This window comes from Dendrobates tinctorius, unplaced genomic scaffold, assembly GCF_039654945.1.
Source record: "Dendrobates tinctorius isolate UK_male_01 unplaced genomic scaffold, ASM3965494v1 ptg000158l, whole genome shotgun sequence".
NCBI lineage: Eukaryota > Metazoa > Chordata > Amphibia > Anura > Dendrobatidae > Dendrobates > Dendrobates tinctorius.
In genome coordinates, this window is record NW_027361825.1 from 26,727,046 (window position 1) to 26,799,134 (window position 72,089).

Below are 72,089 nucleotides of genomic sequence, written 5' to 3' on the forward strand. Positions count from 1 at the left end.
CGGTTTTTATGGAGGTTGTTGACTACTACTGATTCTAACCATGCTCCACTTAGGCCTCTGGCTCCACTGTCTCTACTATTTACCCTGGCCTCCAACCCCGCCAGCTACATCTCTGAAGTAGCGTCAGCACAATCTACACTTGTTCCTGTGTTACTGGTGCTCAGTCCCGTCAGTTTATCCCCTGATGTTTGTCCTGCAAGTTCGCCAGCTCTGTCCTCATTCCCACTACTGGTTATGGGAATGTGGACAGAGCAGGAGACCTTGTCGGACACACATCAGGGGATAAACTGATGGGACTGAGCCACAGGAACACAGGAACAAGTGTAGATTGTGCTGACGCCACTTCAGAGATGTAGATGGCGGGGTTGGAGGCCAGGGGAAATAGTAGCGACAACTGGCTGTGTTGAAGCACAGGGATTATAGTTCAGGTGGTAGAAAAATGAACACACCAGCAGACCTGGATACAGTTGCCAACCACTAATTTAGTCTGTAAGAGGAATGGCAAAGTCTTTGGAGATCCAGGCCTTGTTCATTTTCAGAAAAGTCAGCCGGTCAACATTATCGGAAGATAGTCGCGTGCGACGGTCTGTTAGTACACCACCTGCGGCACTAAAGACGCGTTCCGATAATACACTGGCAGCAGGGCAAGCCAGCACCTCCAATGCATACTGGCTAAGCTCTGGCCATGTATCCAGCTTAGAGACCCAAAACTTGAAGGGGGAAGAGCCATCTGGGAGGACAGTGACAGGGCAAGACATGTAGTCTGACACCATCTGACGGAAGCGTTGCCTCCTGCTGACTCGAGGCGTCGCTGATGGTGTAGACAATTGTGGTGGACACACAAAACTTTGCCACATTTGGGCCATAGTGGTCTTGCCTTGTGCTGCGGCGCTGCCTCTGCTCCCTCTTTGTGCAGTTTCCTCCACTGCCTCGACGCACAGAGCTGCTTTGTAAAGCACTAGCAACAATGCTGTCGGGTGGAATGGAAAACATTATGGACTGCACCAGTGACTCTTCGTACTCCCGCAGTTTACGCTCCCGGTTCAATGTTGGTATGAGCCTTTGTATGCTGTCCCGGTAGCAAGGATCTAGGAGGGTGTACACCCAATAATCAGCCGAGATGAGAATGTGGGCGATGCGGCGGTCGTTTCTCAGGCACTGCAGCATGAAATCAACCATGTGCTGCAGACTCCCAACTGCCAAAGAACCGCTGTCCCCTGTTTGAGGCGTGACCTCGGCCTGCTCTGCATCACCCCACCCTCACTGTACATACTGAGTAGAGGTTTGTGTACCTCCCTCCTCTGGAGAGATGTCTTCCTCCTCCATCGACTCCTCCTCATCCTCCTCACAAAGTGTCCCCTGCCTAGGCCTTTGTGAGGAAACACGTAGCGCAGACTGTCCAGAAGCAGATGGCATTTGGGACTCCTCATCCTCCACCTCTTCCGAAACCTCATCCCTTAGTGCTTGCAGTGTTTGTTGAAGCAGGCAGATAAGGGGGACAGTCATGCTGACTAGTGCATCATCTGCACTCGCCATCCGCGTGGATTCATCGAAGGCACGCAAAACGAGGCAGATGTCCTTCATAGAGGCCCACTCAATGGTGCTGAAGTGTGAACGGCGCACAGTGCGACTTGTTTGCGCCTGATGCAGCTGGTACTCCATGACTGCTGCCTGCTGCTCACACAACCGCTCCAACATATGTAACGTTGAATTCCACCTGGTGGGTAGGTCACATATGATGCGATGTTCCTGAAGGCCAAATCGTCGCTGCAGAGCAGCGAGGCGCGATCTTGCCGTGCTAGAACGCCGCAAGTGAGCGCACTCTATGCGGACCTTGTGCAACAGTGCATCAAGATCCGGATAGTCCCTCAGAAAGCTCTGCACGACCAAGTTAAGCACATGTGCCAGACATGGGATGTGTGTGAGGTTGCCTAGGCCAAGAGCTGCCACCGGATTTCGGCCATTGTCACACACTACCAAGCCCGGCTGGAGATTCGCTGTCCCAAACCACACATCGCTCTCCTGCTTGATAGCATTCCAGAGCTCCTGCGCTGTGTGGCTTCGATTCCCCAAAGAAATTAATTTGAGTACAGCCTGTTGACGTTTGGCCATGGCTGTGCTCATATCGGTCGTAACAGGCTCCTGCTCTGCTGTTTCTGAGGAACTTGAGTAGGAGGAGGAGTCTATGTGTACAGACTGGAGTCCTGCAATCCGTGGCGTTGGAAGAACACGTACAGTGCCACTCTCCAGATCTGAACCCGGCTCCACAACATTGACCCAGTGGGCAGTGAGGGAAAGGTATCGTCCCTGTCCATGGTTACTGGTCCACGCATCGGTGGTCAGGTGGACCTTGCTACTAACGGCGTTTAGTAGCGCATGTTTTATTTTGCCCTCAACATGTTTCTGCAGGGCAGGGATGGCTCGCCTGCTGAAATAAAAGCGGCTGGGCACGTTGTATTGGGGGACTGCCAATGCCATTAAGTCCCGGAAGGTGTCAGTGTCCACCAGCCTGAATGACAGCATTTCAACTGCTAGAAGTTTGGCAATGCCAGCATTCAGAGACTGTGCTCGGGGATGGTTTGCCGAGTAAGGGCGCCTTTTATCCCATGCCTGTGCTACCGATGGCTGTGATGGATGGGAACATGCTGCTATGGGTGGAATCTGACAGGGTCTCCGGACAACAGTGGCAGAGGTTCTTCCTTGGCGATCCTGTGAGGAAGCCGAACCAGCAGTGTGTGAGCTGGAGGAAGAGGCCCCAACACGAACTGAAGAGGTGGTAGGTGGTGCTGTATGTTGGCCTACGTCTTCAGGGTGTCTCTGCAACTCCAACTATTGCTTGGTGCGCACATGTTTCCACATATTTGTGGCATTGAGGTTGCTGACATTTCTCCCTCTTTTGACTTTCTGATGACACAGCTTGCATTTGACAAAGCAAATGTCATCTGCAACTGTGTCAAAAAAGGACCACGCACTGCAAGTCTTGGGAGCGCCCGTTTTGCCTTTGGAATGAGGAATGCTCCTAACGGGTGCCGAAGTGGAGGGTACAGGCAACCAAGTCTTCCCCCTCCCTCTGCCTCCTGTTTTGGCCGGTAGGGGAATCTCTTCCTCCGAGCTGCTCCCACCACCTTCCTGTTACTCACGCCATGATGGGTCAAGGACCTCATCATCTTCCCTCCCCTCTTCAAACAGCTGCTTCTCCGGGGTTGTCTCGCCAGCACCATACGCACCAGAAAGTGGCAACTGAGTCTCGTCATCATCTGATGTGTACTGAGGTGTGCTGACCATAGGCACTGGCCCACTCGCCTCTTCAGATTCAGAGGGACAAAGAAGTTGCGCATCACTGCATACTCCCTCTTCTTCACATTCAGGAATGCTGCTTGGCTGGCCCCCTCTTTCCAAGCCAACAGATTCCGAGAACAGAAGTAGAGACTGTGATGGCTCCTGTCCATGTCTCTCTGACTGCCTGGGCACTTTGGCAGGTGGTGAAGAGACAGATGTTGCTCTTCGGTGCTCTGGTCCTGAGAGGCTGTGGAAGTAATTGAAGTCGATGCGTTAGCTGCCATCCATCCGACAACGGCTTCAATTTGTTCCTCCCGCAGCAGTGGGGTACGTTGAGGTCCTACAAAGCTGCGCATAAAGGACTGTTGCCTGCTAAAACTGGGGGATGCTAATCCACTGGTGCCCGCAGCAGGCCCAGAATCCCCACGTCCTCTACCTGCAGAATCCCCACGTCCTCTCCCTGCAGAATCCCCACGTCCTCTCCCTGCTGAAACTCCACGCCCACGCCCACGCGCCTTACTCCCTGCCTTCTTCATCTTGCCAGACTGCTTAAGATAGGCAGAAAAGTACAAAGGGGGGCCTTAGTGTGCTTATTCCTGAACAGCTGGTTACAGGTACAAGAAACACTAATTTTATGAAGTGTGTGTGTGTGGACTACACTTTAATAGGAGCTGATGTGGCCTACACAAGTTCCAAATGTAGTGTTTGGTGAACTTTTTTTGTGGTTTCTTTGTTGGAAACAAACTCAAAGTATGTGATCAAAGAATTGAAACTGATAGTATCACCAACTTTTTGGAGCTATTACAATGCAGGCAGGTAACCTACAATGCAAAAGATGAGGCTCCAAAAAAATTGGGTAATACTAATCTGGCTGCGCCGGCAGGGCACAAGCCAGAAAAAAAGGCTCCTCTATCTACTCCTATATAGTGTTTGCAACCAACCATGCACACTAATAGGAGAAGAAAAAATGAGCTGCACTCAAAGACAAATATGTGTGAGGCAGTGACGCACGTTGAGCGTCCTACAACCAGACGTAGCTGCAGGACACTCTACTCAGCGTGAGCTGCACTCACACACAGTCAGAGACCTCTCAGACAGCTGTGAACAGTGCAGCTAAGTGGGCACTGGCACTGACAGGCTGCAGAAAGGCTCCGCTGTGTACTCCTATATAGTGTTTGCAACCACAGTAGATGGAGACGGATGGATGCACACTAATAGAAGAAAAAATGAGCTGCACTCAAATAAAAATATGTGTGAGGCACTGACGCACGCTGAGCGTCCTACAACCAGACGTAGCTGCAGGACACACTACTCAGCGTGAGCTGCACTGACACACAGTCAGAGACCTCTCAGACAGCCGTGAACAGTGCAGCAAAGTGGACACTAGCACTGAAAGGCTGCAGAAAGGCTCCGCTGTCTACTACTAGTGTTTGCAACCAACGTATATGGATACGGATGGAAGCACACTAGATTGAAATTATGTAAAAAATGCAGCTCAAAAATTACACTGGGTGGCCTACAGCCTGACGTGGCTGCAGGACCCACTCCACAGCGTGAGCTGCACTCACACAGCCCTTGCAGACAGCTGTGAACACTGCTGCTAGGGCAAAGAAGGCTACAGTGGTGGTTTATGTAGCCTGGGTAAAGCACTAGATATTTGGTGGAATCGCTATTTCTAACTGTCCCTCACAGTCTTCTACAGCAGCCTGTCCCTAACTGAATTCGCAGCAGAGTGAACCAGAAATGGCGGCTGCGGTGGCTTTTATAGTGCATCATGACATCATTTCGGCAGCCAATCACAGCCATGCCAATAGTTAACATGCCTACATGCCTAACAGGATGTGCCCACACTTCGGAGGATTCCCATTGGCTTAATCAAAGCAAGCAGGCTCATAGCATGATCGGAACTTCCGATTCCGGTATCTGATATGACAAAAGTATCGGAAGTCAGTATCGGAATTCCGATACCGCTAATATCGGCCGATACCCGATACTTGCGGTATCGGAATGCTCAACACTAGAGACAAGACAAAGCAAACTCATGGAGTGAGCGGTATCAGCTGTAGATACAACCAGCCTTTCATGGAGATGTCTTGGATAGGGAGTGGGCATGCCGCCATGCATCTGTTGCAATGTTTTGGGGGCGGGCCTTCAAGCATGCGTCATATCCCTTGGGTGTTGCTTATGTTGCAATTGTCACATGACATGCAGGACTTCAGGTGTTGTAATCAATACCCATATAAAAAAAGAAAAGAAATTAAACACCAAACAAAACAGGAAAATAAGCAATCACCACAGAACAACATGTATTTTACAGTATTGAATGGGAGCAGAATTTAGGCTAGTTTCACACTTGCTTTTTTTTGCAGCGCGTTTTTCCCGCAAAAAAACGCATTGAAAAAACGCATACAAAAGCATACAACTGCTGCGATTTTTTCAAGCATTTTTATGAGCATGCATGAAAAAAACGCAGCGTTTTTAAGCGTTTGTATGCGTTTTTAGTGCGTTTTTACCGCGTTTGCGTTTTTTTCCAACATTTTTAGGTGGCCCCTCACACTACCCAAACCATGACTTTACTAACCCTAACCCTGACCCTAACCCTAACCCTAACCCTGACCCTAACCCTTAACCAAATCATACTTAACCCTAACCCAAACCCTAACTAACCCTAACCCTAACCCTAACCCTGACCCTAACCCTAACCCTAACCCTGACCCTAACCCTAACCCTAACCCTAACCCTGACCCTAACCCTAACCATAACCCTGACCCTAACCCTTAACAAAACCATACTTAACCCTAACCCTGACCCTAACCCTAACCCTAACCCTAACCCTGACCCTAACCCTTAACCAAACCATACTTAACCCTAATCCTGACCCTAACCCTGACCCTAACCCTAACCCTAACCCTAACCCTGACCCTAACCCTTAACAAAACCATACTTAACCCTAATCCTGACCCTAACCCTGACCCTAACCCTTAACAAAACCATACTTAACCCTAACCCTGACCCTAACCCTAACCCTGACCCTAACCCTAACCCTAACCCTGACCCTAACCCTAACCCTAACCCTAACCCCGACCCTAACCCTTAACCAAACCATACTTAACCCTAATCCTGACCCTAACCCTGACCCTAATCCTTAACAAAACCATACTTAACCCTAACCCTGACCCTAACCCTAACCCTGACCCTAACCCTAACCCTAACCCTGACCCTAACACTAACCCTAACCCTAACCCTGACCCTAACCCTTAACAAAACCATACTTAACCCTAATCCTGACCCTAACCCTGACCCTAACCCTTAACCAAACCATACTTAACCCTAACCCTGACCCAAAACCCAACCCTAACCCTGACCCTGACCCTAACCCTAACCCTAAACCCCCTTAACTAACCCTAACTCTAACCCAAACCCCTAAATTCCATGGTTAAAAAAAAAAAACGCATATGCAAAAAAACGCTTACATGAGCATGCCAGTGCGCACATATGCTCATCCATAGGCTATAATGGCCATTTTTAGCGCAAAACGTGCGCATATGTGCGCATGCGCTTTTTTGCAGGGCCAAAAAATGCAACATGATGCGTCTGGAAAATCCAATCGCACACCCCAAAAAACCGCAGCGCATGAAAATCGCATACATGCGCTTACAAGCGTGCAGGTATGCGCACCCATGTTAAATATAGGGGAAAAAACGCATGCGCAGGTTAGCGTTTTTTTCCAGCGCTAAAAAACGCAAATGTGAAACCAGCCTTAGTGACGCTAGCGGGACTGATATTTTTAATGTGTTTTTTGTCAATGGTTATTGTCCATGTGCTGTGTGTTTGCATTTCTCTAGTGTATATGTTAAATATGTGTGTGCTATGCTTGTGTAATGTGTGCAGTGTGTTGTGTAATATGTGTGTGCTGTGCTTGTGTAATGTGTGCAGTGTGTTGTGTAATATGTGTGCGCTGTGCTTGTGTAATGTGTACAGTGTGTTTGTGTAATATGTGTGCGCTGTGCTTGTGTAATGTATGCAGTGTGTTGTGTAATATGTGTGCGCTGTGCTTGTGTAATCTGTGCAGTGTGTTTGTGTAATATGTGTGTGCTGTGCTTGTGTAATCTGTGCAGTGTGTTTGTGTAATATGTGTGCGCTGTGCTTGTGTAATCTGTGCAGTGTGTTTGTGTAATATGTGTGCGCTGTGCTTGTGTAATGTGTGCAGTGTGTTGTGTAATATGTGTGCGCTGTGCTTGTGTAATCTGTGCAGTGTGTTTGTGTAATATGTGTGTGCTGTGCTTGTGTAATGTGTGCAGTGTGTTTGTGTGACGTGAGCACTGTACTTGTGTAACATGTGTGCACAGTGCTTTTATGAAGTGTGCTGTGCGACATATCTGATGTGCTAATGTGAAGTGTGCTGTGTGTAATGTGTTCTGGACTTGTGCTTGCTGTTCTTGTGTGCACTGTGCTTGTGTGATATATGCACTGTGCTTAAGTAAAATGTGCGCTGTACTTGTGTGACATGTGTGCTGTATTTGTGTGACATGTGCGCTGTACTTGTGTGACATGTGCGCTGTACTTGTGTGACATGTGCGCTGTACTTGTGTGACATGTGTGCTCTACTTGTGTGACATGTGTGCTTTATTTGCGTGACATGTGCGGTGTACTTGTGTGACATGTGTGCTGTACTTGTGTGTCATGTGCGCTGTACTTGTGTGACATGGGTGCTGTACTTGTGTGACATGTGCGCTGTACTTGTGTGACATGTGCACTGTACTTGTGTGACATGTGCACTGTACTTGTGTGACATGTGTGCTGCACTTGAGTGACATGTGCACTGTACTTGTGTGACATGTGTGCTGTACTTGTGTGACATGTGCGCTGTACTTGTGTGACATGTGCGCTGTACTTTTGTGACATGCGATGTTTGTACTCTGCATGTCTGACGTGTATAATATGATTGTTTGATGTGTGTACTATGCTTGTGTAATGTGTGCAATGCGTTTGTGTTTTATTTTTTTTTATTCTGTGGAAGCATGGTTGAAAAGCAATGTCTGACTTTCATTTGTTCATTTTCACATATTTTTTATTTTTTATTTATTATTACTTTTGTCAGATTCAAGTTATTTCTGTCACCATTGTGGGTTTTTCTGTCGAGGGGTACCAACAATTTTGACCACATGTGTATTTGTTAGTTGTATGTAGTATTATTCTGGATTGTGTATGGTTTGAGGGGTGGAGTTGGAGCTGGGGGTGGAGCATGGGATCCACCCATTCTCAACCCCCCAGCTCTGCCCTCACCCATCAAAACTAAGACAATAACAAAGGGGCACGAAAAAGTTATCAGTAAGGGGCCCTGAAATTACTGGTGGCAGGCCTGACTGACACTGTCTGGTCAGCATTACTATTGATAAAACCAGGAGAACTGAACCTAATAGGAGAGAAGACATTTATTAGGGATGCATCATGATTAGTGTTGAGCGATACCACCCGATATTGAAAAATATCGGATCGGATTGGATCGGCCGATATCCAAAAAGTATCGATCCCGGAAGTCCCATTCAAGTCAATGGGACAGAAATATCGGAATGAAAAAAAACCCTTTCTTTACTTGCACATCCAGTTCGGGAGGGGGGAAGAGTGTGGGCGGTGCGTGGGCGGACACTGTGCGTGTCTGTGAGGGCGGGGTCTGGGCGGGCCTGCCGGGGGTCTGTACGGGCCTGCTGGGGGCTGGTGCCAGCTACCGGGGGTCTGTACGGGCGTGCCGGGGGCTTGTGCCAGCTGCCGGGGGTCTGTACGGGCCTGCCGGGGGCTTGTGCTGGCTGCCGGGGGTCTGTACAGGCCTGCCGGGGGCTTGTGCTGGCTGCCGGGGGTCTATACGGGCCTGCTGGGGGCTTGTGCCGGCTGTCGGGGGTCTGTACGGGCCTGCCGGGGGCTTGTGCCGGCTGCCGGGGGTCTGTGCGGGCCTGCTGGGGGTCTTGTGTGCGTGCAGGCATCGTCCGATGGGACTACAAGTCCCATCGGGCGATGCCTGCTACAATGCTACAATGACAGTGATTGACACATTAGCCAATGATGGGACAGTAGTACATACATACTACATACATACATACATATATACAACATTCATACATACTACATACATACTACATACATACATACTACATACATACTTCATATATACTACATTCATACAAAATACATAGATACATACTACATATATACTACATTCATACAGCATACATACATACTACATATATACTACATTCATACAGCATACATACATACATACTACATATATACAAAGTTCATACAGCATACATACATACTACATGCAACATACATACTACATTCATACAACATACTACATATATACTACATTCATACAGCATACATACATACATACTACATACATACTACATATATACAAAATTCATACAACATACATACATTCTACATACATACTACATTCATACAACATACATACATACTACATATATACTACATTTATACAACATACATACATACTACATACATACTACATTCATTCAACATACATACATACATGCTACATACATACTACATATATACTACTTTCTTTCAACATACATACATACTACATACTGTACATACATACATTCATTCAACATACATACATACATACTACTTATATACTACATTCATACAACATACATACTGTACATACATACTACATACTTACTACATACATACAACATGCTACAGACATGCAACATACATACAACATACTACATACAATACATTCATACATTCATACAATACATACATATACACATACAGTACATATAACAGAGTACATACTCACCAATACTTGTCACTTTGATCCCCGAAGCCAGTGTCATCTATGAAAAAAAATGAAAATAACAAACAAGCCATATACTCCCTGATCTGCAGAAATCCACGAGTGTCCCATGCCGATCTCCCGTGGAGAACAGCAGCATCAGCTGATGCGACCGCTCTCTACTGGGCTCCAGGAATCCAATGACGGGAGGTAGGTATCCTTCCACACTGTAAAAAAATAGTCCCTAGTCACACTTTTGGCATTGCTGTGTGAGAAAGTTCCCACGCAGCTTTTGCCATAAAGTGAGACCAGTGAACTATAGTAACCTCTCAGTGATGCACTGATCGTCGTGGGACAGCTTTTGCCATAAAGTGAGACCAGGGACTATTTTTTTACAGTGGCGGAGGAATACAGTGCGGAAGGATACCTACCTCCCGTCATTGGATTCCGTAGAGAGCGGTCGCATCAGCTGATGCTGCTGTTCTCCACGGGAAATTGGCGTGGGACACGCGTGGATTTCTGTGGATCAGGGAGTATATGGCTTGTTTGTTATTTTCATTTTTTTTCATAGATGACACTGGCTTCGGGGAACAATGTGACAAGTATTGGTGAGTATGTACTCTGTGTTATATGTACTGTATGTCTATATGTATGTATTGTATGAATGTATTGTATGTAGTATGTATGTTGTATGTCTGTAGCATGTTGTATGTATGTAGTATGTACTATGTATGTATGTTGTATGTATGTATGTATGTATGTTGTATGAATGTAGTATATATATAGTATGTATGTAGTATGTATGTATGTATGTTGCATGAATGTAGTATGTATGTTGTATGTATGTATGTAGTATGAATGTAGTATATATGTAGTATGTATGTAGTATGTATGTATGTTGTATGAATGTTGTATGTATGTAGTATGTATGTAGTATGTATATTGTATGTATGTTGTATGTCTGTAGCATGTATGTACTATGTATGTATTGTATGAATGTATGTATGTTGTATGTAGTATGTATGTAGTATGTATGTACTATGTATGTATGTATGTTGTATGAATGTAGTATATATGTAGTATGAATGTAGTATATATGTAGTATGTATGTTGAATGTATGTTGAATGTATGTTGTATGTCCTGTAGCATGTTGTATGTATGTAGTATGTATGTACTATGTACTATGTATGTATGTATGTTGTATGAATGTAGTATGTATGTATTGTATGAATGTATGAATGTATATATGTTGTATGTAGTATGCATGTAGTATGTATGTTGTATGTCTGTAGCATGTTGTATGTATGTAGTATGTATGTACTATGTGTGTATGTTGTAAGAATGTAGTATATATGTATGTTGTATGAATGTAGTATATATGTATGCCTGCAAACACACAAGACCCCCGGCAGGCCTGCACAGACCCCCGGCAGCCGGCACAAGCCCCCGGCAGACCCGTACAAACCCCCGGCAGCCGGCACAAGCCCCCGGCCGGCCCATACAGACCCCCGGCAGTGGGCACAGGCCCCCGGCAGGCCCGTACAGACCCCCGGCAGCCGGCACAAGCCCCCGGCAGGCCCGTACAGACCCCCGACAGCCGGCACAGGCCCTCGGCAGGCCTGTACAGGCCTCCCGCAGTCAGCACAGACCGCGCATCATGATGCGCACAGACCGTGCATCATGATGACATCATTTCAGCAGCCAATCACAGCCACAAAAGTGGCTCATTGCATTATGGGGACTTCCGATTCCGGTATCCGATATTGAAAAAATATCGGTACTCGGTATCGGAATTCCGATACAGCGAATATCGGCCGATACCCGATATTTGCAGTATCGGAATGCTCAACATTAATCATGATGACAACCCATGCTCCTCCGAGCTACTAGGGCATAAGTGAATCATAGAGGACGTCCCCCCAGTTTGCCTCTCTCTATTTCAATTCTTACAAATTTATATTTACAGCACTTCTATGTCACAGAGCGCAATTGTCAAAACCAAATCTTAGCTAAGACCACCACAGCGGGAGCTGCTCTTCCCAGTGTCATAAGGTTCCAAGGTTGTCCTGTGCAGAGGACTCTTTCCATGTGCCCTAATGAAAGTCTTTAATCAGCTGCATGGCATGGGGATAGAGACACAGGCTGCCCTGCATGCAATATTTCATGCAAAAGAAAAAAAACTACTACATTCTGTTTTAAAAAAAACTTTTCACTCCTAGAAGTGTTGGCATTTGCACCAAACCTAGAACAGTGCACATGCTCCAAACTTCTGCCTGGGTCTCGGGGTGAGTACTAATTAGGTTCAATGATGTCACTGCATGCCACCGCCTGTATCGGCCCGCTCTGTGTGCAGTGGAAAATATTCCTCTGATTAGATAAGTATAAACTTTATTTTTTTTTTGAGGGGCACTTAGAAGACATTTTTACTTTTTAAGAGGGCTCCAAAAGGGCACTAATACTTTCTAAAGGGGGCACTCAAAAAGCATTGGTATTGGATAAGAGAGCTCAATACTTGCCTTGCACTTGTTTTGTCTGGAATTGCATCTCAGTCCCAAGGATGTGAATGGGGATGAGATGTAATACCACTTTCAACCTATAAACAGGTGTGGCGCTGTCTTGAAAGAGATCAGGCATATTTTTTCATAATCCTGGACACTGCCTTTAAACTTCAGCTCTTATAAACCTCAAAGGTGTATATTTTTGTCTGCTTCTGACCTGGTGCCTGCAGTCAATAATCCAGTCTAACTTCAATATTAGGGGTGCATAGAATTAAGAAAAACTTTAGCATTTTTTTAAATATTTGAAACAGCACTACTGTTGCTCATGAGCTGCAATACCAGACACTGCCAAAGACAAGGGTGGCATTGTTCCTGTAAAATATTTGCTAATTTTTGGTGCAAGGGTAAATATTGGCAAAAGTGTAAATTTAATATATACCTCTTAAAGGAAAAAAAGATAAAAAATTAAATAAACTTTTAGTCCCATTTTTTCTCATTGTGTTCAGAATTTGCTGACTATGAGCAGAAAAATTACTGAATGCACTGTGTAGATATGAAATAAGTGCTAAATTTATTACTGGTAAACATTTACACAAGGGAAGTTCCTTCTGTTTTCAGGAAACAGTTGTTTGCCTATAGCAGTACATGGATCTGTCTATTTGCTCTCTGGTTTTAGGTTATATCCTCGTAATAGAAGGTTAGATTTGTATGCAAATATGCTATTACTCAATACAGCAGAGAGCAGCTTGCACATTCCTATGTGACAGTTAACTTTTAAACATCCATTGAATTATTTTAATCCATATCAGTTCAATATTTTTTTCTTAATTTATCCTTATGGCATTCGGAGCTACATTTTTCTGGCACAAGGTTCTGAATTACCTTCATGGATATACTGAAGATTTAGATAACCTGCATCCACCACTAGAGGGAGCTTAGGAGCTTACTGTGTACTATTCATGTATCGAAGAGCTCCCTCTAGTGGTGGCTATGGGCAATCAGAATGTTATTTTGTTAATTTATTTGTATATGTAGGATATATGGAGCTGTGCATCAGAAAAACACAAAACCGTAGCATAATCCTTCCTCCACCAAATTTTACATCTGGCACAATGCAGTTAGGCAGATAACATTCTCCTATCATTCACCAAACCCATGCTCGTCTATAAGACAGAAAAGCGCAATCCAGAAAATGCATTTCTTTAACCTAGAAATGACTATGAGATGGGTGATGCCAATTATTTATTACCCAGGCTAGTAGAAAACACACACTGGTTGTGAAAATGTATATCTTTGGTCTAGAAATGGAAATGAAACAGCTGATGCTAATTATTTATTTTCCAGAATTCTAGAAAACACACACTGGTTTAGAAAAAATGATTTCCTTGGCCTAGAAAGGGCAACAAAATATCTGATGCCAATTGTTTATTTGAAGCACTATTAGAAAACACAGCCAAGTCCAAGAAATTTATTTTCTTTGGCCTAGAAATGGCAATGAGACGGTTGAGGCCAAATATTTATTTGCAACACTAGTAGAAAACACAGAGCGGCACAGCGGTCCTAAACAAATATTTATTTGGCATAAAAATGGCAATAAAATGGCTGATGCAAAATATTTTTTTTCAAAAATAGAAAACATTGAATGGTACATAAAAATAAATTATTTGGCCTAGGACTGACAACACGAAGGCTAATGCCAATAATTGTTTTTCAATAGTACTAGAAAACACATAGCAGTCAATAAAATGTATTTCTTTTGCTAGAAATGGCAAAAAGATGGCTGTTGGCAAATACCTAGCTCCCAGACTACTCGAAAGCACACACCGGTCCAAAAAAAAATTTCTTTGGACTATAAACCACTCTATTACATGCCCCTTGATAAAGCCACCGCGAAACGCGCGTCGGGGTTCCCTGCCCGCTACCAAGGTAAATATGCCATAATTTTTTACTTCTCTTTCATTCCCAGCTTCGGGGTATATCCGTTTATTATACCATTTGCACTTGCATATAATTATCTCTGCACGGTTTTTGATACTGGTTAACCCCTTTTTGGTGTCTGAAAATTACCATTTCCATGGAGTCACATTTCTTTTTTGTGCATTTTTTTTTTGGTACGTATTCATATGGCTTAGCCTAATGGTACTTTACTCCATCCTTTGCATTTTTTTGCACACAACTGACTTATTTCATGGATATGCTCATTTAGCATGTATTTGTTGATGTTGCTATTTACCTTATGATGCGGTTATCCTGTTGCTATGTCCTCCACTTTTTCTACATGTTTTTGATGTTTTTATGAATATTTTGTAATAAAGATATGTCATTTTAGACTTAGCTTCTGTTCATTTTGGATGCATTTATTATTTGAAGCATTTTGGTCTCCTAGGTGATTTTGTTTTTGAGTATAAACGGCACTGAGATGGTTAATGCCAATTATTTATTTCCCAGACTACTAGAAAACACACAGTGGTAAAGAAACATTTTTATCTAGCCTAAAAATGGCAATGAGATAGCTGAAACTGCTGGGGAAATCAGACATGGAAAAAGACTTAGGCATCTTAGTCAATAAGAAGCTAAATTGGAGTGCCCAGTGTCAGGCAGCTGCCACCAAAGCAAATAGGGTCATGGGATGCATTAGAAGAGGTCTGGGGATATGAGATGAAAACATAATTCTCCCTCTGTACAAATCACTCGTCAGACCACACTTGGAGTATTGTGTGCAATTTTGGACGCCGGTGCTCAAGAAAGACATTACTGAACTTGAAAGGGTTCAAAGGCGGGCTACTAAAATGATAATTGGAGTTGGTTCACTACAATACCCAGAAAGGTTATCAAAATTAGGTCTATTTACTCTAGAAAAGAGAAGACTTAGAGGAGACCTAATATATATGTACAAGTATATCAGAGGGAAATACAGAGATCTCTCCAATGAACTGTTTGTACCAAGGACTGTGACAAGAACAAGGGGGCATTCTCTTCGTTTGGAGGAAAGACAATTTCTGCACCAGCATAGAAGAGGGTTCTTCACGGTAAGAGCAGTGAGGCTCTGGAATTCTCTTCCTGAGGAAGTGGTGATGGCCAACTCACTGAATGAATTTAAGAAATAAATGGATGCTTTTCTTGTGAGTAACAGTATAGAAGGTTACGAATAACAGAATATTATAGGTAGATGGTTGACCCAGCTTAGGGGAAGGAATTTTTTTCCCTATGGAGAAAATTGGCTTCTACTCTGTGGGTTTTTTGCCTTCTCCAGGATCAACAATGCAGAACAGCTGCACTAAAAATAGGCTGAACTAGATGGACATAAGGTCTTCCTTCAGCCTTCAAAACTATGTTACTATGTTACTATGATGACAAATATTTATTTCCCACTCTACTGGAAAACACAAACTGGTCTAGAAAAATTATTTATTTGGCCTACAAATGGCAACGAGATGGCTGGTGACATTTATTTATTCGCCACACTACTAGAAAATACACATTGATACATAAAAATTATTTCTTTAGCCTAGAAATGGCAACAATGTGGCTTATGCCAATTATTTTTCTTCAAAAGTACGAGAAAACACACATCGGTCCATTAATAGTATATCTTTGACCTAAAAATGGCAATGAGGCGGCTGATTCCAATTATTTATTTCCCAGAATAATAGAAAACATACACCAGTTTAGAAAAAATATTTTTTTGTCTGATGCCAATTATTTATTTGAAAAACTAATTGAAAACACATAGGGGTCCTGAAAAATTATTTATTTGGCCTAGAAATGGCAACAGGACTGCTGATACCAATTATGCCAATTATTTATCTGCAAGGCTACTTGAAAACACACACCGGTCCAGATAATTTATTTCTTTGGCTTAGAAATGGCAACAAGGTGGCTGACGACAATTATTTATTTGCAAAACTACTAGAAAACACACACCGGTCCAGAAAATTTATTTCTTTGGCCTAGAAATGGCAACGAGATGGCTGATACCAATTCTTTATTTACCAGACTACTGGAAACACATCGGCTTAAAGGCACAGTACTCCCACAGGCAGTGGGTGTGTAGTATATACAGCATCTTAAACACACAGTACTCTCACAGGCAGGGCCGCAGAGTACAAACAGTGGCTGAAAGGCACAGTAATCCCACAGGCAGGGTGTGAGGGATGAAGTAGATCTCTGTCCACTCCTGGAATGTGCACCCACCCTTGCATTCCCCACAGGCAATAAAAAGCAATGCAATGATTTCCTTTAATTAACTCCAGAAACAAGCTCTTTGAAGCTCTGGTCCCCACCAATTATCACAGGGGTGTGAGCTCTCCTGCAGGCCCAGCCCAACTGGATTCCTTTGTCTAACTCAAGCACCACAGGTCACAGCAAGGCTCTGAGGTATTGAATCTGGAAAATGAACTATAATAGCAGAATGCAATATCTCTGAGCCTAGCCGAGCACATTATGGGATTCTGCATTCCTTCCCCCATGAGCCTGTAACATCCATCCACCCCTAGCACTCTGCGTTATGGTGTTATGAAGCATAGCTACCAGCAATTACACACAGTAGACATATTTGGTCTCCCTATGCAGATAAAATCCAGCAGAATCCAGAAGCACCGCTGCCGTTCCACTCAGAGCTTCAGGCAGAAAGTTATAAGCCTTCACGATTCTGGACAGAAATCCATACTCTCAGATATGTGAGGAAAGAGGCTGCACAAGCCAAGGGGTGGGCTCAGAGTGTGGGAGGGAGCAGCCTAGGCGATAAGAGGCAACTCCTCATTCTGATCTCAGTTTTTCTACTGGCAGGAGGATCCGTTACCTGACGTGGCCAGGAAAGCTCGTAACTAAGATTTGGACCTGTGATTCGTCAGCACATCCCTGTGGTCACATGCTACATAACACAGTAATTGCAACCTATCTACACCCTACCCTTGTACTACTCTCTTTATTATATACCTGTATATTGTTCTGTAAATATTTGCCTGTATATTTCTAGTGCGCCTTTCGGTGATTAAATATAAAATTAACCTTGGGCTGCTCTTTTATCTCGATACACGAATCCCCACATCAGCAAGCTCTGTTGGTTATTATACGCTAACCGGGTTGGTTTCTGACCTGATATAAGCCTGCTGTCGGACGGGACTTATTAGGAATGAGGAACTGATGGCAGCATACCGTACTATTTTAGTGAGAATCTCTGGCAGCTTTTTGGATTTTAAAGCTTGACACTAAATTTCCCAGTAGCATAAATTTTAGGAACGATCTTTATTATATTTACTAACGGCCTGTATTTAATTATATTGTCGCAAACAACTTTTCACTTTAGTTGTTGCCACTTTATGTAATTAATTGTATGTGTTTTTTGATTGGTTTGTTACCTCTATATTATTCTTGTGTATTCTGTTTTTAATTACCTATAACTAAGGGTGCCTCTTGTGCACCAGAAACACGTTAGGTGTTTTCTACATTTTAATATGGCATAATAGCAGAATAAAGTTTTTGATTTTATGGTTGGTGTGCCAAACAATTTTCTTCTTCCTGTGGAGGTTTATATATACCGTATATCCCCAGCCTGGACTGGTGATATATATCCCCCCTCACTGGGAGCGCCTCAATAACTCACACCTATAAGGGAAGCCTTTCCGGTGACTATTTGCCCTCGGTGCAGTTCCCTGACTGACCTGGAGCAAGTGGTGGCACCAGAGAGCTGATACCTGCTGGGTCCTTCTCTTCCCTCCCCCGAGGTGAGCAAAGTCGACACCCCCTTCCCTTGTACGATCCATCACACAGGGGTTAAGAGAATACACAGTGACTTTTGGCACAATACTCCAATAGATATGAGTTGCAGAGTACACAAAGCAGCTTTTGGCACAGTACCCCCACAGAAATGGGTTGCAGAGTACACACAGCAGCTTTTTGGCAAAGTACACCCACAAATATGGGTTGCAGAATACACACAGAGGTATTTTTGCAGAGGCAAGAAATTTTGGCGAGTCTCAAAAATAGATAAAATCCTCAAATTTATTTCAAATATTTTAAAAGATGATACAGGTTAGGGATACATCTCAGCGCGTTTCTGGCAAAAGCCCTTATTCACTGAGATACAGATTCCTTATGATACATGGTTAGTGTTGAGCATTCCGATACTGCAAATATCGGGTATCGGCCGATATTCGCTGTATCGGAATTCCGATACTGAGTACCGATATTTTTACAATATCGGATACCGGAATCGGAAATTCCCATAATGCAGTGAGCCAGTGTTGTGGCTGTGATTGGCTGCTGAAATGATGTCATCATGATGCGCGGTCTGTGCGGGCCTGCCGGGGGTCTGTACGGGCTTGCCGGGGGTCTGTACGGGCCTGCTTGGGATCTGTGCGGGCTGCCGGGGGTCTGTGCGGGCCTGCCGGGGGTCTGTGCGGGCTGCCGGGGGTCTGTACAGGCCTGCCGGGGGTCTGTGCGGGATGTCGGGGGTCTGTGTGGGCCTGCTGGGGGTCTGTACGGGCCAGCCGGGGGTCTGTGCGGGCTGCCAGGGGTCTGTGCGGGCCTGCCGGGGGTTGTGTGTGTGTGTGCAGGCATCGTCCGATGGGACTTGTAGTCCTATCGGGCGATGCCTGCTACAATGACAGTGATTGACACATTAGCCAATGATGGGAAAGTAGTAGTCCCATCATCCGGCTAATGTGTTGAATGTAACATACATACTACATACATACTACATATATACAACATTCATACAACATACATACATACATACTACATAGATACTACATTCATGCAACATACATACATACTACATATATACTACATACATACATACATACATACTACATATATACTACATACATACATACTACATGTATACTACATTCATACAACATACATACATACTACATTCATACATACTGTACATACTACATTCATACAACATACATACATGCATACTACATACATACTACATATATACTACATTCATACAAAATACACACATACATACTACATATATACTACATTCATACAACATACATACATACTACATACTACATTCATGCAACATACATACATACATCCTACATACATACTACATATATGCTACATTCAAACAACATACATACTACATATATACTACATTCATACAACATACATACATACTACATATATACTACATTCATACAACATACATACATACTAAATACAATACATTCATACATTCATACAATACATACATACATATAGACATACAGTATATATAACATAGAGTACATACTCACCATCACTTGTCACTTTGATCCCCGAAGCCAGTGTCATCTCACTGTAAAAAATATTAAAATAACAAACAAGCAATATAGTCCCTGATCCGCAGAAATCCACGAGTGTCCCACGACGATCTCCTGCAGTGCATCACTGAGAGGTTACTATAGTTCACTGGTCTCACTTTATGGCAAAAGCTGCGTGGGAACTTTCTCACACAGCAATGCCAAAAGTGAGACTAGGGACTATTTTTTTTACAGTGGCGGAGGAATACAGTGCGGAAGGATACCTACCTCCCGTCATTGTATTCCTGGTGCCCCTAGAGAGCGGTTGCATCAGCTGATGTTCTCCACGGGAGATCGTCGTGAGACACTCGTGGATTTCTGCGGATCAGGGAGTATATCGGTTGTTTGTTATTTTAATATTTTTTAAAGATGACACAGGCTTCGGGGATCAAAGTGATAAGTGATGGTGAGTATGTACTCTATGTTATATGTACTGTATGTCTATATGTATGTATTGTATGAATGTATTGTATGAATGTATTGTATGTAGTATGTATGTTGTATGTCTGTAGCATGTTTTAAGTATGTTGTAGTAGTATGTATGTAGCATGTACTATGTATGTATGTTGTATGAATGTAGTATATATGTAGTATGTAGTATGTAGTATGTATGTATGTTGTATGAATGTAGTATATACTGTATGTAGTATGTATGTATGTTGTATGAATGTAGTATATATGTAGTATGTATGTAGTGTGTATGTTGTATGAATGCAGTATGTATGAAGTATGTATGTATGTTGTATGAATGTAGTATATATGTAGTATGTATGTAGTGTGTATGTTGTATGAATGCAGTATGTATGAAGTATGTATGTAGTATGTATGTATGTTGTATGAATGTAGTATATATGTAGTATGTATGTTGTATGAATGTAGTATATATGAAGTATGTATGTAGTATGTATGTATGTTGTATGAATGTAGTATATATGTAGTATGTATGTATGTAGTATATATGAAGTATGTATGTAGTATGCATGTATGTTGTATGAATGTAGTATATATGAAGTATGTATGTTGTATGAATGTAGTATATATGTAGTAAATATGTAGTATGTATGTATGTTGTATGAATGTAGTATATATGTAGTATGTATTTAGTATGTTTGTATGTTGTATGAATGTAGTATATATGAAGTATGTATGTAGCATGTAGTATGTATGTATGTTGTATGAATGTAGTATGTATGTAGTATGTACGCATGTTGTATGAATGTAGTATATATGTAGTATGTGTGTAGTATGTATGTATGTTGTATGAATGTAGTATATATGAAGCATGTATGTAGTATGTATATATGTTGTATGAATGTAGTATGTGTGTAGTATGTATGTATGTTGTATGAATGTAGTATATATGAAGCATGTATGTAGTACGTAGTATGTATGTATGTTGTATGAATGTAGTATATATGTAGTATGTATGTATGTTGTATGAATGTTGTATATATGTAGTATGTATGAAGTATGTATGTAGTATGTATGGTTTTTTTTTTTTCACATTCAACACATTAGCCGGATGATGGGACTACTACTATCCCATCATTGGCTAATGTGTCAATCACTGTCATTGTAGCAAGCATAGCCCGATGGGACTTGTAGTCCCATCGGGCGATGCCTGCACACACACACACAATCCCTGGCAGGCCCGCACAAACCCCCGGCAGAACGCACAGACCCCCGGCAGGCCCGCACAGATCCCCAACAGCCCGCACAGACCTCCGGCAGGCCCGCACAGACCCCTGGCAGGCCCGCACAGACCCCCGGCAGGCCCGCACAGACCCCCGGCAGGCCCGCACAGACCCCCGGCAGGCCCGCACAGACCCCTGGCAGCCCGTACAGACCCCAGGCAGGCCCGCACAGACCCCAGGCAGGCCCGCACAGACCCCCGCAGGCCCGCACAGACCCCCGGCAGGCCCGCACAGACCCCCGGCAGGCCCGCACAGAACCCCGGCAGGCCCGCACAGAACCCCGGCAGCCCGCACAGACCCCCGGCAGGCCCACACAGACCCCCAAGAGGCCCGTACAGACCCCGCCCACACACACAGACACGCACAGTGTTCGCCCACGCACCGCTCACACTCTTCCCCCCCTCCCGAACTGGATGTGCAAGTAAAGAAAGGGGTTTTTTTATTTCCGATATTTCTGTCCCATTGACTTGAATGGGGTTTCTGGTATCGGAATCGGTGATACCCGATACTTTTTGGGTATCGGTCCGATCCAATCCGGTCCGATCCTTCACGATATCGGATGGTATCGCTCAACACGATACATGGTATAAAAACAAATGGCAACCAACCGTTGATCAATGAACACACATGTTAACAATCAATCACATTTTGAGAATAATTTGCATAATCACCAAGCTAGATACCAAGGGAAAAAAAATCTCCATAGTCAAACCACTGGAATTTAATATAGATAAAAAGTATCATTTCTATAATCCATACCATTGGGGCACTTTGTATCAAGTTTAATGATCCAAAATAGTTCTCTTAGGAGGAGTTTTTTTCTTCCAATCACTGCCTCTAAAAGGATTACATTAATATTAACCCATTCGCCACCGCTACAGGGCAATGGGAATAGAGAGGATAAGTGCCAGAAAAGGCACATCTTATAGATGCGCCTTTTCTGGGGTGTCTGGGGGCAGATTTTTGTAGCCGGGGGGGGCAAAAACAATGGTCCCTCTCAAGGCTATAAAAATCTGCCCTCACTCACCTGCTTTACCTCTCTGGTTGCGATTTTGCCACGGGAGCCCATGCATTTTTTTCCAACGAATTAACCCTTTAATTTAACACCTAGATGTCCCATATTTTACACACAAACCCTAATCTAATTAGTCAGGTACATATAAAAAAATTCATGAAATTAAATGGTTTACTGTATGTAAACCATGTGTCATTTCATGTCAGGTTTTGTAATGATTTTACAGAAACCGGCAATTGATTTAGCGGCTATTCTGCTATGTAGAACTCTAATAAATGTAAATATATATTGTATATATATATATATATATATATATATGTGTGTGTCTCAATGACATGTATATATATATACAGTACAGACCAAAAGTTTGGACACACCTTCTCATTCAAAGAGTTTTCTTTATTTTCATGACTATGAAAATTGTAGATTCACTCTGAAGACATCAAAACTATGAATTAACACATGTTTATATGATTAACAAAAAAGTGTGAAACAACTGAAAATATGTCTTATATTCTAGGTTCTTCAAATTAGCCACCTTTTGCTTTGATTACTGCTTTGCACACTCTTGGCATTCTGTTGATGAGCTTCAAGAGGTAGTCACCGGAAATGGTCTTCCAACAGTCTTGAAGGAGTTCCCAGAGATGCTTTGCACTTGTTGGCCCTTTTGCCTTCACTCTGCGGTGCAGCTCACCCCAAACCATCTCGATTGGGTTCAGGTCTGGTGATTGTGGAGACCAGATCATCTGGCGTAGCACCCCATCACTCTCCTTCTTGGTCAAATAGCCCTTACACAGCCTGGAGGTGTGTTTGGGGGTCTTTGTCCTGTTGAAAAATAAATGTTGGTCCAATTAAACGCAAACCGGATGGAATAGCATTCTGCTGCAAGATGCTGTGGTAGCCATTCTGGTTCAGTATGCCTTTAATTTTGAATAAATCCCAAACAGTGTCACCAGCAAAGCACCCCCACACCATCACACCTCCTCCTCCATGCTTCACGGTGGTAACCAGGCATGTAGAGTCCATCTGCTCACCTTTTCTGCGTCGCACAAAGACACGGTGGTTGGAACCAAAGATCTCAAATTTGAACTTATCAGACCAAAGCACATATTTCCACTGGTCTAATGTCCATTCCTTGTGCTCTTTAGCACAAACAAGACTCTTCTGCTTGTTGCCTGTCCTTAGCAGTGGTTTCCTAGCAGCTATTTTACCATGAATGCCTGTGTGACGTCCGTCTGCTGTCTGGGCTGCACCCAGCCAACACCCCGAGAAACACTGATACCCTTTACCCCTATACAGGGATCTGGATTTATAGCAGAGCCCAGGAGGCGCTGTCTGAATAGCAGCAGTGGCCAGAGAAGGACGGTCGCCAGAATGGTGTTCCAAAACAGGACAAAAACGTAGTGGTATCCGGGTCTAAACCAGTCGGGCAGCAAGGTACAAAAACAGTAGACAGTAGCAGAGTCAGATTCAGGCCAAGGTCAGAGTCATAAACCAGGAGGGCAGCTGAGGTACAGAATCGTTAGGCAGAAGCAGAGTCAGAAGTCCAGGCCAAGGTCAGAGTCATAAACCAGGAGGGCAGCAGAGGTACAGAATCGTTAGGCAGAAGCAGAGTCAGAAGTCCAGGCCAAGGTCAGAGTCAGTCAACTATAGCAATTCACACAGCAACACGCAGGGGAACCAAGAATATATCCGGCGGCTTGCAAGCCCAGTCCCAAGGTATTTGAGGGATCAGGTCATCCCTCACAGGCTCCCGGGCTGATGATGTCATCAGGACCGCCCCCAGGACCAGACCTGATGACGATGCACCAACCCCTTCATGACTGACAGAGGAGCGGAGTCTGCGTCCACTAGACGCCTGCGCAGAAGCCCTTTCACTGTTGCCGCCATCACTCGGGCGCGAGCCACGGCGCCTCCTAGTGGCTGAGGGCGGAACAGCAGGCCCCGAGTTCAACGACGACATGTCAGTCCGGCGCCTCCTGGTGGCCGTGGCCTGGACAGCAGGCCCTGAGCCCGAGGGCGGCGTGACAGTCCATCGCCTCCTAGTGGCTGAGGGCGGAAAAGCAGGCCCCGAGTCTGACGGCGACGTGACAGTACCCCCCTCTCCAGGAGGGGCCTCCGGACCCTCAAAACCCGGTTTGTCAGGGTGAAGGAGATGAAATCTCCTAATTAATGCCTTGGCATGGACGTTCCCCGCAGGAACCCAGGACCTTTCCTCTGGGCCGTAGCCCTTCCAGTGTACCAGATACTGTACTGAGCCCCTCACAACGCGGGAGTCAAGGATACCCTGGACTTCATACTCCAGAGCTCCCCCGACTGAAACAGGAGGAGGAGGGGACTGAACAGGGTGAATGGGAGAACGATAAGGTTTGAGGAGAGACCTGTGGAATATGTTAGGCAATTTGAATGACTGTGGATGTTTTAAGCGGAAGGCTACTGGGTTAACCACCTCGATAATTTCGTATGGGCCGATGAACCTGGGACCTAGTTTGGCGGACGGTACCTTAAGCTTGATGTTTTTTGTAGAGAGCCAAACCTTGTCGCCAACTCCCAGGTGCGGCCCCTTAGATCATCGTCTATTTGCAGCTGAAGCCTGTCTAACCTGAGCCCCTTTCAAATTTGAATTAACCTCAGACCAAATCGTTTTTAGCCGATGTATATTTTGCTCAACCCCAGGGAGCTCCGACATCCTGGCCGAAAACGACCCAAAGCGCGGAAGTAGTCCAAGGTTACAAAAAAAGGGGTAGTTTTAATGGAGTCTTGATATCGATTATTGAGGGCGAACTCAGCCAATGGCAGATGTTCCACCCAATCGGTCTGATGTCCTGACACATAACAGCGGAGATATTGTTCCAGAGCTTGGTTAGTACGCTCAGTTTGACCATTAGTTTCAGGATGGTATGCCGAGGAGAAGGACAACTCCACACCAATGCGTCTACAGAATGCCCTCCAGAACTTCGAGACAAACGGTACCCCTGTCGGACACAATATTTGCCGGAACGCCGTGCAGACGTACAATGTGCAGAACGAACAACTTACTTAAAGTTTCAGAGTTAGGCAACCCAGACAGGGGAATAAAATGGCACTGCTTGCTGAACGTGTCTACCACCACCCAGATACAAGTTTTCCCATCTGATGGCGGCAGGTCTGTAATGAAATCCATGGAGATGTGGGTCCATGGACTCTCAGGGGTGGGCAAGGACTGAAGCCAGCCGGCAGGGCGACTATGGAGGGACTTGGCGCGGGCACAGACTTCACACGCTGAAACATAGTCCTTTCAGTCCTTGACCACCGTCGGCCACCAAAAGTTCCTAGTTACCAGCCTGGTGGTATTATTGAGACCCGGATGGCCTGCCAGGACAGAGTCGTGTGATTCTTTTAGAACCTGCAGACGAAGGTTAGCCAGAACGAACAAATTTTTGGGGGGCGTAGTGTCAGGAACTTGCTCTGAAGACCTACGGATCTCCTCCAGAAGGTCCAAAGACACTGCCGACACGACGATTCCATTAGCCAATATCGGGACTGGTTCATAGTCCTCGGTCTGTGTGGGGCAAAAACTGCGAGAGAGGGCATCTGCCCTCACATTTTTAGTACCGGGGCGAAAGGTGATTAAAAAATCAAACCTGGAGAAAACAAGGCCCACCTGGCCTGCCTGGGATTTAGTCTTTTAGCTGACTCTAGGTAGGTTAGGTTTCTGTAATAACAGTGACCTTGTGTTTGGCACCTTCGAGGAAGTGGCGCCATTCCTCGAAGGCCCATTTGATCGCCAATAATTCCCGATTACCGATGTCATAGTTTCTCTCCGTGGCAGAGAATTTGCGGGAGAAAAACGCACATGGGCGAAGCTGAGTGAGGGATGCAGTGCCTTGTGATAGCACTGCTCCCACTCCGACTTCGGAGGCATCAACTTCTACAATAAACGGGCAGTCTAAGTCCGGTTGAATCAGAACCGGGTTGGCCACGAAGCACTCTTTTAGTGTGGAAAAAGCCCGAATAGCCTCAGGATTCCAATTAGTCACGTCCGCCCCTTTTCGGGTAAGGTCCGTGAGTGGCTTGGCAATCTCAGAGAAACCCCTGATAAACTTGCGGTAATAATTCGCAAATCCCAAAAATCGCTGCAGCGCTTTCAGCGATTTGGGTTGCACCCAAGCCTTAATAGGTTGAATCTTGGCAGGGTCCATGCGAAACCCCTTGCCTGAGACCATGTATCCTAAGAACTGTACCTCTTCGGCAAAAAAAACACATTTTTCTAGTTTCGCAAACAAAGAGTTTTTTTTGCAGTCTCTGCAGTACCGAACGGACGTGTTGAGCATGTGTCACAGGGTCAGCAGAATAAATCAAAATGTCATCAAGATACACGACGACATACACCCCACAAATGTCTCTGAAAATATCATTGACAAAGTGTTGAAATACGGCAGGTGCGTTACTGAGTCCGAACGGCATCACCAGGTACTCAAAGTGACCAAGAGGTGTATTAAAGGCCGTTTTCCATTCGTCACGGCTTCTTATGCGGACCAGATTATATACCCCCCGGGGGTCAAGTTTAGTAAACCAGCGGGCTCCCAGTAACTGATTAAACAGATCAGGAATGAGTGGGAGCAGGTACTGATTTTTTACAGTAATTGCGTTCAGCTCACGATAATCCACCATCTTTTTTTTCTACAATGAAAATCCCAGCTCCTACAGGTGAGGTGGAAGGTCTGATAAAGTCTTTACGTAGACTGTCTGCTATGTAGTCATTCATGGCTACACGCTCCAGACCAGAGAGGTTGAATATTCTCCCCTTAGGGAGACGGGCACCTGGGACCAAGTCTATAGGACAGTCGTACTCTCTATGAGGAGGTAGTTTCTCAGACTCCACTATGGAGAAGACATCTTCATAATCTCTGAACGCATATGGAATGGAGGGGTTTTTAATTTTAATTTGGTTCACTGACAGTGACATACAGTTACTCTGACACCGTGGACTCCAGTGCACGATATCACCTATGCGCCAGTCAATAACCGGATTATGCTGGTGCAACCATGGCATGCCTAACACAACTGGATTAGATAAATTATGTATAACAAAAAATGACATCTGTTTGTTGTGTAATGCCCCCACTGACATAGCAATGTCTGTAGCAACAAATTCCACTCCACCCTGGATAATGGATGTACCATTAATCGCAGTGGTCTGAATAGGGGCATTAAGTTTTAGCAGAGGTACACCAAGATTTTTTGCAAGCAAAAAATCCATGAAGTTGCCTGCGGAACCACAATCCACATAAGCCTTCACACACAGAGTTTTATTAGAAAACGAGAGAGAGATGGGTAACAAAAGTTTAGCCGCATTTGCGGGCAATACCTGAGCCTCTGGGCCAGCACGACCAGAGCTGCCCAGAGGCCGACGTCCCAGAAATGTGGATTTCTGACGCTCAGCATTTCCCTTGAAGCTTCCAGGCTGCAGCATGCTGGTGTAGGAAGATGGGAGTGTTCCTTCAGGCTGTGCTCTGGAGCAGGTGTTAGGCCAGGAAATCAGCTCAGTCAGAAGAAGAAAGAAAAAAAAATTCAGGAGACTGCTTTTATGTAAGATGGACATATACACAAAAAGCAGTTGTTTTTTTTTTTTTTTATGGCCGGATATAATGTGACGTCCGTCTGCGGTCTGGGCTGCAGCCAGCCAACACCCCGAGAAACACTGATACCCTTTACCCCTATACAGGGATCTGGATTTATAGCAGAGCCCAGGAGGCACTGTCTGAATAGGAGCAGTGGCCAGAGCAGGACAGTCGCCAGAAAGGTGTTCCAAAACAGGACAAAAACGTAGTGGTATCCGGGTCTAAACCAGTCGGGCAGCAAGGTACAAAAACAGTAGACAGTAGCAGAGTCAGATTCAGGCCAAGGTCAGAGTCATCATAAACCAGGAGGGCAGCTGAGGTACAGAATCGTTAGGCAGAAGCAGAGTCAGAAGTCCAGGCCAAGGTCAGAGTCATAAACCAGGAGGGCAGCAGAGGTACAGAATCGTTAGGCAGAAGCAGAGTCAGAAGTCTAGGCCAAGGTCAGAGTCAGTCAACTATAGCAATTCACACAGTAACACGCAGGGGAACCAAGAATATATCCGGCGGCTTGCAAGCCCAGTCCCAAGGTATTTGAGGGATCAGGTCATCCCTCACAGGCTCCCGGGCTGATGATGTCATCAGGACCGCCCCCAGGACCAGACCTGATGATGATGCACCAACCCCTTCATGACTGACAGAGGAGCGGAGTCTGCGTCCACTAGACGCCTGCGCAGAAGCCCTTTCACTGTTGCCGCCATCACTCGGGCGCGAGCCACGGCGCCTCCTAGTGGCTGAGGGCGGAACAGTAGGCCCCGAGTTCGACGACGACATGTCAGTCCGGCGCCTCCTGGTGGCTGAGGCCTGGACAGCAGGCCCTGAGCCCGAGGGCGGCGTGACAGTCCGTCGCCTCCTAGTGGCTGAGGGCGGAACAGCAGGCCCCGAGTCTGACGGCAACGTGACAGCCTGCTGCACAAAGTCTCCTCTTAACAGTTGTTGTAGAGATGTGTCTGCTGCTAGAACTCTGTGTGGCATTGACCTAGTCTCTAATCTGAGCTGCTGTTAACCTGCGATTTCTGAGGCCGGTGACTCAGATGAACTTATCCTCCACAGCAGAGATGAATCTTAGTCTTCCTTTCCTGGGGCGGTCCTCATGTGAGCCAGTTTCTTTGTAGTTAATTATATAATTCCACATGTGTTAATTCATAGTTTTGATGCCTTCAGAGTGAATCTACAATTTTCATAGTCATGAAAATAAAGAAAACTCTTTGAATGAGAAGGTGTGTCCAAACATTTGGTCTGTACTGTATATACACTCACTGGCCACTTTATTAGGTACACCTGTCCAACTGTGTGTTAAGACTTAATTTCTAATCAGCCAATCACATGGCGGCAACTCAGTGCATTTAGGCATGTAGACATGGTCAAGACAATCTCCTGCAGTTCAAACCGAGCATCAGTATGGGGAAGAAAGGTGATTTGAGTGCCTTTGAACGTGGCATGATTGTTGGTGCCAGAAGGGCTGGTCTGAGAATTTCAGAAACTGCTGATCTACTGGGATTTTCACGCACAACCATCTCTAGGGTTTACAGAGAATGGTCCGAAAAAGAAAAAAAATCCAGTGAGCGGCAGTTCTGTGGCCGGAAATGCCATGTTGATGCCAGAGGTCAGAGGAGAATGGGCAGACTGGTTCGAGCTGATAGAAAGGCAACAGTGACTCAAATTGCCACCCGTTACAACCAAGGTAGGCAGAAGAGCATCTCTGAACGCACAGTGCGTCGAACTTTGAGGCAGATGGGCTACAGCAGCAGAAGACCACACTGGGTACCACTCCTCTCAGCTAAGAACAGGAAACTGAGGCTACAATTTGCACAAGCTCATCGAAATTGGACAGTAGAAGATTGGAAAAACGTTGCCTGGTCTGATGAGTCTCGATTTCTGCTGCGACATTCGGATGGTAGGGTCAGAATTTGGCGTAAACAACATGAAAGCATGGATCCATCCTGCCTTGTATCAACGGTTCAGGCTGGTGGTGGTGGTGTCATGGTGTGGGGAATTTTTTCTGGGCACTCTTTGGGCCCCTTGGTACCAATTGAGCATCGTTGCAACGCCACAGCCTACCTGAGTATTGTTGCTGACCATGTCCATCCCTTTATGACCATAATGTACCCAACATCTGATGGCTACTTTCAGCAGGATAATGCGCCATGTCATAAAGCTCGAATCATCTCAGATTGGTTTCTTGAACATGACAATGAGTTTACTGTACTCAAATGGCCTCCTCAGTCACCAGATCTCAATCCAATAGAGCATCTTTGGGATGTGGTGGAACGGGAGATTCGCATCAGGGATGTGCAGCCGACAAATCTGCGCCAACTGTGTGATGCCATCATGTCAATATGGTCCAAAATCTCTGAGGAATGCTTCCAGCACCTTGTTGAATCTCTGCCACGAAGAATTGAGGCAGTTCTGAAGGCAAAAGGGGGTCCAACCCCTTACTAGCATGGTGTACCTAATAAAGTGGCCAGTGAGTGTATGTATTCTATATGTATAAATCTATTCTTTTGTTTCTTTATTAAACCTGTCAGTGTGATTTTACTGTATCGTGCACTGAATTGCCGGCTTTTCTAAAGGACACCGGGTGCGTATTTCTCGCAAGTCACACATCTGGTCCGTATGTGATCCGTATTTTTCTCACACCCATAGACTTGTATTGGCGCATTATGGGCGTAATACGCTGACAATCTCCGCATGCTGCGATTGGCACGGACCGTAAAATACGCGCAAGAAATATACGGCTGATGGGAGCTGCCCCATAGAGAATCATTGGTCGTGTGCAATGCGTGGTTTTTACGCCTCTCACTCGTTCATATTTCTCTCTAGTGTGATCCCGGCCAAAGAGTTGATATTATCTTTAAGGATCTATGCTTCCAAAAGGCGCCACTAGAGATCTAGTCCTCTTCCTCTCTGTAGAGAAAATTTGCATGTAGAAATGCATAAAATTTACAGGTCTTGGCAAACTCTAACAATTTGCTATTCAGTTTTTAAAAATTTCTAAAAAATGACTTCCACAATTTTACACATTGCAGAAGATTCCATTGGTTACAAAAGTTTTACATGACCTTAGGTGTGAATGCATGGGCGTCCCTTAAATGCCTTATGTTACACACCTGTCCCGGGTTCAGGCTCTGCTCCCTTCACGCGGGTCTGCTAAACTCTCTTGCTGTCCAAGTTGGGATTTGCAAATAAAATTCCCCCAAATTCAGATATTTAACAAGGAATGCTTATTTGACAAAATGTGCTTGTCACAGACAATTTTTTTTGCACATTTAATATATTAATGGAATCTGTACAACACAACAATACAGTGCCCCGTTGTTGTTTTTTTTTCATATATCTATTTAGCATATATTCTGTCATTTTTGGGAAATTAGTTGAATTTTGTTGAAAAAGTAGAATTTCTATTTTTAAATGTAGACATTTGAATGTGCACCTCTGTACTCTCCATATCTATACAGCACCATGCTGATACGTTTTGCTTTCAGTACCTATCTAGATTTTCTTATTACATCCTTTTTGGCAAGGATGTAATTGAGTTTGAAAAAAATGTCAACAAGTTAATTATAGTGTTGTGCAAAATGCAAAAGTTGTAATGGGAAGAGTAATGTAAAAGAAAAAGATCCTCTACAATGGCTAAAAATGTGGTAACCGCTAGCAGAAGCACCACCACCATTGGCAATAGTCACCCAGGCAGTGGTATAACCAAATATGTTGACACTAAAAATTATGATTTTTTTTGTTATGATGGTTACCGGCTGCTGGACTGAAAGTACATGAACTTTATTCTTCCAAAGGTTCCAGCTTTCACTCATAAAGGCATGAAAGTGCGGCTTCAGTTGGTGCCCTGGGATTGTGACTGACAGCCTGCTTAGTAGTGCATCACTGGAGACCCGGTTGCCAATCAAAGTGCCGGTGCATGCATGCAGCCATTACTCATTGTGTACTGAGTGGTGACTGCAGCCGATCTGTGCACGTCTCTGTGGCTGAAAGCCAGTGGCTTCTGGGAAGACTAAAGATAATTTCATCCCAGTAGCTGCACATTCAATAAGGCGGCAGGACAGCATTGTAATGCTATAAACCTGCAGACTTACTCTATATCTACAGGTTAATACATTTGTGGATATGACAAGTTTACACTGCTCTATTATTATTTTACCAGTATATCAATAAACAGATTTACTTAATAATTACAAATGTTTCAAGCAAAAAAACAAAGATTTATTTCAATAAAATTTAATTCGTTCTGCACTTAATAAATACTGTATATACTCGCGTATAAGCCGAGTTTTTCAGCCCCTTTTTTGGGTTGAAAAAGACCTCCCTCGGCTTATACGCGAGTCACAGTAGCAACTTACATTTTACTGATGCAGGGAGGAGGACCCCGTCGTCTCCAGTACATGTCCGTGGTCCCCTGCAGCCTCTGTCAGTGTCCCGGTGGCTGACAGGGCCGGCGGTTGGCAGCGGGACAAATGTCGGTGTCGTGAGCTGACGGGGACACCGGCACACTATGGGGTCAAGTGCTGGTGTCGCCGCTAGCTCAGGCCCCCGGCACTTGCAATATTCACCTGACCGCATTCCACCGCTGCTCGACACTCTGCTGTCTTCCGTCCTCTGGCAGTGACGTTCAGGTCAGATCAGAGGACGCAATGACGTAGACAGTGCGCGCCCTCTGCTGAATGTCACTGCAGAAACCCGGGAGACAGAGTGGTGCCCTGCGATGGTACGTGGACAGGTGAATATCGTCAGTGCCGGGGACCTGAGTGAGCGGCGACACCAGCACCTGGCCCACATAGCGCACCGGTGTCTGCACCTGCGCAGGACACCAGCACCGGACCCCTAGTGATCAGAGGTGAGTATGTCATTTTTAATTTTTTTTTTTAATTGCAGCAGCAGCAATATATGGGGGGTATTTATCTATGGAGCATCTTCTTGGGCCACCATTAACCCTTGTGCAGAATTTTATGGGGGGTATTTATGGAGCATCTTCTTGGGCCACCATTAACCCTTGTGCAGCATTTTATGGGGGGTATTTATTTATAGAGCATCTTTTTGGACCACCCTTGTACAGCACCACCCTCGGCTTATACGCGAGTCAATAAGTTTTCCCAGTTTTTTGTGGCAAAATTAGAGGTCTCGGCTTATATTCGGGTTGGCTTATACAAGAGTATATACGGTAAATGAGTTTTCATTGTGGGCGGCAATTATATATACACTTAACTTATACACTGTTTTCTTATCTTTTTTAGGACTGTTTGCGCAGTAAAGCCAGGCCTAAACATGGATGCAAAGTAAACGATGAAACACACTGTACAAGAGTAAAAACTTTAATGTTAAAAATAGTGTAATTTCTGAATGTGATTAAAAAACATCTTTAAAAAAAGCAAACAAGATTTCAAGGGCAGTGAACAAATATAGGTGGCCCTGACCCATAGTGACCACCCCATCACATGCACTAGCTGTGGAAAAACTCCCAAGACTTTGTATACAAAAAAACATGGAGTAAAGACATCCACCAAGGAAAATATAAAAAGTAGTTTTATTCTGACAATTTAATACTATAGACAATAAAGTACATAAAGACGGGTCACATGATAAAAGAGCTCCATATGATAAGGAATTCAGGTACAGAAAAAACAAACATGCAGCAATACTAACAGCAATGGAATGTGTATAATGGATATGCAAAGATAAATAAAGTGCCAGTGCTTACAATCTTACTTTCAGATATCCAGAGAATCCCACAAAGTGACCCCTTCATAGTAATAAACCATCACAGCATAATAGCTCAAAATCTTAGTCTGGAGGCCACATAATGAAAAACCTGTTCAAAACTGCTTACCCATAGCTAATCAGTATGCCACACGTGTAACCCCTACGCGCGTTTCGCGTGGGCTTCGTCAGGGGGCTATCTTTAAAAAAAGGTTGGCTTTACAATAATGGTAAAAAAATAAAAAATTAAATAATTAGGGCTGATACAGCACGGTTCTATATCGCACCTTAATGAAAGTGATTGTGGTCGTGTTGCAACCAAAAAGGTGTTACTAACGCAACATACAAGTCACAAAAGGAGAAGCAGATTGGGATTTCTTGCTACTCACATAAGGTTGAACCAAATTGGAACATAACTGGGAGAGTTTTACATAACATTCTTCTCTTCTATAATATTACAAAAGTCTCTTGCTATAAATACAGTTGTGAATTTCTAGTTAGTGTCATCTATAAAAATGATAATTGATATAAACATACATTATATACAAATACACACATCACAATGTCAGTGACGAGGAATTGCAGACATTTTGTAAGAACGGGGCAGATGGCCAGCACTGCTAAATTCGGGACTCAAGTCCAAGTCATCTGTGGGCACCACTGTGGTCAGGGTGAACTTCTGGAGGAGTGTGGTCAGGAACAGGAAAAGTTCCATTCGAGCTAAACCTTCTCCTATACATATTCGTCTTCCTACAAAAAAAAACGTTTTTTAGAATTTATTTTCAAACATTTCTCAGCTTCTCAATTTTTTTTTTATAAAAATTAATTTTGGACCTCATCTCGAATACTGTGTCCATTTCTGGGCACCACATTATAAAAAAAAGTCATTGAAAAACTGAAGCAAGATCAGAGAAGAGAGAACAGGATTGTGAGCAAAGTATGTCCTACGAGGAACTGATAAAGGATGTCACATTGTAGAGGGATCAATCTTATTTTCATTTGCACATAGAAACACGAGAAGCAATGGAATGAAACATAAAGGGATAAGTTACAGAATAGATGTTAAAAAAATGTTTTGGACAGTGAAGGGGACCAATGAGTGGAACAGGCTGCCATGAGAGATGGTGAGTTTTCCTTCAATGGAAATCTTCAAACAGAGGATGAGATAGTTTAGTGAATCCTGCATTGAGTAGGGGGTTGGACACAATGACCCTGAAGGTCCCTTCCATCTATAACATTTTTTGATTCTATATAAATTATTGGATTGTTTGTAGATGGTAATTACTAAAGGTCAGTCAAATCGCAACCCAAAATTAAAAACTCCGTTTTGACCTTCCAAACAAACAAGTGGTTTTTCAAGATAATGACTCTTCACCTAACGCAATATTTTTTTTTACCTGCAGAGAACGGCATAAAAGCTGCTTGTTTCTTCACTGCACCTTTATCATCCAGGAAACGATCTGGAGAGAAGAGCTCAGGTTGTGGAAACTGTTCAGGATCCTTTAGTACAGTAGTCAATAACGGAAACACATTTGTGCCCTGAAAGTCCAGAAAGAAAAAAAATTAGATTAAATTCTTTATCTGAAAAGAGTTTTCCTAAAGTTTCTATTAATCACTATAATTATGTTTCTTAAGTAGCACAAGCACGGTTCACAGAACTGTAAAAAGATAGACAATTTTCACATCAGTTTTGGCGAATTCTACATAATCATGGGCAAAACCTCAATACAGCAAGATAATAGTGCCAGCTACTACTGATGAGTAAACGAGTTCGGATAAGGTTTTTCCTGGGCACCTTGGGTGCTAACCAACTGTATTCGGTGTGCTCGAAAAATATGCTCAAGTCCCCGCGGCTGCATGTCTAAAAAACAGTCAATCCCTGAATGTGTTGTGGCTGTCGAACTGCCGCAAGATATGCAGCCACTGGGACTCAAACATATTTTTAGAGCACGCCAAATACACTCGGTTAGCACGCGAGCGTGCTCAGACAAAACCTTAAGACCTTATCCTAGCATATTCGCTCATCACTACTAGCTACCTAAAATGCAACTGTTGTCTTCACATTGGAAAAAACCTTTATGAAAAACAGTTCATAATACGACAACAGAAAATTACTTCTGATTCTATTTGATGGTTAGTTAACAAAACATCACGTTAAAAAATATGTTAATGATATTGTATCCAATGTTCTTAAGTCTTTCTATGGAGGTATAAGCCTTGAGCCTATGTTGGACTTTTTGGTGGCTTTAGAATAAAAGTTTTTAGGTATTTACTTTGTCCACTCAATATCAGACCATGTTTTTAGCTCTTAAGTTTGGTTCACATTATGCTTCAATTTTATGTCCAAGCATATAGGTCAAAAAATACTCTGTAGACAGTTGGAGTCACATGTAGACAGTTGCAGACATCTGGGGCATATATTTGGTGGCAATGTGTATACCAATCATACAGCTCAAACATGGTGTGCACTTATCCTCAGCGAAAAGCTGACACTTTATCTGTCCATCCTTTCTCAGTCTTTTACCTTTGGAATCGTATAATTTCGAAATAAGACATCCTCTGTTGTAGAGTGGGGAACCCCCGTGGGAACTATATCACTGAACCTCTGGATCTCACAAATTACAGCTTCAGTGTAAGGCATGTTGGTTCGATCTTCTGCTGATGGCTGACGGTCACCAATCACGTGATCAATTTCATCTTGGATTTTTGCTAAATTGAATAAATATTTGAAGTTAATTGGGCTTCAATGTTACCGAAGGGAAAGTTTTGTGAAAGGGTGAGAACATATAATTGTGCATGACCAGGTTCTATAATTATAAAGCAATTCATAAGTTGTATAAAATTTTCTTCAAGCCTGAATAGCAATTAGCAATCTAAGCGTAGTTATGCCCTTTTAATTTTTGTACCTTGAATTTCAGGATATTTTAGTAGAGCAAGAAAGCCATATCGTAGCGTGGTACTGGTAGTCTCTGTCCCAGCAAAGAACAAGTTCATTGACGATCCTACAAGATTCTCATTATGAAATTCTGAGGTTGGTTTTTGCTTTTCCTGTAAAAAGAAATATTAGAGAATCATATCTAGCAAGCAGGATGTGTGGAAGGTTTATGCATGTGGATCTTAGAATAACCTGATAGAACAATGATCAAGTGAATGAGCCTTTCACAAAATATATGTATTTTACAATGCATTAATACTGTCTACTTGAGCCTAAATAAAATTCTCAACAAATGCCTAAAAACAAGAAAATATTTATTGTCTTTTTCACCTGTTGCATCTTTACCAGAAAGCAATCAATAAAATGTCGTGTAGAGTCAATGTTAAGGGTGTTCACACTTTCCTCCACCTCCTCTTGGATGAATGCTTTGAGGTAGAACAGATGCTGAATACCTTTCTGGTGAGGGCCAGGAATGTGGCGCATAAGTCCACGCAAGTAGAAGAAAAGCTAAAATAATAAAATTGGTTAAGTTAGTGAAAAATCGTCTTGAGAGGTAATTCTAAAAAAAAAGTAAAACATCAGTACTCACCAAGCCAAAAACAGAATTCATGAATCGAACAGCCCCGGTGATATTTTTAAGAAGAGACAAAAATCGTTCATCTTTGTAACTAAACCTCTTGCCGAATAAGACAGAGCAGATAATGTTGGATACGGCACAACTAAAGAAAAAAGTTGGGTCAAACAGTTCCCCTATGGAGAAAAAAAAGAGAAATTTTACTTTTATTATCTAGTAAAGGTTACTTCTACTCTCTTCTTCTTTCAGTTGACCCTATAGCATACGTTGATACGGCCACATGTAGTACTTTAGTGAATGTTTGAATGTTAACTTATTTTTGAAGAATGATTTTGCAATTATTGTTTGTTTCGAATAACTGGACACAGAGCTAGATTTGTCTGATATTTTATTATAGCATTGTAAGGATTCTACATTGCTCACTGTAGGGAAATACAAATAGATGATACTTTGGGGGGCATGGGAACCCTCAACACATGTGTGGGATTGGAGACTAAAACCATATTGGCAGATTTAAAAGGAACCTGTCACCACATTTTAGGCTGCTAAACCGCAGCCATAGATACAATATATAAAATGAAATATAAATGTATGTAGACTTAATTACTGGGGAAGAGTCTTTAGATGTCATGGAGTCTGGAACCAATGCATGCCTTTCCTGGCTTGATGAACATAACTATTTTACATATTCTCCTACCATCGATTCAATGCTGAATATCTTTGTCAGGTGCCACCACTTTCTCCTAGCCAACCAGACAGAGATGATGGATGGGTGGTGCAGGAGCCAGTTTGACTCATACTCATGTGGCCCAAGTAGGTGGTCTGACTGACTATCTAATTGCTTGCAACTAGTCATCAGATTAATTCTGAGACAACTTCTGTGATTCTTATATGTTCCTGGTGTGCTGTTTGAATCCCCAGTCTCCTATCACCTGTTCTACCTATTGTATCCATGTGATACTGCCCTGGTGCATTTTTATGGATCAACATTTTGTCTTCTGACCCAGTTGTCTACCTCACAATTGTGCTGATTAATCCCTGAATACTATAATCGTTTGACCCCTGGAATGTCTAACTTTGATCACCTCCTGGATCCCAACTCCTCTTTTCTTGTCTACACATTTGTATCAGATTTTCTATTTGCTTCCATCTCTCTTGACAATAACAAGAATGACTAGCTGCATGATATAGGAGACCCATATGGCACATGAAATTGTTTTTTGCACCTTCAGTTTTGCTAAATTCCTCTACTAGAGACTGGGCCTCTTCCTGGATTCTTTCTTCTATGCTCCTCTTACCCATCCCAAAGTTTCTAAGGGTGGTAAGCGCAAAGCGTCTCATCTGCTTCCAACGATCTCCATTGCTGCCAATGATTCCTAGAAGAGAGAAAACTCAGTTGAGTTTCCTATATATCAGAAGTATAAGTTTGTCATAAGAACAACTAATGATAGGACACCTTACCATATCCCTTCAGCACATATTCAGGGACTGGCATCATCCCTCTTCCACTGAATACATCCTTATTGTCTATTAAGGCCTCTTTTACCGCATCATATCCACAAAGCACCACAGTTGGACGAGATCCCAAATATATAGTAAATATTGGGCCATATTTTCTCTGGAACTGTGAAAAAAATGAGATGAACGTACACAAATTTGTAACGTATCTAAAACAATTATATACGTCTAGGATTGGATTGGCCCACAGGAGAACAGAATAATCTTCTGATGGGCTTCTGTGCAAGAGTGCGCCACCATCCTCTTATATGAGTAGTACCTGACACTATATACTTGAATCACTATGTTCAGACAAAGCCAAAGTCTTATTCATTTCACAATTTTCCCAGTCCACTGCTATATAAAATTGTGATTGAGGATAATGTCACATTTGCTTGTAGATGAAAAATGTCCCTCAAGTTGACTACTAGTGGTCCCTTGGCCAACACGGTAGACATCCCAACTGTTATTGATCAAGTCAGACAGTCTTGAATTTAGAGAACAATCCCACTAGATGGGGGGTATGTTTTATCTTTACATGTATCTATGTCCTCTGATCACAGAGGCAGTTTAATATAATAGGTGAGCAGAGAGCCATCACATAACTGCTCCACCTTTCCATCTGGGGAGAGACTGAAGGACGTGTAGAGACCTTGAGGTCACATGACAATATCAGGTAAGGTGACAGGTCACATGACAATATCAGGTAAGGTGACTGGGCAGCAGAAACCAATCTGGCAGCAGAACAGAGATGTGATGGGATAAAGTGCTAAGCTTGCATGGGAGCTACTGTAGGGGACTTCATATTGTGTGCATTGGGAGCACCATACTGTGTGGCGGAATGTACAGTGAGGGATATTATACTGTGTGGGGAATGTTCTGTGAAGGACATCATTCTGTGAGGGACATCATACTATGTTGGGAATGAACTGTGAGAGACATCATACTGTGAGGGACATCATACTCTGTGGGGAATGTACTGTGAAGGACATCATACTGTGTGGAGAATGTACTGTGAGGGACATTACTGTGTGGGGGAATGTACTCTGAGGGACATCGTACTGTGTGGGGAATGTACTATGAGGGACATCATACTGTGTGGGGAAGGTACTGTGAGGGACATCACACTGTATGGGTAATGTACTGTGAAGGACATCATACTATGTGAGGAATGTATTGTAAGGGACATCATACCGTGTGGGGAATGTACTGTGGGGGACATCATACTGTGTGGGGAATGTACTGTGGGGGACATCATACTGTGTGGGGAATGTACTGTAAAGGACATCATACTGTGAGGGACATCATACTATGTGGGGAATGTACTGTGGGGGACATCATACTGTGTGGGGAATGTACTGTGGGGGACATCATACTGTGTGGGGAATGTACTGTAAAGGACATCATACTGTGAGGGACATCATACTATGTGGGGAATGTACTGTGAGGGACATCATACTGTGTGAGGAATGTACTGTGAGGGACATCATACTGTGAGGGACCTCATACTATGTGGGGAATGTACTGTAAAGGACATCATACTGTGAAGGACATCATACTATGTGGGGAATGTACTGTGAAGGACATCACACAGTGAGGGACATCATACTATGTGGGGAATGTACTGTAAACGACATCATACTGTGAGGGACATCATACTATGTGGGAAATGTACTGTGAGGGACATCATACTGTGAGGGACATCATAGTATGTGGGGAATGTACTGTGAAGGACATGATACTGTGAGGGACATCATAATGTGTGGGGAATGTACTGTGAGGGACATCATACTGTGTGTGCTGACTGAGAGTTGATAGATTTGTCCCAATTACTTGTCTTTAAAATGGTAAAAGTTCATCTGCACCCCCAAATCTTTAATCCCTCCTATCTGTGCAGTTATTTAATTGTTAATGTGAGATGCAGTGAATAATAGTTAAAACATTGGACATATCCTAGAAAGGACGTACATAATCACTGAGGCTATGTGCACACTCTGCGGATTCTGCTGCGGTTCTGCAGCATTTTTGGCTCTGCGGAACCACAGCAGTTCTGCTGACATGGTACAGTACCATGTTATCCTATTATCCTATGGGTTTTAAAAACCGCTGTGCCTACGCTGCGCTTTTTTCCGCGCGGTTTTGCTGCGGTTTACAAACCGCAGCATGTCAATTCTTTCTGAGGATTCCGCAGCGGTTTGGCACCTGTTCCATTGTCCAGGTGCCAAACCGCAGGGGAAAACCACAGGCCAATCCGCAGGAAAACCGCAGGTCAAAAAACCTGCAGGAGAATCCGCAGCGTGTGCACATAGCCTAAGGGAGATGTATGAAATTGTTTTCCCACAGCATCCAATCGGATCACAGGTTTATTTCTTTTTCTGCTCTTAAAAATGCACTGTGATTGGTTGTTTCTGGTAATAAAAGCATTTCATGATAAAATATCCATTATATTTGGAGGACTTACTGACTTTTTTCTTTCTTATGAGTTTAAAAAATGTGGCTTACGAGTAACCATCATAAATATGCATGCATTTTTGGTAAGAATCATTTTTGCTATTTCATTTCCTTAAAAATGTTGTGCTTTTTGCTTTTTAAATTCTCAGTCTTTAACCAAGTGAGTTAACTGACAATTTGTCCGTGAACTACTTTTGGCAGAGTTTATATCTTCTATTCCTTCCTCTCAGCTCACTTATGACAGCTGGAAAGCTGAGCTTGGTCAAAAACAAAAGTTATAAACTCTCCTGTCAGGAGTAGCTCGCTGACCGATTCTCAGTCAACTTTTGCACCTAGAAAGTGAAAGGTGAAAGGGAACAAAATTTGCAATAATATCCATCTGCAAAATGTATTTTTAGCAAGAAAAATAAAACATTTGACAAAAAAATAATAAAAAATAATTTCCTTTTGTGTCTATATCATTTAAAGTGACATCTACTTAAAAAAAATTTTTTTTTTTGAACTTTTACAATTTCGGCATAACTAGTATCCCCAATTGCTTACCTGCTGGAGTGAGAGCAAAAACTCTTGAGGTTTGATTTGGAGGACATTCCCGATCACTGGGAGAGGACGAGGTCCTGGAGGCAGATGGAGCCCATCCTTAGGATTTCCTTTTATCCATATTGTCCAGACCAGACATAGTAAGACAAGGAGGAGAATAGTGGTGGCCAGAAGCATGCTGCTGAGTCTGGGTCTCTCTCAGGAGGTGTAATGCTGCTCATCTGAGGAGGGCTCTTATATACAACCTCCGAGGTGGGGACTCGGGCGACCCCGGCTCATGGTCTTCAGGTCATGTAAATAGGTTCCGGGAGCTAAATAATTTTTCACTGAGTAATTTAGGCAAATATTCGTATTATTTTGAAATAACGGCGAGCGTTTTACCTAATACAAATACATGCAATGATGACAACCCTGAGAGATAACAGCACTCAGCCTGTGTCCATCTAGAGGACGCTGAGTCACAGGTGAAGGAATGCCGCTGATACAACCCACCGGGCCAGGGAAAGGGAAAAAATCCAGCGTAGTAAAAAAAATCCCATAAATTGTCAATATATTTCTTTAAATAAAACTTTACATTTATTCCATTGTATATAATTTAAATCAATGTCCAAAAACAAAGACAGTAGACATGATGGGAATCACAGATAGAAAAAGACAGACATATTTCGGCAAAATGCCTTACTCATGGACCCAACTTTTTTCAAATGGTTTCAAATGGATCCATTTTTTAACATTGAATCCTATGGAAAACAAATCCATTATTAAATAGTCATCTGTTTCTCTCCCATATGAAAAGGATCAGTTTCGTGCTTACTAATGTACAATAAAAACTGCCGTCTCGATGAACCCTGCCAGCACAGGGAGATCAGAGTCGGCGTGGATAAAGGCAAGTATTTATTCCAGTTTTATATGTGAAGTATTTATTTTGCTGCTTCCAGTAAGCAAGAAATGGATCATTTTCTAATGGGAGAAAATAGATGGCTAATTAACGGATTCATTTTCCATAGACTTCAGTGTAAATAACTGGATCCAGTTGAAATCAGTTATTTTTTGAGCGGTCAAAAAAGTGGTATCTGTACAATGTCTTTGACAACAAATTGCTGCTGGATCCATTAGAACAGATGATTATTGGACATGTGAACTTGGCCTTTAAGGGCTTTAGTCAAATGTCCAATGATCATAAGATCATCACAGGAAACCCACTCTGATCAGCTTCGGTCTATGATAGAACCTAACCACACTTCTACAGGAGAAATGAAGCATTAAATGGCACTTATTGAAATATCTATGTAATAGACAGATCTGTCCAGTCCTACAAAGTCATGCTCTTTGCAGCTTTACTCTGGTTAGTAGTGTTGAGCGATACCAGCCGATACTGAAAAATATCGTATCGGAATGGATCGGCCGATCTAAAAAAGTATCGGGTATCGCCGATTCCGATACCGGAAGTCCCATTCAAATCTATGGGACTTCCGGTATCTGAATAAGAAAAACCCTTTTCTGTCCTTGTACAGCCTCTCGGGGGTGTGTACAGACCTTCCGGGGGTCTGTGCTGGCCTGCCGGGGGTCTGTGCCGACTGCCCGGGGGTCTGTATGGACTGCCGGGGGTCAGTGCCGGCTGCCGGGGGTCTGTGCCGACTGCCGGGGGTCTGTGCCGACTGTCCGAGGGTCTGTGCAGCCGGCGGGGGTCTGTGCAGGCATCGTCCGAAAGGACTACAAGTCCCATCAGGCGATGCCTGCTACCATCACAGTGATTGACACATTAGCCAATGATGGGACAGTAGTAGTCCCATCATCCGGCTAATGTGTTGAATGTAAAAAAAAACCAAAACATACTACATACTGTACATACTACATACATACTACATACATACTACATATATACATACTACATACATACATACTACATACATACTACATATATACATACTACATACATACATACTACATACATACTACATATATACATACTACATACATACTACATATATACATACTACATACATACATACATACTACATATATACATACTACATACATACATACTACATACATACTACATATATACATACTACATACATACTACATACATACTACATATATATATATACTACATACATACTACATATATATATACTACATACATACTACATACATACTACATATATATATATATATATACTACATACATTCTACATACATACTACATATATATATATACTACATACATACTACATACATACTACATATATACATACTACATACATACTACATACATACTACATACTGTATATACTACATACATACTACATACATACTGCATATATACATACTACATACATACTACATATATACATACTACATACATACTACATATATATATATACTACATACATACTACATATATATACTACATACATACTACATATATATATATATATATATATATACTACATACATGCCACATATATACATACTACATACATACTACATATATACATGCTACAAACATACTACATACATACTACATATGTATGTATGTATGTTGTATGCAGTATGTATGGTGTATGAATGTAGTATATATGAAGCATGTATGTAGTATGTAGTATGTATGTTGTATGAATGTAGTATATATGTAGTATGTAGTATGTATGTATGCTGTATGAATGTAGTATATATGAAGCATGTATGTAGTATGTATGTATGTTGTATGTAGTATATATGTAGTATGTAGTATATATGTATGTAGTATATATGTAGTATGCATGTAGTATGTATATAGTATGTATGCAGTATGTATATATGTAGCATGTATGTAGCATGTATGTGGTATGTATGTAGTATATATGTATGTTGTATGTATGTAGCATGTACGTAGTATGTATGTAGTATGTATATAGTATGTATGTAGTATGTATATATGTAGCATGTATGTAGCATGTATGTAGTACGTATGTATGTAGTATGTATATATGTAGTATGTCTGTAGCATGTATGTAGTATGTATGTATGCTGTGTGAATGTAGTATGTATGTAGTATGTATGTAGTATGTATATATGCAGTATGTACGTAGCATGTATGTAGTATGTATGTATGTTGTATGTATGTAGTATATATGTAGTATGTATGTATGTAGTATGTATGTTGTATGTATGTAGTATGTATGTATGTAGTATGTATGTAGCATGTATGTAGCATGTATGTAGTATGTATGTAGTATGTATGTAGTATATATGTATTCTGTATGAATGTAGTATATATGTGGCATGTATATAGTATTTATGTAGTATGTATATATGTAGTATGTATCTAGCATGTATGTAGTATGTATGTAGTATGTATGTAGTATATATGTATGCTATATGAATGTAGTATATATGTAGTATGTATGTAGTATGTATATATGTAGTATGTATGTAGTATGTATGTAGTATGTATATATGTAGCATGTATGTAGCATGTATGTAGTATGTATGTATGTAGTATGTATGTAGTGTGTTTTTTTTTCTTTTTACATTCAACACATTAGCCGGATGATGGGACTACTACTGTCCCATCATTGGCTAATGTGTCAATCACTGTCAGTGTAGCATGCATCGCCCGATGGGACTTGTAGTCCCATCGGACGATGCCTGCACACACACAAGACCCCCGGCAGGCCCTCAGAGACCACCGGCAGCCGGCACAGGCATCCGGCAGTCGGCACAGACCCCCGAGAGGCCCGCACAGACCACCGGCAGCCGGCACAGGCACCCGGCAGGCCCGTACAGACCCACGACAGTCGGCACAGACCCCCCGCAGTCGGCACAGACGGCGCATCATGATGCGCACAGACCGCGCATCATGATGACGTCATTTCAGCAGCCAATCACAGCCATGCCAATAGTTAACATGCCTAACAGGATGTGCCCACACTTCTGAGGATTCCCATTGGCTGAATCAAATCGAGCGGGCTCATAACTTTATGGGAACTTCCGATTCCGGTATCCGATACGAAAAAAGTATTGGAAGTCAGTATCGGAATTCCGATACAGCTAATATCGGCCGATACCCGATACTTGCGGTATCGGAAAGCTCAACACTACTGGTTAGTCTTTGAGGGTCATGAAAAGGCCCCATCTCTATCAACTCTGACTTCCCAAAAAGTTATTATGTAAATGAGTTTTCCACACTAGCTGTAAGTTAGGGCCACGTTTTGCTTTGCTGATGTATACAATATTATATTACTTATTGTATTTCTTATTCTTTTAAATACTTTGAAGTACATATAAATTAATATAAATTGTTTTTGTGGAAAAAAAATCCTTATTGTATGAGAATTTATAACCACAGTGGCATCAGATATGTTTATTATAGCTAAGCTGAAATATTTGCACTGCGATGATCAGGCGTCCAGTCTTGTCCTCATTGGCAGCCTGACAATGGCAGTTTTCACTTTTGCACCTTTTGCACTTTTTACAACTTGGTCACAGTACCCAGCAGATGTGACCTCATTCCCTTGAATAGCCCTGGATGCTAAATTAATTATATTGGGTCTAATATTAATATAAGGTGGGTCTGAATATTCTCCTTCCCAATCATTAAAAAATGGCTTTACCAGGACTGGAATATAAAGGATATGCTCTCCCAGAAATGCCACACCTGCTGTGAATGATAAGGCAAATTAATGGCAGCTTACAATCCTCTTGAAAGCATGTGTAGTTGTCACAGGACACCTGGCTCCGCAGGTGGTCCATCCACGCTACCTAGTATCCAAGCTTCTTTAGGAAGACCTCCTGTTGAGCCCATGCTATGTAACTGTTTTGTTCAGTTATATAGGATTTCATAAGGAGAATATAGAGTTATTCACCATCCTAACCACACACTGGTTACATTCGAGATCTCTGGAATGCGCCGAATGCCTTCTAGGGTTTTGATCTGTTCTAGCACCCCTGGTTGGGGAGTTCATAGAGTGGCTAGTAGGAGCCTGGTAGGAAAGTCATATTTGGTCTCAATGTGCAGCAAACAACAAAAACACTAAGCACTGGGCATGCGCTTCAGAGGACTTTTTTGAGCGATCGGAGGATGTCTCTGGTAAAGATGAAAGAATATTTCAATGTTTGCTTTGGATCATGATCGCCGACTTTGCAATATTCATCAATTTATTCATCGAATATTTGCCGAACATAGCCGAACATCATTACAGTCAATGGGAGGCAAAAACAAATGCATGCACAACACCTTCTAACGGCCCAAAAAGCTGCCAAAACACATCAAATGAGGGACAGACACCAGGAACGTGGCCTCAATTCACCCACAGTGCAAATTGCAGCATGGCACAGCAGCAATCAGCCATGCATAAGGTATTGTGGTATGGGCCAACATTTACAGCTTCCAATTGAATGTAAAAGTAAGACGAGGTGGGGGAAGGATCGGTGTAGGCCTGCTGTGCTGGGAACCTTGATACCATTTACAACAGCTCAACCTGCTTTCATGCTCAGTCATACTCTGCTGAGCCACACTCAGGTGGCACAAATATCAGTTTTATCGACTACCATTGTCAGACAAATAAGGATAGTAGAAACACGGTAGTTGACTTCAATGAGGTGGTTTCAGAGGCCTACTGGTACAGGCAACACACATGAAGGAGATCCAAAAAGGAGTCTACACATTTTCAAAAATTAGTGGCAGACACAAAGTGCCATCAATTTCACCACAGTAGAAATAGTATAATAGGGACCGACAGGTCTTCCACTACACCTAATCCAGCAGATGAACACTCAACTAGGAGTTTTCAAATTTAAACAAATGAGGGCCTCACACCACAGAAGTGGCATAAGAGTAGAAATAGCATAACAGTGACCAACAAGTCTTCCACTATATCAAACCTAGCAGATGGACACCAAACCAGGAGTTTTCAGATTTAAAAAAAGAGGGCCTGACACCTGTATACTATGAGGTATTTTTAATGGTTTCAATCAGTTTAATTTAAAATACACCGAGATGAGTTAAGCAAAAGGTCACTGAAATTTACTTAAGATAAAGGAATGTAAATTACTGGTCATTTATTTATCCATCAAAAAAGGACCATTGATATTTCAAGGCAACTACCCTAATTAGATTGGGTGTGTAAACCAAGGATGTTATCTTGCGCTCCGAAGCCCCTCCTCCAGCTTGCTGTATTTCTGCCATGTGGCACAAATGAGGCCCCCTCCTCTAGCTTCCTGTATTATATACTGGTTAAAACGGGTATTGAGGGGATGTGTTTATAGCCAATGGACAATAGACTTGTGACATCATTCCCCACATGGTGGGGCTGGACACACGTTTTAGCTGGACATTTAAAAGAACTAGAACACATGTGCTCGGTCTCTTTTGTCTCTTTTGGCTCCTGGAGGATGAGTGGTCGACGTCTATCTGAATAATGTAATGTATGAATAATGCTTGTTTCTGATTAATGCATATGTATTTATAGTTTTATACTGTTTATTATTTGATCTTATCACTTATTAAGTAAATCAATTTAGTAAATTCAATTCTTGTGTGAGCATTTTCTTATTCATTAGAATCCATTGGAACCTTTACAATACACACCACCGAAATGGCATAAATTTCACGAGTGTAGAAATAGAATACAGCCAACCCAGCCAACAGCCAACCCAGCAGATATAGATCAATCATGACTATTCACATTTCCACAAATTTGTGTTAACATCTGCAGCAGCAGCAGACAAAGAAGCCAAACTAAAGATATCAGAGAGCAGTTACGCAACATTAATGCAGCATACTAAGAAATTCAATATCGTTTAGTCTTACAGTCTGCGATTGGGGTGCAAAAGTACTTGGATATCCATTACTTCTTCATCATTATGAAAGTTAGGCAGTCTACACTTTGAGGCAACAGCTGGCTGCACTTACCGTTAAGACACCACCAGCAGCACTGAATTACACGCTCTGAGAGAATACTGGCGGCCAGGCATGATAAAACCTCCAAGGTGTGTGAGGCAAGCTCAGGCCACTTATCCATTTTGGAAGACCAAAATGTGAAAGGGTCCAAACCCTCCCTGATGTTATTCATATTCAGTTCTAGATACTCCTGCACCATTCTCTCCATTAGTTCACCACATATAAGACTTGGACTCTGTTGTGCTGGTGCACGAGCTGGTCTAAAAAAAGTATAAAAAGGACTCACAGAAATTGCTTCTTCAACTTACACTACTGCTGCAGCTAATGTTTTGGCGTTGACGAATTGATGTGCCGGAAGATGGAAGTCTAGAGCTGCGATGTGAACTGTGTGCTTCACTGCTGTCTTGGGGAAAAGCTCTCTTAAGATTGTGTAAAAGCGTGTTTCGATACTCCAGTATTCGCTGGTACTTTTCCAGGGTGAGAAGCATCTGGCAAAATTTGGTTTTATAACGTGGATCTAACAGAATGGCAACCCAGTAGTCAGTACTATTTCTAATCATAACTATACGGGAATCATGTTGCAGATAGTGCAGCAAGAAGAGACTCATATGTTGGGCTCCACCATGAGGTCCAATCTCATGCTGTGTTGGTGACTGGGTAACACTGATCCTTGTTTCCTCTGTCCCCTCTTGCCAACCACGAACAACAGTGAGGGGAAGATTATCCTCTTCATCTGCTCGACCATCACTACTTCCTCCTCCATTTGTTCCTTGGACCATACACCTTCACCAACAGTTTTTTGGTTATCACCAGCCCCCCTCGATTTCAGTTATCCACCCTTTCTTGGCACTCACCTGTGGGACAACAGTCTGAATCTTAGAGACAATGTTGTCACTTCTGCATCCTCCTCTGCTTTCTCCTCTTCTTCTGGGACCACCATCTCCTCCCGCAGGCTATTCAAATTTTGCTCCAATATATAGATGACAGGAAAAGTGATGCTGATGATGGCGTCATCAGCGCTAAACATCTTAGCAGCCATTTCAAAACTGTGCAGAAGGGTGAAGAGGTCCTTATTCTGTGCCCACACCATAAACATTATGTGCTCCTCGTCCGTACTGCATTAACCTAGGCTGTATGACATGACGTGTCAGGTCTCGTTGCTGCTGCCACAGTCAATGCAACATGTGCAGAGTGGAATTCCACAGTGTCGGCATATCGCATATCAACCTGTTAACTGGCATAGACAAAGACTACTGTACCAATGCAAGTCGATGACCTGAGGGGTGCGAATGGTGGAAGTGAGCACACAGCTTCTGTGTTTTCCGCAGCAGCTCACCCAGGCCAGGATAGTAGTGGAGAAAATGCTATACCACCAGGTTGAGGATGTCAGTCATGCAAGGTACGTGTATGAGCCTGCCTCGCCGTAGGGCCACCACCACGTTCACACCATTCCTGGATGCAGGTTCAGTAGAGACAGCCATTGAACAATCTTGGCCTGGAGAGCTATCCACAACACTTTAGCTGTATGACTGCAATCTCCAAGGCATATCAATTTTAACACTGCCTGATTGAGGTGAGACATGGCTGTGCACTATGGAGGTGGTGGGCATTTGTTCTGCACTGTTTGAATGCGCATCTCGTTAAGGTAGAGGTTGAGGGTCCAGGTGGAAGCCTTAAAGGTGATAGAGGAGGAGGCAGAAGCAGTGGAGGAAGTGTTAAATGTAGAGGTTTGTCCTGCAAGCCTTGGGGATTGCAAGACATGTAGAGGAGAGCCTGCCTCCACAGCAAGCAGAATCACCCAGTGCCCAGTCAGCAAGATGTAACACCCTTGGCCATGCTTAGTCGTCCAAGTGTCTGTGGTGAAGTGCACCCAGACATGGATTTGCTCAAGGAATGGGTGATGTTGCCTGAATCATACAGGTGTAGTGCAGGTACAGCTTTCTTAGAAAAGTAATGGTGACTGGGCCATTGGTACAGGGGGACTGCGATGGCCATCAGCTTTCTGAAACTGTCTGTATGTACCAGGCGGAAAGGCAGAATTTCTGTGGCCAATAGATTAGAGATGGTGGAGTTCAACCTCTTATCTTTGTCATGCATAGGAGGAAACAATCTTTTATCTGAACACAATTGCTGTACCGTGGGCTGGCTGAAATGCTGAGAGGGCAGAGTACAGTGAACCGGACAAGCGCTGGACCATCAGAGAGGTGCAGGAGGAGATGTTACCATGGATTGAGAAAGTTATGGTGTTCTCAGTCTCTGAAATCAGTCAAAAACAGTAGGCCTGCCAGGTGGGCTCTCAGTCAGACCTCCATCTCAATAGTTGTCATGGTAACAGAGGAGGAGGAAGAAGCAGCAGATGTGATTGATGGGGCGGCTGATGGTTGTTGAGGTCCGCATTTTAGCACAGTAGGATTCCCAGAGTAACGCATGTTGATTGCACATGCGAAGGTTCATACATGTAGAAGTCTACTCAGTTTTTTTTTGCAAAGTTGGTAGATTACGTGAGTCATCAGTAGACAGCTTCATATCACCACCACAAAATAACAACATGGCATACGGCGAGCTGTATCACATTTAGCAACAGAAAATTGTCTGTATTTTTTTCAATGTGCATGAGCTATGTACACTGGAATGTCACCGCCACTAAATAACAAGGTGAGATATGGCATTGTGAATCACACTAGCAACCGCCCCCCAAAAATATTTCTTCATGCGCAACAGCTCAGATCACAGAACTATGTCACCACAGCACTAAATGACAAAGTAGGATACAGCAGGCTGCTTCCCATATAGGTAGTGAAAAAATAAGATTTAGAACGCTATGAGCATGCATGGAGCACAATAAAAGCAGTGCACAACACACTTGTATGACATGTGCTCTGCTGGCTTTGTCTGTGGATCTCAGTAATAACAAAAAAAATTGCTGTAAAGTCGATTTCACAGCCACACAGGACTCTACCTAGCTAAACTATCTGACTAATGAACAACCACCTAGCTAACTACCTAAAATCTAGCTCTTAACGCTGCCAGCATCAGGAGCAGCCTCTCTGCACTGCTACAATGTCAAAATGGTGTTAATACAAGGTGTCCGTTCATTATATGGAGAGGGACATGTGATTTCAGCAGCCAATGACACAAGCCGTACTGTCAGGACATTGTGGATGTTTCATGCACCCTGATTGGCTAACTGCAATGTGCACACATAAAGTTAGTGAAAAAAAATTACAGTTTACAAGCACGCCGTGCATCTGTGCTCTGCAAACTCCCTCCTCTCATCAAACACGTGCCAAACACTCATGATGTTGCTAACGTGCTGAAAATACTTTTGTGGCAACGCAAATATTTTCCCGCACTTTTCACCGAGTGTTGCCGGTTTTTCCCAATGTTTTGCTCATGTTTCCGATCACAAATCCGAATGTGCCATATTCATGCCGAATTTATCTTTGTCAATCGTTTTCCAAACAAATTAGCTCATCACTAGTCTCTGGATCTACAGGACACGGAAAATATAGATAAGTTTTTGGAACTATGGTCAAAAGTGTAAATTCAGTTTAGACCCCAGGTAAACGAGTCATTCTTGGTTTTTGGTATTGATGTCATCATAAATTTTTCAGATTTTTCTGCCTATCGGCGAGCAGATGCCGTGTGGGGCTGCACTATGTAAATATGATGGATATATTTGCTTTAGGGAACCTCCTTCTGTCCCGGGAGACACTTGTTTGCTTATTGCCGTACACTGCGTCTTTGCTCTTTGGACATAGTGATGTCACCTCCAGGTTAGACCTGAATGACATACCAGTCCAGTCAGTGTTAATAATGAGATCGGATGCTGAGATGGCATAATACAATGTTGGACAACTCCAAAGCCTGAACACATCAAGATTTCTGGATATCCCATAGAAAACCTGTTAAGGCAATGAACTGGAGTATACGATCGCCAAGATTACTGTCATGTGGCAAATTAGATAGGTCGATATCCAGAATGGCGGTCAATCTCATTAGAAATGCTGAAGCTAATTTTCCAATGTTGCTATTTCGGAGAAGTTATATTTACTGGACGAATCTCAAACTTCTGAAGTACTGAGTAGTTCTGTGTATGTCCATGATTACCAACGGTCCCACATTTACTGAGACGGTGCTGATCTTTTTGAAACTATCCTGGAAAATTTGGAAATGTTCCAGATCCAGACCAAAAATGGTGCGAATATGTAAACCCCACACAAAAGTGAGTGGCCTTGGTCAGTTGGAGGGCATTCCCCTCTTTACTCAAAAAAACTGAATATATAAGGTCTAATGAAAAGGACAAAAGTCCGATCAGTTCTCAAAGCTGAGGTTATTTAATTCTAGCAAGATCTCTAACTAGATCGCATAAGTAAAATAAAAAATAGATCACGGATGTGCTTGTTTGACATGCTGCAATTTTCTAATGTGTGCTCAGCATGTTTTGGTTGTATGACATATATTACTTAAAGATGTTTTCCCATTTTATTTTTTTAAAGCGCATAGGATTCGCTTGGGAAAAATAATAAGATCAGAAATACATCCTCCTCATGTCCACAAATTCCTCTCTGTTGCTGTTCGAGGATGTCCACATCCCATGCTCTGAATTCTTCTTCTGTAATAATAATATAATAATAATAATAATTTTAGTTCTATAGCGCCAACACATTCTGCAGTGCTTTACATTTTAGGGGGGACTTGCACAGACAATAAAAGACATTACAGCATAACAATAATCACATAAATCAACAGATACCAAGAGGAACGAGGGCCCTGCTCACAAGCTTACAATCTATGAGGAAATAAGGAGGCACAAAAGGTAGATGGTAACAATTGCTTTCATTTTTCTGACCAGGCATAATGTAATAAATCGGGTGTTCATGTAATGCTGCATGAACTGGTTGTCAACCAGAATATGTACAGACACAGAGGGCTATTAAATGCATAAAGATATGAGGAACCTGGTTATGGTAAAAAAATATTGAATGGGCTACACAGGGACAGTTAGATTAATGTGTTGAGGCGGTAGGCCAGTCTGAAGATATGTGTTTTTAGGGCACACTTAAAACTGGGGATTGGGGGATTAATCAAATTAACCTGGGTAGTGCATTCCAAAAAATTGGCGCAGCACTGTTAAATATTAATAATCCGTTAATTTCTTATTACACCCAGTTCTGTAGAATGCTTTAGCTTACATGACATAGGCTATTTTTAAGCTTGGCTCATGGTAGAAATGTCAGCTCACTACATATTTAAGTTTAGCCTTGAGGTAAATGTCAAACTCCATATATACCGAGATCACGTGTTTCAAGAGACGTATATAATTCATGGCTAACTGTAGAGGGTGCTGTCTTCTTCCCTCACCATCATGAGACACAGACGCAAGATGACATAACTCAACAGCTGGTATGTTACTTTAGTACGAAGAAGCCGAACTGAGAGACAGACGCCATTTGCCATGTGGGATCTCAGAGTATGAACTATGGACAATTTCTCTTTCACCTATTTTTATTCACCTGTTTTTCTGTAATAACCTTTCTTTGATGGAAGAATCCAAATAAACCACTATATTTTTATCTGGTAACTAGTCCTGAGTATTTTACAGGATAAGCATTATTTTACATTGGAGAGCCAGCCAGATCTGAATTTTTGTACTTTTTTGCGGATTTCCCTCAACTTGCCCACACGGGGGATTGGACTTTGCTAACGTCAAATCATATGTGCAAGTTATCGGGAATTCCACTACTTACAAGAATCACACAGAACCTAGAAGTAAGAATTGCCAGATAGATTGAGAAGTACTACAAGTGCCAAAGTGCCAGACGTGCTGAAACCAAGACAAGAGCCCAGCGTTGTCTATCAAAGAAACAAGCTGAGAAATTTCAAGGTAAGAGAAATGGATGTAATTAATTCTTATGCTAAGCAGAGTAGATTGAAATTTAAGTCTGTAGACAATTCTAATTCAGAAGTTTTATGGTTGAGTTTATATGCCGAGTGTGAACTCGAGAATCAGAGGTTAGATTCTAAGTTTTTCAATAGAGAAAGAGAGAGATTAAAAAATATTCTACAGATGGTAGATATATTTCATAGATCTGTGTCAGAGAAATCTAAAAATGATTGTGTAGAGGATAGTGATATTCCCGAGATTTACTGTAATGTGGAGAAACAGTTACAAGTAGCAGCAGCCATTGAAGGTGACCTTGCAGACGTGGAACAAGATGGAGAAGTAGGAGGAGACTTCAGAACTGACGTAGAGGACGTACAAGGGAAAGACGTACCACTAAAAATAGAAGACTCACAGGCCCAAATCCGAAGTAGCGTGAGGAAGAATTTGATAAAAATATGCCAAATAATTCCTGCATATGACAGCAAAATGCATGTTTGTAGAAACTCTGAGGTTTTTGAAAGTTGTGTTAACAAATTTGATTTATCGAACGAGGAGAAGAATCAGTTGTTCAAAATGTGGATCCCTGTAAACTTTGCTAGGAGATTGACTTTAAAGTTATCTGGTGAAACACATGAGAATTTAACTGATAAGGACAGATTAAAAATTCTCATTTTTTGTTCATCAAATGAAAATCATCCAGATATTGATATTCTTCAAAAATTAAGGATTGGTCGGAAGGAATGTATTTTTACGTTCATGTCCATATATGAACGTTTGTATAGAATGCTGAGTGAGAATGTCAAAACACCGTCCCTCATAAGGAGTTTTGTAAGCAAATTTTGGTTTCTAAATCCTGCATCTCGTGTTATTGCGTCACAAAAAGATTCTTTGTTTGAATGTGCGCAATCCCTTGATTTTGCCAGAAAACACGAGAATCGTGAAAGGAAAGTAAATTGTGCTAATTTTGTGAAGACAGTCAGAGTAAAATCTTATCAGAAGCCTGCATTAGCAAAACCTTCTAAAATGAGTTTTCCCCAAAACCAAATATATGAAGAACAAAGGAGATCACATGTTTGTTATAAGCCATATGGAATGATGCAAAGGAACACCGAAAAGACACAAATTGAATTAAGAAAAATGATGAGTTCTGATCTTCTTCCTGTAACAAAGATGGCCGAATTTGACAGACAGAAACAGGTGGTGAGTGACATCATGGCCTGTAAACTGAATACTCTGCTCCAAGAATCTATCAGCTTTAAAATGGCAAGAACCTTTCAGGATATTTTTTGCAGAGAAATAAGTATGGGTGTAGGAATTGGCTAGGAAAAAAGTAATATATATTGTGTAACAGTGTTATACAATTAGTGAGTTATAGAGTATAATCCTGTAGTTTTATGGTTTGTGGATATATACATAGTCATACAGTATATATAGAGTGTTTGTAGAAGTAGAAATAGTAGAACTGTATTTTTTAATGAAAATTAAAATCTACATCAGTAATAATATTTAAAATTATGAATATGATATTAACCTTATCTTTTATGTTTCCTTAGAATTTACATTTCAAAGCAGGACTTAATCGAGAAAAATTCTCTTCCAAGGATTTATGCCTTTATTTACACAGGAAGTTGCAATAATTGCATGATATATATATCTAACCCTTAAAAGGAAATAACTAACTGCATTTAAAATATGTTCTGTATGTGTGCCTTCACTGCATGGTTCGAATGACTACCACAGCATGTGGAATTTGAACCTTGTTCTAATAATACAAGTATACCAGTATACTATGTCCCTGTTCCTTAGGGAAAGAATTTTTAAGGGGGTCTCAACTTTTGCAAACCAATGGAATTTTTTTCTAGGCCTAAATGTCAAGTATAGCTATACATATATTTATGTCATGTGTATTTGGGGAATATTCAAAGAAATATTAAGAGACTAAATTGAAATAGTTTACAATGCATTGATAATTAGGATAATTTGGGTTAAAACACGTGTATTCATCACACCTTCGTATGTGAGGTATTTGGTTTAAAGTTAATATGTGACACAGTCTGAGTGACAGTGACTGAGTGTATGAGCAGCTGCTGAGCGAGTAATGTGATATGTTTGTGAGGCCTCAGGATCCTGAATGCATGAGAGAAAGAAAAAAAAAAAACCCCAAAAGCTTTTATCTTTAGGAAATTATTAGAATATTAAGATACATAATGAAATATTATCTATACAACATATATTTCTATATTTCTATAGTAATTATTATTTCTTGATTTAGTTAATAGTGGATAAGTGCAAAGTGCAATCGCACATCAAAATGGTTTATGCAAATTAATTTTTCCAAAGGATAATTTTATGATATTCAAATTAATTTTGATGGTTACACATCTTCAGACAAATAATGGTATAAGCAAGTATAATATTTACACAATTTATAAATTAATTATTTTTAATTTTGGTTTTGATAAATGAATTATTTCATAGAACAATATTTTTTGGTATTAAGGGGGAAAATATGTTTTTGATCCTGACTACATCATCACATTTGATTAATACCTCTTCTTCACACATTTTAATAGGAAAAAATATTAATAAGGTACAATGGTATAAGTATTGGGTATAATAATAAGTATTATAAAGAGTCATTTCTTTACAGTAAGAGGAATATTATATGCAAAGTTGCATAATTTGAATATTTTGGTAACACAAGTTTATGACAATTATGAAATAATCCAGATCATGGAAATATTAAGGGTGTATGTTACTGAAGACATAACTACTCTGCATCAACATAAAGGCCTTGTTTTTATTTTTATTCTTATTTTTCATTATTTTTAATTCTTTCACCAATATTTAGTAAAGTAATATCTACTGAGAATATTGCTTCATTAAATATAGCAATTATATGGTTCTTTTACTAAGGAAAATGTTTCACTTCTGAGTTATATGCAACAATTCTTTTATTCATTCATTCGCTCACTCATATATTCTTATTTTGGTTCATGGCTATACATTCCTACATATTATTAGTATAATAAATATATTCCTTATTAATAAAGATGATAACACTGGTTACATAAAACACAGTGACACCTATGGGTTGAAAAAGGTAATTACACCTATGACAAAAATGTTCTATCACATGAAAAAAATGGATAATAATGTATTATCACTTATTATTGGTTTATTATTTCAAACATTGAAATCCATATATGGTACAAATTCTGATAATAATTTTATGGATATTACTGATTGCTATGGTACGCTGTGATATTATAGGATAGGAAAATTACCAGATTTGGTATAGACTAGGGAATGAAGACTTCAAGCAAGATACTGAAATTACGTTAATAAAGACTTTTCATATTAAAATTGATTCTTATCAGTTGCAAGAAGAAGAATGCCGCGATCCAGAAGTCCCAGAAGGTAACAAAGCTATGATTTCTGAGAAATGAACTGTGATAATTACAAGTGCAGTATCCACCACTGACAGTCACAAGTGCAGTATCCACCACTGACAGTCACGATTAAAGTGTCTAACCTGACAACCAGAGGATGATGATCCTATGATGCTGATGTGAACTGTGTTATCACGTTCTTATCAAGTTCCAGAGGTTTTCAATCACCTGAAAAGCTTCAATGTAAAGCTGGTGAACAATGAAGGTAATTAACCCTGACATATGTCCTGTGCATTAGGACAAGGACTGGTTATGGTGCTATGTTTAGCAAGGAAGAGTCATTTTAACCCTTGCTTTGCTGACCAAAGACGTCACACCTGTTCAAAGACCAGTGCCGACGGAGGATTCCAGAATATCCAAGGCGAGCCAATGTAAGCCCAGGTTTTTAAAGGTGACACTGCACAGATATTAAAGCTGCATTTCATCTATAGACTTTGTTTCTTATCAACATTTGAATTTATGAACTTTAATTTTTACACAACACGATTTCTACAACATCTATATGCTATAGAAAAACTGTGTTTTTAAAAGAATCAAGAAGAAGATAGAAGACATCAAAATGAAGACCAGATGACATCAGATGATGATGACTGGACCTGAGATGCCTCAATTTAGACTTAGGGAAGTATAATTATACATATTTTATATGAATATTGTTCACGGCTTACCATAACATGAATTCACATCAATTATGTCATTGAGTACTTATAACGGTAATCTGATATTATTATTGTTATTGATATTAAATTATTTTGTCAAAGAAGAAGAAAAGAAGAAAAAAAGATCTTGTTATATTTTGAGGGTTCCAATTAATGTCTGTCTCCCTCAAAAGGGGGAATTGTTAAATATTAATAATCTGTTAATTTCTTATTACACCCAGTTCTGTAGAATGCTTTAGCTTACATGACATAGGCTATTTTTAAGCTTGGCTCATGGTAGAAATGTCAGCTCACTACATATTTAAGTTTAGCCTTGAGGTAAATGTCAAACTCCATATATACCGAGATCACGTGTTTCAAGAGACGTATATAATTCATGGCTAACTGTAGAGGGTGCTGTCTTCTTCCCTCACCATCATGAGACACAGACGCAAGATGACATAACTCAACAGCTGGTATGTTACTTTAGTACGAAGAAGACGAACTGAGAGACAGACGCCATTTGCCATGTGGGATCTCAGAGTATGAACTATGGACAATTTCTCTTTCACCTATTTTTATTCACCTGTTTTTCTGTAATAACCTTTCTTTGATGGAAGAATCCAAATAAACCACTATATTTTTATCTGGTAACTAGTCCTGAGTATTTTACAGGATAAGCATTATTTTACAAGCACGTGTAAAGTCTTGGAGCCGGGAGTGGAAGGTTCTGATTATTGAGGATATTAACCTCATCTCATTAGCCGAACGAAGGGCATGGGAAGGGTGGCAGACTGAGACGAGGGAGATGTAGGATGGTGCTTTATGGGGTCTGACAGCATGGACCTCAAAAGAAGGGAAGATAAGTGAGGGTACTTGAGGGATAACTTAAAAGGTACATTTGGGTGATGGAAGCAGACTATTGCCTCCACTTGCTCTGTTGTTTGATCTTGGGGTATGAGAGAAGTGTAGTCCACCATATAAAAGTGCAGCAGCAGCAGTGTGGTCTTACTGCTGGATCCAGGTTTCAGTAAGAGCCAGAAAGTTAAGAGAATCAGAAAGGAAGAAGTCATGGATGAAAGAGAGTTTATTACACACTGAACGAGAATTCCAAAGGGCACAATAAAAAGAGACAGAAGGCATGCAGGGAAACAGTGTGAGTGCTATGCATAGGAGATGAGAGGACTGAGGGGCCGATATGGATGGAATGTAAAGAGTTAATGCAAGGATGGTGGATGTGAGTGAATGCAGCAGCCAGGACATAAATGATACAAATGCATATTGTGAATATTTGTTGCAATCCAAATGTATTGGGAATAAGTTTGTTTAAATGTCTTACCTGTCTCCTGCCCTGTCTATCTGCCATGTATAATTGAAAGATACTTTGAAAATGTACTTAGAATAAATGTACATGTGGTGCCCCTGAGGCTTCAGTCGCCACAGAGGTACTGCACCTTCTCTTAAGGTGTAGTGCCCCACCATCCAGGTAGGGTGGGAACTCCTGACCACTCTCCACACCTGCATTCCACAGGCAGGATAGTTCAGTGGGGCCACCTAACAGCTTTAGGCTGGGGGTTAGCAGAGCACCCCTCGTGGAAGCCTGCTTCGTAACACGAGATGTGCTGGGAGGCGGGTGGAGTTAGATGATATAAAAGAGTGGTAAGAGTGAGAGTTAGAGGTTGGTTGGTTGGGTAGTTGGAGAGAGAAGAGAGAAGATGGGTGTCTGAAGGACGTGCTGCAGCAGGTCCCATTGATCTGGGCTGCTGGCACGAGAAAGACCAGAGAAAGAGACTGATAAGATTCCATAAGAGAGATAGAACAGATCGGAACGAAGGAGAATAGAAGGACGGTGGGAAGCTGGTTGAAGAAAGATAGAGAACCCTTCCAGTCCAGAGAGCGCAAAGGCCGGGGCCCGTCCCCGAGGTTGATTGGATCTTTATGTCCGGCAAAAGACACCGGAGGAGTAGTGAGCCACTAACGCCTTGCTCCCATCATAGACTTGGGACACAACAGCAACTGAATAGAGAGCCGGGACGCTGTGAGGAGTCCCCGAAGCAGGCTACAGCTGTCTGACATACAAGTAAAGACTAGGAACACCTAGAGAGAGGCATTCCAGGGTAACTAAGTACTGGAGTGCTATGCACCTAAAGGCGCATTGGAGGAGTCGTTCAGAAAGGTGCATATTGGCAGAGTGTGGGGGGGGAATACTATCCTGCCTGGGGGTTGGCTGGGGCCCTGGCCTGGAGAGCACAGTACAGAGGCAGGCAGTTTTGTGGGCTGCAAACAGTGAGTAAAGCTTTGGAGCCGCATACTCTGGTGTCCTCCAGTTATTCCCGCACCGCTACACCTGGCTAGCGGCATCTGTGCCATTCTGCGCTTCTCGTCATCCATTGCACCTACACTGCCCTGGGACCGAGTACCCTGCTGCCCTGGGTGTGAGAGGGCGACCCAATTTTGGTGTCATGAACAGGATGACGAGACCTGATGCCATCGGGTTCTGTGTGCCTTGGATTTACAACTTTTGAAAATGTGCAGAAGACCAAATTTAATTGACTGTAAAATGGACATTAGAAATGGCCGCTGGCGCGGAGAAGAAGGGCGTGAAGAGATGGGAGGTCCTAAGAAAAGACCGCGAAGAGTCTTGGGCCTTCCCTGCCTGAATTAGTATGTTACAGATGCATGGCCCACCCCTCGAGGGGTTCGTATACTGGCTTGGTTTGGAGGCGCTGGAAGAAGGCGCCGCCCCCAGAAGGAGGGGCAGAGGAAGCCTGTGGTGAGCAGAAGGGCGGAGCAAGGAGAAGAACGCCAGAACGCCATTTTGGAGAGTGAGGGAAGGGGGCCTGTGGAGCGCGGGGAAACGGATTTCCCTGGCGCCATGGCTGAAGGCTCCAACCCGAACTCCGGAATGAACCGCCAGCAATTAGAAGATGAAATCGCTGAACTGACTACCCATCTGCAGCTACGAAGAGAAGCTCTGGAGAAGCTGAGACTGCAGCGTGCCCCGGCGGGGCCTACACCAGCGGTACCACCCTGGAATGCCTCTCTCTAGGTGTTCCTAGTCTTTACTTGTATGACAGACAGCTGTAGCCTGATTCGGGGACTCCTCACAGCATCCCGGCTCTCTATTCAGTTGCTGTTGTGTCCCAAGTCTATGATGGGAGCAAGGCGTTAGTGGCTCACTACTCCTCCGGTGTCTGTTGCCGGACATAAAGATCCAATCAACCTCGGGGACCGGGCCCCGGCCTTTGCGCTCAGTGGACAGGAAGGGTTCTCTATCTTTCTTCAACCAGCTTCCTGAGATGCTTGCTGAAATGGAATTGAAATGACTGGAGACATGCATAATCTATACAATAGCTGAATGAGCTATATGGTGATGGGAACTGTTAATGAGGATGTGGTGCAGAAGTTAGGACCGTTACACTCAGCGATCTGGTTCTGACCCCCCGGCTGACGGGATGATGTGGGATATTAAGGGTAGTAGTCTGGAGACTCTGGCTGATGGGATGATGTGGGATATTAGGGGTGGTAGTCCGGTGGCTCTGACGGAATGATGTGGGATATTAAGGGTGGTAGTCCGGTGGCTCTGATGGGATGATGTGGGATATTAGTGGTAGTAGTCCGGCGGCTGTGACAGGATGATGTGGAATATTAGTGGTAGTTGTCCGGTGGCTCTGGCTGACGGGATGATGTGGGATATTAGGGGTAGTACTCCGGTGGCTCTGACGGGATGATGTGGAATATTAGGGGTAGTAGTCCGGTGGCTCTGGCTGACGGGATGATGTGGAATATTAGTGGTAGTAGTCCGGAGACTCTGGCTGATGGGATGATGTGGGATATTAGTGGTAGTAGTCCGGTGGCTCTGACGGAATGATGTGGGATATTAAGGGTAGAAGTCCGGTGGCTCTGATGGGATGAAGTGGGATATTAGTGGTAGTAGTCCGGCGGCTGTGACAGGATGATGTGGAATATTAGTGGTAGTTGTCCGGTGGCTCTGGCTGACGGGATGATGTGGGATATTAGGGGTAGTACTCCGGTGGCTCTGACGGGATGATGTGGAATATTAGGGGTAGTAGTCCGGTGGCTCTGACTGACGGGATGATGTGGAATATTAGTGGTAGTAGTCCGATGGCTCTGGCTGACGGAACGATGTGGGATATTAGGGGTAGTAGTCCGGTGGCTCTGGCTGATGGGATGATGTGGGATAATACGGGTAGTAGTCTGGTGGCTCTGATGGGATGATGTGGAATATTAGGGGTAGTAGTCCGGTGGCTCTGGCTGACGGGATGATGTGGGATATTACGGGTAGTAGTCTGGTGGCTCTGGCTGACGGGGTGATGTGGGATATTAGAGGTAGTAGTCCGGTGGCTCTGATGGGATGATGTGGAATATTAGGGGTAGTAGTCCGGTGGCTCTGGCTGACGGGATGATGTGGGATATTACGGGTAGTAGTCTGGTGGCTCTGGCTGACGGGGTGATGTGGGATATTAGAGGTAGTAGTCCGGTGGCTCTGATGGGATGATGTGGGATATTAGGGGTAGTACTCCGGTGGCTCTGACGGGATGATGTGGAATATTAGGGGTAGTAGTCCGATGCCTCTGGCTGATGGAACGATGTGGGATATTAGGGGTAGTAGTCCGGTGGCTCTGGCTGATGGGATGATGTGGGATAATACGGGTAGTAGTCTAGTGGCTCTGATGGGACGATGTGGGATATTAGGGGTAGTAGTCCGGTGGCTCTGACGGGATGATGTGGGATATTAGAGGTAGTAGTCCGGTGGCTCTGATAGGATGATGAGGAATATTAGTGGTAGAAGTCCGGTGGCTCTGGCTGATGAGATGATGTGGGATATTAGGGGTAGTAGTCCGGTAGCTCTGGCTGATGGGATGATGTGGGATATTAGGGGTAGTAGTCCGGTGGCTCTGGCTGACGGGATGATGTGGGATATTAGGGGTAGTAGTCCAGTTGCTCTGGCTTACGGGATGATGTGGGATATTAGGGGTAGTAGTCCGGTGGCTCTGGCTGACGGGATGATGTGGGATATTAGGGGTAGTAGTCCGGTGGCTCTGGCTGACGGGATGATGTGGGATATTAGTGGTACTAGTCCGATGGCTCTGGCTGACGGGATGATGTGGGATATTAGGGGTAGTACTCCGGTGGCTCTGACGGGATGATGTGGAATATTAGGGGTAGTAGTCCGGTGGCTCTGACTGACGGGATGATGTGGAATATTAGTGGTAGTAGTCCGATGGCTCTGGCTGACGGAACGATGTGGGATATTAGGGGTAGTAGTCCGGTGGCTCTGGCTGATGGGATGATGTGGGATAATACGGGTAGTAGTCTGGTGGCTCTGATGGGATGATGTGGAATATTAGGGGTAGTAGTCCGGTGGCTCTGGCTGACGGGATGATGTGGGATATTACGGGTAGTAGTCTGGTGGCTCTGGCTGACGGGGTGATGTGGGATATTAGAGGTAGTAGTCCGGTGGCTCTGATGGGATGATGTGGGATATTAGGGGTAGTACTCCGGTGGCTCTGACGGGATGATGTGGAATATTAGGGGTAGTAGTCCGGTGGCTCTGGCTGACGGGATGATGTGGAATATTAGTGGTAGTAGTCCGATGGCTCTGGCTGATGGAACGATGTGGGATATTAGGGGTAGTAGTCCGGTGGCTCTGGCTGATGGGATGATGTGGGATAATACGGGTAGTAGTCTAGTGGCTCTGATGGGACGATGTGGGATATTAGGGGTAGTAGTCCGGTGGCTCTGACGGGATGATGTGGGATATTAGAGGTAGTAGTCCGGTGGCTCTGATAGGATGATGAGGAACATTAGTGGTAGAAGTCCGGTGGCTCTGGCTGATGAGAAGATGTGGGATATTAGGGGTAGTAGTCCGGTAGCTCTGGCTGATGGGATGATGTGGGATATTAGGGGTAGTAGTCCGGTGGCTCTGGCTGACGGGATGATGTGGGATATTAGGGGTAGTAGTCCAGTAGCTCTGGCTTACGGGATGATGTGGGATATTAGGGGTAGTAGTCCGGTGGCTCTGGCTGATGGGATGATGTGGGATATTAGGGGTAGTAGTCCAGTGGCTCTGTCTGATGGGACAATGTGGGATATTAGGGGTAGTAGTCCGGTGGCTCTGGCTGACGGGATGATGTGGGATATTAGTGGTAGTAGTCTGGTGGCTCTGGCTGACGGGATGATGTGGGATATTATGGGTAGTAGTCCGGTGGCTCTGGCTGATGGGATGATGTGGGGTATTATAGGTAGTAGTCCGGTAGCTCTGGCTGACGGGATGATGTGGAATATTAGTGGTAGAAGTCCGGTGGCTCTGGCTGACTGGATGATGTGGGATATTAGGGGTAGTAGTCCGGTGGCTCTGGCTGACAGGACGATGTGGGATATTATAGTGAATGTGGCTATGCGGAGTGGGCGGGGCTCTACACTCAGTTTTATATATATAGATATAATTATTATAATTTGTTATAACTAACCGTAGTTAGTTACTATGCCCGGGCAGCGCGTGGCTCTTCAGCTAGTATGATATATGTGCTAAATCTATTCCTGGTAAACATTTACACATGGGAAGTTCCTTCTGTTCTCAGGAAACAGTTGTTTGCCTATAGCAGTACATGGGTCTGTCTATTTGCTCTCTGGTTTTAGGTTATATTCTCATAATAGAAGGTTAGATTTGTATGCAAATATGCTATTGCTCAATGTAGCAGAGAGCGGCTTGCACATTCCTATGTGACAGTTAACTTTTAAACATCTAGTTCAGATTTATCTTAATTTATCCGTATGGCATTCGGAGCTACGTTTTTCTGGCACAAGGTTCTTAACCCCTTAGTGACGGAGACAATTTGCAGCTTAATGACCAGGCCAATTTTTACAATTCTGACCACTGTCAATTTATGAGGTAATAACTCTGGAATGCTTTGAGGCTATGTACACATGCTGCGGATTGGTCTGTGGATTTGTATCTGCGGAACCGCAGGTAAAGCCACAGGTAAAATGACCTGCAGTTTTACCTGCGGATTGGCCTGCGGGTTTATCCCCTCTACAATGGAGGAGATGGTAAACCGCAGCAGAATCCGCAGGACAGAAGTCACATGTCATTTCTTTCTGCGGATTCAAAACCGCTTTTCCGCAGTTAAAAATCTGCAGCATGTGCACTGCAGAATGTAAATCCCATAGACTAACATGCTACTGTACACTGTCTGCAGAACTGCTGCAGATCCGCAGCGGATCCACAGCAAAAACCGCAACGTGTGCACATAGCCTAATGGATCCCGCTGATTCTGGGAATGTTTTCTCAAGACATATTTTACTTTATGTTAGTGGTAAAATTTCTTCGATATGACTTGCATCAATTTATGAAAAAAAACGGAAATATGATGAAAACTTTTAAAATTTTGCAATTTTCAAACTTTTAATTTTTATGCCCTTAAATCAGAGAGATAGGTCACAAAAAATACTTAATAAATAACATTTCTCACATGTCTGCTTTACATCAGCACAATTATGGAACCAAATTTTTTTTGTTAGGAAGTTATAAGGGTTAAAAGTAGACCAGCGATTTCTCATTTTTACAACAAAATTACTTTCACAAGTGTAAAAAGAGAAAATGAACCACAAAGTTTGTTGTGCAATTGCTCCTAAATACGCCGATACCCCATATGTGGGGGTAAATCACTGGGTGCACGGCAGGGCTTGGAATGGAAGGAGCGCCGTTTGACTTTTCAGTGCAGAATTGGCTGGAATTGAGATCGGACACCATGTTGCATGTGGAGAGCCCCTGATGTACCTAAACAGTGAAAACCCCCAAAGTAACACCATTTTGGAAACTAGACCCCTTAATGAACTTATCTAGATGTGTGGTGAGCACTTTGAACCCCCAAGTGCCTCACAGAAGTTTTTAACTAGAGCAGTGAAAACAAAAATCTTTTTTTTCCTCAAAAATGATTTTTTAGCCGGCTACTTTTTATTTTCACAAGACTAACAGGAGAAATTGGACCACAAAAGTTGTTCAATTTGTCCTGAGTATGCTGATACTCCATACGTGGGGGGAACCACTGTTTGGGCGCATGGGAGAGCTCGGAAGGGAAGGAGCACCATTTTGTCATGCAGACTTTGATGGAATGTACTGCAGGCGTCATGTTGCGTTTGCAGAGCCCCTGATGGGCCTAAACTGTAGAAACCCCCCACAAGGACCCAATTTTGGAAACTAGACCCCCAACTGAGGTGTAAATCTGAAAAAGAGGATAAGTGCTCGTTGCACAATCAGGAATGGGACTGTTCCACGTTCCTGTGGGCAAACGAGCCCAGGAGCACCCCAAAGTCGGGTGTATTGTGGCCGGCACAGGTCACAGGTGAACGTTGTTTTTTTGTTGTTGTTTTGACCCCCATCCCAGTTTTGTTGTGCCTGTTGTGCTTCCTCTGCTGGGTGGCAGGACTTTAACCCTATGGGCTCAATGACTGAATAAGTATTGAACGGGCAACTCCCATATGCTTAAAGGGCCGCAGTCCACACAAAGGAGGGGGGAAGCCCTCAAGGAATAAGGACCTGATGGACAGGTCAAGTGGATTTGGAATGAACTGTATATATGCCTGGGTTCTCTAGGCAGGCGGGCTCGTGGTTCAATGGATGTAAGGTGCTACCTGGAGGACTGTCGCCAAGCACCCTTTTAAAGAAAAACAAAACAGACTTTGTTGTGGAACAGAGACTTTCCTTGACCACAAATAGTTTTTTCAATATGTTTATTTTACTAACAGACTGTCCACCTCGTTTAAACATTTATCTCCCTGCGTGGAGTACTTTGCTGTACTTATTAAAGTTTTAAGTATTATATGGTCTGGGATGATCATGATTAAAGGAGGGAGGAGTGTAAAGTGATGCACAAGGACTGGTCTGTGCCCCACTCTCCTTTCTTATGGGTCTGACATCCCTGACAAGTGTTGGTTCATGTTATATGTATAATGTATTGATAAACAATGTATATGCTTTCTATTATACAGATAGGGAAAGCATGGTATGTAGATTAGCCACTAGAGGGGGGCATATTAGAATACAACAGGATAAGATAGAGTAATAGGAATTAGTTAAGATAGGAGGGACCAGCTGGGATAAGATAGTAAGTTTTCTGGTTTTTAGTCAGTAGGGCTTGGGAGCCCAGACAGGGCAGTTAGCAATGTATCGTTAAGCAAGTTGCCCAGTTATCCAGGGTCTGTGGTCCGAAGGTCACAGCAGTAAAGGAATGCAGGGCAGCCCCAATATGTGGCAGCTAACTACATGGGCAGATGCCCTTATGTCTGGGGTGAAACGGACAGGGGAACTCCCAAAGTTAGTGAGGCTGACCAGAAGGAACACTGCTGCACTGGACAAGTCGGTACGACCCAGGGACATTCCGGAAGAAGTGAGTGAAAGCACAGAGAAAGAAAAGATTGTACTCTGTGATGAACCCTATGTTGCTTCTGTGGCTGAGCGGGACACACTGAGACTGGAACCTAGTAAAATCATTTATTTAAGTTGGAAGTGGACTCTCTTTATATGAAACCATCAGAAGGAAATCCTGAGCAGATCAGAGGGGACCCTGATGGATCTGAAAACGGGAAGAAAGATATGCTATAAGGGGGACAGAGTTTGTATGTGGCGGTAGACAAGGGTGTGACAGAGCAACCACCATCAGCCACGACTACCTCCCTGGTCCCCGTTACAGTTGCTATGTACAGAAGCGCTCTCACTGCTTGTCTGCAACTTTCATTGCTGGGTAGCAGATCTTCTTCTCCATCCAACTTTAAGTAGGACGGATCCATTGGTGTTGATTAACCTTTGGCTTCTGACATTTCAAACTGGTTTAGTTTTGTGAAAATTTTAGAACTTTGGCTGAGAAGAAAACTCCCATCTTCTGCTCTCTGGATTTGGATTCCTAAATAATATGTCACATTTCCAAGGTCCTTAGTCTCAAAGTGCTGGTTGAGAATTTCACCCAGCTTTGCAATTTCTCTTTCATTGTGGTAGCTAAGTAAGCTCACACGTCTGGAGTTGGTGAAGGGACTCCATCTCTTTATTAGCAGCATTTATCCACTTCTGCTTCTGGTGGACAGGCAGTTTTTGCATCTCTTGACATGACTGTGGCTCTGGTTCAGGAAGTGTTCTGACCATATAAGAAAGGCATCTACCTTTGTTTGGCCTTTCTGATCTCCTGACTGGAGGTTGACTTGGTTCTTCCGTGTCTTCCTTTTTTGGCTTCAGAACTTATCCACACTTCAGTGTTTTCCTTTTCGGCATCTGGTTTTGGTGATTGATATTCTTGTTCTTGCTTCTTAGGTTGAATAACTGGTGTAGCTTTATGGAATTTGAGCGATACAGAGTTTTCATCAATCACTACACCTCTGCTGATTGTTACTATGTTGGTCTCTGGGTGCAGAATTCTGTATCCCTTTTGAATTTCGCTATAGCCCACAAGGACTCTGCCTTGCATGTGATTCCCACTTAGAACATTTTTCTTTGGGAACATACACAAACGTTTTGCTTCCAAATATCCTGAGGTGCTTCAGGTTATGCTTCTCACAGTTCCATAGCTCATATGGAGTTTTATTTGTGGATTCACCTGGCACTCTGTTTTGAAGATAGCAAGCTGTCATGATGGCTTCTCCCCAATACGTTGTAGGTAGATTTACATCAAACAACATACTTCTACCACTATCACAGAGAGTACAGTTCTTTCTCTTTGCAATGCCATTTTGTTCTGGGTTGTATGGAATGGTAGTCTGGAACACAATTTCATCCTTTTTCAAAATGGTTTGCACCTTACCACTTGTATATTCGGTTCCATTATCTGCATACAGGGCTTTTGGCATTTTTCCAAATTTGTTAAACACTACTGCAAGATATTCTTCAAGTTTCTGTAGAACTTCATGGGGCGCCCTCCCAGGGCAGTGGGGTATTTCGTACCGGGCCCGTTGATCTCAATGGGAGTTGTCACGGAAGCAGTGACCCGGTCCGTGGCCCTGGGGATCCATTGCAAAAGGGGGGTGAAAGAACAATGAAATACAATTGATGAATAGTTCGTGACGCCACCTGTGGTGTTCGGCAAGGGAGATGTTAAGCCGATGCTGCATGCAGATCCTCTGGGATGGTGGTGTGTTGCAGCCAAGATGGTGATGCTCCCCACAGGCAAAGCTGTAGTCCCAGGGCAGTGTAGATGTAGGGGTAGCTGAGAGGCGCAGGCAGTGTAGTAGCTGGTACTCGGATATAGCGGTGCTGGGTGTGTTGGCGCAAGAATCAATGGAGGACACCAGTGCTTGTAGTTCCAAAGCTTTACTCACAGTCTGTAGTACACACAGGTGCCTGCCTCCGTACTGTGTCCTCCGGGCCAGAGGCTCAATCAACCTCCAGGTCAGATGGAGTGCTCCCTTCCAACGCACCGCCAACATGTACCTTTCTAAACGTCTCCTCTTATAGCGCCTTTAAGTGTGAAGATCTCCTAGTACTGAGTTACACTGGAGTTCCTCCTGACAGATGTTCCCAAGAACTCTACTTGTACGGCAGACAGCTGTAGCTTGCTTCGGGAACTCCTTACTCCTGAGTCCCGGCTCACTATCCAAGTTGCTGTTGTGCCCCCAAGTCTTAGATGGGAGTAGTGCATTTACAGCCCACTACTCCACCGGTGTCTGCTGTAGGACCATTAGTATCCATACAACCTCGGGGACCGGGCCCTGGCCTTGTGCTTAGAACTTCTAGGCAGGGTTCTCTCCTAACCCACATCCTCTGTTCCCTTTTACTCCTTCGTTCTGTACTAATCTCTCCTTCTCATGGAAGATCAGGTTTCAGTTCAATGTCTTTCTCCTTCTTTCCTTTCCCGTGCCAGCAGACCCAAGTCACTGAGGTCTGCTGCAGCACCTCTTTCCTCCATCCCTCTCTCTCAGGGATCTTCTTTCCTCACTCCTCTCTGAGTGGCTTCCTCTCACAGACTGACCCACTGACTTACCGAAATCCTAAACCTTCCCGCTCTTATGTATTCTAAACTCCACCCACCTCCCAGCACGTTTCGTGTTCCAAGCAGGGAGCCACCAAAGGTGCTCTGCTACACTCCAAGCAGGGAGCCACAATGTGGCTTTGCTGAACTACCGTGTTGTGTGGGATGCGAGTGTTGGAGCGTGGTCAGGAGCCTCCAACTTACCTGGATGGTGGGGCACCACACCTCAGGAGGAGGTGAAGTACCTCTGTGGCGACCGAGCCTCAGGGGCGCCACATACATCCTTACTGTGAAGCAGGTAGGTGACTGTATATCTGGAGTAGTCATCAATAAATGTGAGAAAATATCTCTTCTTGCTAGGAGTTTGAACACTCATTGGACCACATACATCTGTATGTATCAGATCCAGTGACTGTGCAGATCTAGTGGTGCTTATTTTAGGAAAGGACTTTCTGGACATTTTTGTCTTTAAGACTAGAGTTGAGCGAAACGGGTCGAAAAAATTCAAAAGTCGCCGACTTTTGGCAAAGTCGGGTTTCATGAAATGAAACCCGACCCTAGGATGAGGTCGGCCACGAGGTCGGCGACTTACGCGCCAAAGTCGCGTTTCAAAAGTTTGTTTTGCGCTCTTTTTCAGCCAATCAGGATCCACGGACACTGTGGGCAACGTGATGAACTAGGCACGGGTCACCACCATCTTTCAGAAGGGCATGCAAGTGATTGGCTTGCTTTGGTGGGCGTCACAGGGGGTTTAAAAGGGCGTGCACGCCGACCGCCATCTTACTTCTGCCGATCTTAGTATAGGGAGAGGTTGCTGCTGATTCTGTAGGGAGAGCGTTAGGCAGGGAAGAAGACAAAAAAACTGCTTCTGCTGCTAGCGATTTGGCCTGCACAACACACAAGTCACTGTGTGTGCAGTGCAAGGGGAGGCTATATTGTGGTGTATCAGTGGTGTTGGTTGTTGGGCTGCCTTTTAAGGCTTCCTGACACGCTGGCATTGCTGTTTACCCACTGCTCCGCAAACTGCTTTTTTAAAAGCAATCCAATCTCCCTTATCCTCTAATCACTTTTGCCACAGCTGTGCCATCGAGCGTGTCACATAGCGCTCAGATATCAGTGGGCCTCACACAATCCACAAGTGTCCAGTGTCCAAAAGTGTACGCAGAGATTCAAAATCTCCATTATCCTCTCGTCACTTTGGTCACAGGCAGCTGTGCCATCGAGCGTGTCACATAGCGCTCAGATATCAGTGGGCCTCACACAATCCACAAGTGTCCAGTGTCCAAAAGTGTACGCAGAGATTCAAAATCTCCATTATCCTCTCGTCACTTTGGTCACAGGCAGCTGTGCCA

General features: G+C 43.1%; 1 protein-coding gene across 1 annotated transcript; it reads right to left on the bottom strand.

Annotated features, from left to right (window-relative positions):
- Positions 1-33,773: 33,773 nt before the first annotated feature.
- Positions 33,774-42,430, bottom strand: LOC141052000 (cytochrome P450 2B11-like). Its single transcript, XM_073549164.1, has 9 exons — positions 41,900-42,430; positions 38,870-39,032; positions 38,635-38,784; positions 37,424-37,584; positions 37,165-37,341; positions 36,806-36,947; positions 36,424-36,608; positions 35,297-35,438; positions 33,774-34,649 (listed from the first exon to the last, which is right to left on the bottom strand). The coding sequence occupies exons 1-9, from the start codon at positions 42,071-42,073 to the stop codon at positions 34,465-34,467; spliced, it is 1,479 nt and encodes a 492-aa protein (XP_073405265.1). The 5' UTR covers positions 42,074-42,430; the 3' UTR covers positions 33,774-34,464.
- Between the last annotated feature and the right edge of the window lie 29,659 nt (positions 42,431-72,089).

Excerpts from the sequence above, each read along its gene's own strand:
- LOC141052000 (XM_073549164.1), bottom strand. The coding sequence starts at position 42,073 with ATGCTTCTGGCCACCACTATTCTCCTCCTTGTCTTACTATGTCTGGTC. Across the intron at positions 35,439-36,423 it reads GAAATTATACGATTCCAAAG|GGCACAAATGTGTTTCCGTT; the intron begins GTAAAAGACTGA and ends CTGGACTTTCAG. Across the intron at positions 34,650-35,296 it reads TTTTATGCCGTTCTCTGCAG|GAAGACGAATATGTATAGGA; the intron begins GTAAAAAAAAAT and ends TTTTTTTTGTAG.